Source organism: Aulonocara stuartgranti (assembly GCF_965226115.1).
Source record: "Aulonocara stuartgranti genome assembly, chromosome: 6".
Lineage (NCBI taxonomy): Eukaryota > Metazoa > Chordata > Actinopteri > Cichliformes > Cichlidae > Aulonocara > Aulonocara stuartgranti.
In genome coordinates, this window is record NC_138944.1 from 33,307,701 (window position 1) to 33,376,923 (window position 69,223).

Consider the following 69,223-nt stretch of genomic DNA (forward strand, 5'->3'; position numbering starts at 1 on the left):
GGTCCTCTCTCCCTGCCTGCCTGCACACAGCCATGACATCTGGGGTCTGCAGCCGTCCTTGTATGTGCAAATATGTTACCAGTTTGGCTCAAACTGGTAACAAAAAAGGAGCGTCCAGACATACATAATCAGTTTATTAAAGTGTATCACATCAGTTGTCACATGCAAGCATTGATGATAAAACATGAATGTTACAATGTTTTGTAAAAGCTTAAACTACCAAACTGAGAGTCTGGGCTAACAGAGAAAAAAAGGCCACTTTGGCAGCCTGCCCGGGTTTGTAATAAAGGAAAAGACAAAGACAGAGCAGCTTTCCTGCTCTGTCTTTGTCTTTTGCAATAGAAAATAGAACATTGCAAAAGATTTTGTTGTGTCACATTTTATCCGGGCTTGCAACAGAATCACAGATTACCACGCAAGGCCATATTCTCATTAGTCCGATTGATAACTGTGCACGAACATATGATTGTGCAAAACAAACAAACAAACAAAAACAGGGCCCACAGTATGAGATATCAGCATCTATTTAACGATTGTATATAAGTTCCAGTGTATGTCCGTTTCCCATCTACAACCTGTGGCATGACATATGTAAAACAAGGCCTCAGTTCAGACCAGCTCGGGCATGAAAATCTCGCAAATGGAGACACATGACTGCACAGATTCTGATCTGACTCTGTTAGTCTGGGAAACAGCAAGATGACAGCGATAAAACTGGAACTGGAACAGAGGAATAGGCCAGTGCTCTGCTCAGAGCCAGTACAGCTATCACCTGCTTATAGAAAACAAATGTTTCTATCGTAACCTTTGTTTATCATTTCAGACGTTTTACCTCACAGTATGACGTTGAATCAACATGTCTCTTCTTGTCTTTCCTTTCAGCTCAGCCACCCTTCTTATCTGGACCACATGCAAATATGAAGTTCAGGTCTGGATTCTTAAGGTCATGTTTTGGATAGCGTCCAATTGTCCAACATCAGACAAATAAGCCAAAGCTATTGGACAGAGAAATGTCCAAATGCATTAAAAAACTTATTAAATAAATAAATGTGTTTTTATAACACATCCGCCCAGATAATGGAGTTCAGAGCATGGTCATCCTTTAGTGACAGGTTTCCTAACACCATCTGCTAGGCTTCACCTCCGCTAATTGGAGTCACTGAACTGGAACTCTCTCCTTCTTATCTGCTGTGGGCACCTTCTGAAGCTTTTGTAATGGGATTGTCTTACAAATAATAAGCTTGCTGTTTGCTACAGACCATCCAATAAGTTTGAGTTCAGGATCAGTTTGATTTTTTTGTCACATGAAAGTCAGCACAGGGTCAACATTACAATGAAAAGTTGAACGAGAGGAATACAAATCACAAGCTTTCACAAGATAAAAACTAAAGGAATAAGAGTTTTAAACCAAAGGTGAAAAAATAAAGAGAAATAAGATAAAAGAAGTAAATAAATCAGCATTCTTGAATTTACGCATGTACGTCAGGTGTGCGGTATCCAGCATTACTGCACATGACAGCACCTGACAGCAGCAGTACCAGTGTCGGGTTAGATAACACCCAATATTCATTCCAACCATACGATTTATGAATGCAGCTTGTTAACCAAACTTGCCAGCCAAGCAGATAACTTAGCACTCCACCCTGTCGTCCAAATATGGTAACTTCTGGGGCAGGGATAGCTCAGTAGGTAAAGTGGTCGCCCCATGATCGGAAGGTCGGCGGTTCAAATCCACTTAACGGCTACCCTGAGGTACCCCTGAGCAAGGTACCGTCCCTACACACTGCTCCCCGGGCGCCTGCTTAGTGGGCTGCCCACTGCTTCACTGAGTGAATGGGTCAAATGCAGAGAAAAAAACAAGTAATTTCCCCATGGGGATTGTTGAAATCTCCCAATTCTTTGAATCTTTGGGCTGAAGGAGGGACAATACTCGGTGTATAAATGCTCAATCAACAATCATTTATTTCCATACAATTCAACAGTCAGAGCATTACAACGTCCGGACGGGAGAGATGCTACCAGAGGGTCAGGCACATGTCTCAAAATGGTGACGGGTTGCTCAGCTTTTTATACTCTCTAGTGGCCCCCAGCTAGTCGTAAAAGCCAAAACATCACATTCTTTCTCTGTTACAGCGCCTAAGTTATGACCTCGGCAGTTGTTTCTCTGCTTTCTGTAAGGTGGGGGTGTGGAATGTGGTCTGTCTATCTCCCCTGTCTTAGACACAGAGTCTCCTGCTTACAATCTTCTCTTCATGATTCAACAATTAAGCATGTAACACATTCACAGCAGATCAAGGATACAGAGTGATGCACACTTGTCTAATAAACTAATACGTGAATATGTTCTTTTAACTCAAAAGTATAACGAGAACTAAACTACATACAGCTCACACACTCTATATTAAAGGGTATAATATGATCTACAGCAGTATTCTAATTCAACTACTTTGATTACATATATAAGGTAACATATAATAACAGAATAATATCACAGGATCAATAAAGTATCCATTATTATTATTATTATTTCTGTCTCCAGAACACCAAGACGGGGCTGCGCAAAGCTTTGCTCCTGCTACTGCTCACATAAAAATCCCTCTCAGCTGGACCAGTGATGTCTTTTTTTTTCAGCTGTTGTTAAACAAGCAGGAATAGTGGAAAATACAAAGGAAAATCTTAACTCATTCACTGCCATTGACGTCTATAGACGTCAATTGAAAAACTTACGATGACTGCCATTGACGTCTATAGACGTCAATTACGTTTTTCAATGCGAGGGGCTAGAATACAACCTCGTCACAAAGCAAGAAATATTAGTGTCAAAGGCACTTTTCTGCTTGAAATGTATTTTTCACAAAAAGCTCGTTTTCTCCCTTTTTTTGGTCAAAACAGGCATCTTTGGTGGAACCCACCTCTCTTCTACAGCTGATTACTAAAGAATGGAAAATGGTAGAAACAAGATTTTTTTTTGGATGAAAGAAGAGAGTCTGTTCTTCATTTTGGTAGGTTCAGCGTTTATATGATCATAACACACAGTTTTCTGTGGCTCTTCAAAAGTGAGTGAAAATGCTCAAAAACCCTGGCAGTGGGGAGTTACCTGATTTGAAAATGGCTGGCAGTGAATGAGTTAATAACTCTTAAGCTTTCTTTATGGCATTAAAGTATATCAGTCCCTAACAGATTTTTAGCATGTTCACAGCTAACCAATAGACCATGCCATGCTCGGTATAGCCTTGTCATTTGCACTGACCTGATTTTGCTACCCCTGCTCCCCCCCCCCCCCCCCCCCCCCCAAAAAAAAACCCCATCTCCATAGAGACTGTGTCAGCTCCCGAAAAGACAAAAAACAAACTAAAAACCAGCAACAAACAACTTAAACATAAAGAATCACAAAGAAAGAACAATACAGTATCCACATCTGAACCAAAGAGTAAAACAGTGAAATGTGGATTATTAAATATTAGGTCTCTCTCCTCCAAGTCTCTGTTAGTACATGACTTAATAATTGATCAACAAATTGATTTACTCTGCCTTACAGAAACCTGGTTGCAGCAGGATGACTATGTTAGTTTAAATGAATCATGCTGATGCTTAACATTGTCCACCCCAGCTGTAAAACTCAGAAACCAGTCTTACTTGTTATCATCTATCGTCCACCTGGGCCTTACACAGACTTTCTGTCTGATTTCTCAGACTTTTTATCTGATTTAGTTCTGAGCTCAGATAAAATAATTATTGTGGGTGATTTTAACATCCATGTAGATGCTAAAAATGACAGCCTCAACATGGCATTTAATCTGTTATTAGACTCAATTGGCTTCTCTCAAAATGTAAAAGAACCCACCCACCACTTTAATCACACTCTAGATCTTGTTTTAACATATGGCATCGAAACTGAACATTTAACAGTGTTTCCTGAAAACCCTCTCCTGTCTGATCATTTCCTGATAACATTTACATTTACAATAATTGATTACACAGCAGTGGAGAGTAGACTTTATTTTTTGCCTGTTTAATTTTCTCTTTTTAAATCTTTTTATGACTTGTAATCTTATGTGTAGCACTTTGTGATTCTGTCTTGAAAGGTGCTATATAAATAAAAAATGTATTTATTTATCACAGTAGATGTCTTTCTGAAAGCGCTGTAACTAAGTTTAAGAATATAATCCACCCACTGTTATCATCTTCAATGCCCTGTACCAACATAGAGCAGAGCAGCTATCTGAACGCTACCCCAACAGAGGTCGATTATCTTGTTAATAATTTCACCTCCTCACTACGTACGACTCTGGATACTGTAGCTCCTGTGAAAACTAAGGTCTCTAATCAGAAGTACCTGACTCCGTGGTATAATTCTCAAACACGTACCCTAAAGCAGATGACTCGTAAGCTGGAGAGGAAATGGCGTGTCACAAATTTAGAGGATCATCATTTAGGCTGGAGAAATAGTTTGCTGCTTTATAAGAAAGCCCTCCGCAAAGCCAGAACATCTTACTATTCATCACTGATTGAAGAAAATAAGAACAACCCCAGGTTTCTCTTCAGCACTGTAGCCAGGCTGACAAAAAGTCAGAGCTCTTTTGAGCCAACCATCCCTTTAACGTTAACTAGTAATGACTTCATGAACTTCTTCACAAATAAAATTTTTATCATTAGAGAAAAAATTACCAATAATCATCCCACAGATGTAATATTATCTACAGCTACTCTTAGTACCATTGATGTTAAGTTAGACTCTTTTTCTCCAATTGATCTTTCTGAGTTAACTTCAATAATTACTTCCTCCAAACCATCAACGTGTCTTTTAGACCCCATTCCTACAAAACTGCTCAAAGAAGTCCTGCCATTAATTAATTCTTCGATCTTAAATATGATCAAACTATCTCTAATAATCGGCTATGTACCACAGGCCTTCAAGCTAGCTGTAGTTAAACCTTTACTTAAAAAGCCATCTCTAGACCCAGCAGTCTTAGCTAATTATAGGCCAATCTCCAACCTTCCTTTCATATCAAACATCCTTGAAAGAGTAGTTGTCAAACAGCTAACAGATCATCTGCAGAGGAATGGTTTATTTGAAGAGTTTCAGTCAGGTTTCAGAGCTCATCACAGCACAGAAACAGCTTTAGTGAAGGTTACAAATGATCTTCTTCTTAGTGCAGCGTTTGATACTGTTGACCATAATATCCTATTAGAGCGATTAGAACATGCTGTAGGTATTACAGGTACTGCACTGCAGTGGTTTGTATCATATCTATCTAATAGACTCCAATTTGTGCATGTAAATGGAGAGTCCTCTTCACACACTGAGGTTAATTATGGAGTTCCACAGGGTTCAGTGCTAGGACCAATTCTGTTTACACTATACATGCTTCCCTTAGGCAGCATCATTAGAAGACATAGCATAAATTTTCACTGCTATGCAGATGACACCCAGCTCTATCTGTCCATGAAGCCAGATAACACACACCAATTAGCTAAACTGCAGGAATGTCTTAAAGACATAAAGACCTGGATGGCCGCTAACTTTCTGCTTCTTAATTCAGATAAAACTGAGGTTATTGTACTCGGCCCTGAAAAGCCTAGAAATATGGTATCTAACCAGATTCTTACTCTGGATCCGTTACCTTGGCCTCCAGTAACACTGTGAGGAACCTTGGAGTGATTTTTGACCAGGACATGTCCTTCAACGCACATATTAAACAAATATGTAAGACTGCATTCTTCCATTTGCGCAACATCTCTAAAATTAGAAATATCCTGTCTCAGAGTGACGCTGAAAAACTAGTTCATGCATTTATTACTTCCAGGCTGGACGACTGTAATTCATTATTATCAGGATGTCCAAAAAACTCGCTGAAAAGCCTTCAGCTAATCCAAAATGCTGCAGCAAGAGTCCTGACAGGGACTAGAAAGAGAGAGCATATTTCTCCTGTTTTGGCTTCCTGTTAAATCCAGAATTGAATTCAAAATCCTGCTCCTCACATACAAGGTCTTAAATAATCAGGCCCCATCTTATCTTAATGACCTTGTAGTACCATATCACCCTATTAGAGCACTTCGCTCTCGCTCTGCAGGCCTACTTGTTGTTCCTAGAGTATTTAAAAGTAGAATGGGAGGGAGAGCCTTCAGTTTTCAGGCCCCTCTTCTGTGGAACCAGCTTCCAGTTTGGATTCAGGAGACAGACACTATCTCTACTTTCAAGATTAGGTTTAAAACTTTCTTTTTTGCTAAAGCATATAGTTAGGGCTGGACCAGGTGACCCTGAATCCTCCCTTAGTTATGCTGCAATAGACGTAGGCTGCCGGGGGATTCCCATGATGCATTGAGTTTTTCCTTTCCAGTCACCTTTCTCACTCACTATGTATTAATAGACCTCTCTGCATTGAATCATATCTGTTCTTAATCTCTGTCTTTGTTCCACAGCATGTCTTTCATCCCGTCTTCCTTCTCTCACCCCAGCCGGTCGCAGCAGATGGCCCCGCCCCTCCCTGAGCCTGGTTCTGCTGGAAGTTTCTTCCTGTTAAAAGGGAGTTTTTCCTTCCCACTGTCAAAGTGCTTGCTCATAGGGGGTCATATGATTGTTGGGTTTTTCTCTGTATCTATGAAGCGCCTTGAGGCGACTTTTGTTGTGATTTGGCGCTATATAAATAAAATTGAATTGAATCGAATTTTGCGTGTAAATGCTCACTAGATGGGTCATATTGCATACTAAATCAAAGCTGCTTTTCAGCATGTGCATGGTAGGAATGTGGCGATGCCTCATTCTTCAGTGAGGTGTTGCCGGGCATTGTTCCAGCGCAAAGGAGAAGAAGAGTCAAATTAACCGTCAGTGTGAAGCCCTACCAGAAAGATCAGATAAATAAAATTATTAACTACTTCACTTTACTAACAAGTCTTATTTGAACTCTACATGGCATTTTTTATATTATTATAATTTATTTTCATATAACTGGGTATGTGTGTTAGCAGAGAGGTGAGGTGCATGTGACGTCCACAAGTGATAAAAACAACAACTTGGTTGTGGATTGTGATGCTTAGATTTGAGTTGTCAAATTGATTTGGTTCTAGTTTTTAAGTTTTAAATACACTGCTTTGTTTCTGTACTAGTTAATCCACCTGCATGCAGAAGCTCTTTAAGTGAAATGATATTTTAATGCTAAAATTTAATTATTGTTGTCCACCGTTCATTTCGAAATTTACCATTAAGCTAAGAGACACAACGAACAGGGAAAACACATTATTGTTATGTTTTGATAAGTGACACTTATTTACCAATGCCAGTGTGTGGGCTCAAATTTGGGCATAAAAATGTGAATTCAGTTTATTATTTGTCTCATAAATAAAAATAAAATGTAACTAGAAAACTATTCATACTCTGATGGTACAGGTTTGCCTAACTTCATTAAATATGCAAAGGTTACTGTAGACAGAAAAGCAGCTGATTCTGAGCGACTCAGTGGGAAGCACTGATAGATGTTTTAAGAATGACTCTATAACAGCCTACAACAGCGACATAAAGGCCCTTTGAAAGTTTTCAGGTAAAAGCCTAACTGTAACAATTAAACACATCAGAGAGCAAATCCTTAACAAGGACTGCAGGGTCCACATAATACCAAAGCAGACCTTTTTCCTCATCTCTTTTCTTGTCTTTCCTTCCAGCGTAGCCACTCTTCTTATCGCTATCTTCGCTGGAGGGCAAGGCCTTGCTACTGAGGAATCTGTTAAGGAGGAGTGTGCATGTGTGCGTCTGTGTGTGCGCCTGAGGGGTTTTACTGACAAGACTAAATTTACACAGCTGGTCAACACAAGTCAGCACACTGAGTTGGCTTTAAACCACACACACTTTACACCGACTTAACTGTAAGTTAAAATACTAATTCATGCTTAACACACAAGGTATGAGCAAATTAAACTTTCCAAATGTGGCCTCTAACACACACACTCTTTTGGAACAAACTGTGCAACCCCCCTCACTCTGACACCCTGTGCGAGCCTGGGGAGTGTTGTCTCGTTTCACACTTACAAGGACTTTCCCATACAACCTTGGCCCATCTGTTTCTTTCTCTGTTCTTGTCTCATTTCCAGATAGAAAAGCTGCTTTTGCAGCTCCAGATGGTGACACAAGTTTCAGTTTTTGTGATTAAACTTATTTAGCAGGTTAAGTCAAGGGAAAGTTGCACACACTCACTCTTTGTATAAAGCAATTTTTACCGCTGCTCAAACATTGGGTTTATGTTGAACACCATGCATCGTGGCCTTCAACTGATAAAATGTGTTGCCCTCACTCTTCTTCACATATTTCTACTTAGTAGTAAACCAGCCAGACTTCTTTAACACAATAACATTAAGAGGAACTCCAATTAACACAGAGAATATGTAAATACTACTGTAACGCAGCTCTGTGGAAAGAGATTTGTTTTCATTCCAAAGGTTTGAGGCATTAGCAGATCTGGGCCCTGTTTCAGGAAGCCGGTTTAGTGCAAACTCTGAGTAAGTATACCCTGAGTTAACGAAAACTCTGGGTTTTCGGTTTCACAAAGCGAGTTTAGATTAATTCTGAGTGAGTTACTATGACGACACACTCCGTGAAGCTAACCTGCCCCCTAGCAGGTTTACTTCAACTAACCCTGACCTTCTCCGCCTCTTTGTCAGAAACCTGACTGTAGGAAGTGTCAGACATGGCGTGTCCCTTCCTTGAAGAGCCAGTAGATGTTGAAGCCCAAATTCTCCGCAGAGCTCTCCGCCGGGAGAGAGTGATCAGAGAGCGTTTGGACATTTTATCATTTCCTGATGATTTTCTGTGTGAACGTTACCGTTTTTCAGCACAATCTATAATTCATTTGAATAACATCCTCAGGACTAATATTGCTCATGTGACACATCGCGGACATTCTCTCAGTTCTGTACATATTATTTGTATCGCACTTCGGTTTTTTTGCAAACGGGAGCTTTCTGTATAATATTGGTGACGCTGAGCACGTTTCCAAGGCTACCGTCTGTCGGGCAGTCAGGAATGTTACAGTTGCACTGAAACGTCTCCTGTACTCGTTTGTGGTGTTCCCCGGTCATAGACCCACAAGATTTATCAAAGAGCGATGCCACAAAATTGCAGGTAGCAGGATGAACAAAACTTAATTTATGGTGTGGTGATATTTGAACTACTACTTAAATTTTACATTTATTCCCACGGTGTGTGTGAGAATGGGTGGATGACTGGATATGTAAAGCGCTTTGGGGTCCTTAGGGACTAGTAAGGCGCTATATAAATACAGGCCATTTATGCATGCTCCCTTTCTTTTGCAGCTGAGGCTGTGTTACTTTTTTTCCGCAAAATTTGCATGTTATCGGCATATGCTGCCATCAGAATTTCGGCCTCAAGCACTGTAAAATACATTGACCGCGCCTTCTTTCCCTCCGTCTCCATGGTGACTCGCTTAATCTGTGCTCCACTAATCAGGGCTTTATGTATCCTCGTGCGCACGCTTAATTTGGGGTTACAGCAACTCTGCGTTGATTGAACTAATTGTTAACAGCCTTTCTGAAACCGAATATTCCGAGTTGGACAGTTCGGGGTTACTCAACCCCGTGTATCATTTTTAGAGTTTTCTAAACCGGCTTCCTGAAATAGGGCCCTGGTCTGTGACAAGGCAATACAAACCAGGTAAGGTACAAATGTAACCGGAAAGGAAAATTTCTAAATATATATTTGTGCACAACTTTTCCCAATACAAGGCACCATTTTTATTAATAACAACATTCACTTTCATAACCTTGAGTTATAAGTTCAAGTCCTAGTCTCTGGCTTAGTAATCGATCCTTACACGACTAATTTTTCATCTTCTCATTGCCTTCTGCAAATGACTGATATATTTATGTTTATAAAAATGCTGAAAGGATCTGTGTTAAGATTTTATTTTTGTCACTGAAACTGGTTCATCTTAAAAATCTCGTTTTTATCTACCCAATGTGTGTTTTACAGTCTGTCGTATCAATTTTCCAGAAAAGCCTGACAGACTTAACTATCAAATGTACTCTAAATAAAATAAAAAAAAAGACACAGATCATCACTGGAGTACTGATAGATATTTAATAGAAAAAAAGACCAGCAAAGCATTTTTTACAAGCCAAACACCAGTGCTAGGAGACAGAGCTACCAAAGATGTGATAAGATTTTATCCAGCATTAAATAATAATTAAAAAAAAAAAGAAAAAAAAGGGGAAAAATACCCACAATCTGCAAGCAAATGAGAAAATATATACATAAGAGTCGAGTGTAATATCACGGATTCATAAGTAGGCTGAGGCCCCTTACTGGAAGTCAAGATGTTAAGAAGAAGGTCAAAATAGGGTTGCATGGGGTTAGAAGGTAGTAGGAACGGGGTAGAAGTGGTGTTTAATTTTTCTGACTAAATGTATTTAAGCCCATTCGACGTCTGGTGATGAAGTGGTGCTGGAGCAAGGGGATCTCAGTCAATGAGTTACAGGTCTACAACAATACCAGGAGCTACGGTGACTCGTGCTTTGCATGCCTAGTCTACAAAGACAAACTTACACCCTGTTTTTTGTACCAGGAATAAGACAGGGGACTGAGAGACAAGCATGTACAGATGCTTCACCTCACAAACTCCCAGCCCCCTAATCTACACTACTATAACTTCTATACGAGTTTGACTTTTTATCTGGCTATTCATTCTTTTCCACCAAGTGGCAGGTTTCACGCGCAGCTCTTTTACAATTTTCTTCAATTACTAGTTTGGATTCCCTTTAAGCATGTGATCACTGAAGCAGGAACACCACTCTCTCACTACTTTCTTTTTAAGCCACTGAGTTGGTCTTTACACGGCGGTGCTTTCGAACCTCTTCCATCAGGTCCTTGAGGTACTGGATCTCTCGGCTGATGGACTCTGCTTTTTCCGCCAGCTCGTGGTTCTTCTTCTCCAGCTCTTCGCACTCTTTGTGCAGCTCCTCCTGTTCAACCCTTTTCTTCTGCCGATAACGTGTGGCTGCTGTCTTGTTCTGTTCCATTTTCTTGAGCTTCTTCTCCACCCCTCTGGGAGCACCAGACACTGATTTGACCTTTGAGGTCTTGGGAGAGGTGGAAGCTTCAGATTTGGAGTAGGGTTTGGTCCTAGAGGAACCAGCTGCAGGGGGCGGGGTAGGAAGAGGAGAAGGAAGGCGCACCGGAGAACCAATGGCTGACTCAAAGCCAGAGTCACTGTCGCATTCGCTTGGTGGAGAGGTTTTAACAGCTTGATCGGGGAGAGATACGAGGGAGGGCTCTTCTTTGTTTGAGAGAACCACCACAAAGTGACCAGAGGTGGGGATGGAGAGAACAATGGGGGTCGACTGAACGCTTCCACTGGGGTCTGGGATGATTGTGAGGGATGTGGTCTGCTTGTCAGCATCTAGGACATCTACTTCGCTTCCCAGCTCCAATGTGTAGACTGGAGATGGGGGAGATGGAGGTTCAGATTTAACCTCATGAGCAGGAGCAACATCCATCTTCTTGGCCTCAGCTGCCACAGGGAGAGGGAGCTCCAGAGGGGGACTGGGAATGTCGGGCAGAGGCAAACTCAGCTCAAGGCTGCTGTGTGGGACGGGGATGTTTGTGTTAAAGGGATCTAGATCCAAATCCATGGAGGAGTCCAGGGAAGCCAGGAGATCTTCAGGGGAGCTGGGAGACTCATCAGAGGAGCAGGATCCAATGAAAGACTCCAGGTCAAATTCACTCAGGTCGATTTTCTCTGACATCCAGTCCATGCCGGCAAAAGCATCATCTGCTGACAAATATTATTCATTAATACTCGCAATAAACAGTTCAGAGATTTGGATCATTAATCTTACAGTGAATCATTTCCATGCCATACTCCATAAAGCTACTTATTTGTTAAATACCAGGGTTGTGAATTGTACTGGATCAATTTTTACAACCTATAAAAAAGCCGTATGACAATCTCAACACTGTGTGGGTTATAGTCACGTTACTGCATATGACAGAAAAAAAACAATGGGCGGATGTAAATTACTGATGTGGTTACACGGTGAAAGCTGCTGTTTAAAATATTGACCCAAGATACAATATCCCAAAATATTATGAGAGCTGCTGGCTGCAAGCATCAACAAAACATACAGTGTTTATTTTTTATACATCAAATTTTCTTGAAATGTTGTGATCCAACCGTATTCAATACATGACCTCAGGCGTAAATTTGATCTCTCCCTCGTCTCAAATACTCAAGTGAGACTAAATCCATAAAACAAGGACTTTTACACCTTTAACTGATGTCAGGAAGAACAAAGGGCTAAATGTGTCATTTCACAATGACGTCTAACAAAACCAGATTGAGCCGGTCATTACAGCACAACTGTGAGCCACACCCACCACTCACAAACCAATAAATGTTTGTTGCCCTACAAACATCGAGGTTTCTCATCCACGGTCTTAACGTCAGGTCTCAGCCTGCAAGCAAACCTCAAATACTTAACTGCCAGCGGGCCTCTCTTCTGAAATACTCACAGCACAAGAAATACTCCCAACTTCACAGTCTAATAAGAGTGGAAGATGTAGTTTGGTCCTAAACATACTCCAATTAGTAATCTCCCATCATTTCTTTTATTTGGTTTCTAATCAGCTCAACAAGTAGTCAAATTATTTCCTTTTGAAAAATAATTTTTAAAATTTAGGACTTGCCCCCTGCTCATTAAACATGTATTTTAAAGCACGCTCACCTTTGCCATCATCTGCTCCAACATGGGCGTCGAGCAGGTCGCCGGCACCCAGCCAAGAGAGGGACAGCGAGTCCGCTCCGGCCTTGGTTCCCAGGAACGAGGAACAATGGGTGGGAGAGGGAGATGGGGAGGACAAAGACAGCGGGGAGAAAGACATAGTCTGATAAGGGGACGAGGAGGATGGATAAGTAGACAAAGAAAGGGAGGGCGAAGCTGGCGCCTTCCCCTCTAGGGAGGAGGGAGAAAGAGCTTCTTCTTCATCTTGGTCCAGAAGGGGCCCCATGGGGTCAGCCATCAGAAAGGAGGGCCCTGAGAACAAAAGATCAGCGTGTCAATTTCTAATTTTGGGCATCCAATACATACAATCTGTCATTCATCCAATAACTCACTAAAACATCTAACCCATCTACAGATAATTCCATGCTGACCATATGGAACTGTACTTCATTGGCTTTAGAATTGTTGGGAATGGTATTATTATTACCAAATGTTATGCAAACAAAGCAGCACATTCAGCAGTGTTTGTACTAGTGCTCTGGCAATATGTATCATCACAACACACACCTAAGTACAGGGCCTCCACGTCCTCCAGGGCTAGCTGGGAGAGGGTCATGGCTGCTGCTGGTCAGTGGTAGCCGTGAAAAGGTGTACAAGAACAAAGGTGAGTCGAGAGGTCCAGGTATGCTGTCGGCGGCAGCAAAGCTGAAGGTGGTTGCCGGGAGAGACCTGGTTGGAGGGGAGAAAACAGAAATCATGTTAATGGGAGAAAAATAAGGAATATAAGCAAATGTAAGTCTTGATTCTCATGGAAACTAAAATGAAGTGACACATTTTATTGCAGGAAGTTGTGAAACGATATATTCAAACTTTATGAAAATTCAATGTTCGGCAGGGCCAAGTTTATTTGTAAATGCAAAGTTTCCCCAGAGCAGGTGTACTTCCTGAAACAAGCATATTGTTGACTGACAACATTGTGCAGACAATGTAGGCTTCTTTGGTGGTATGTACTAGGGCATAGGTGTCAAACTCTGGGCCGCGGGCTAAATTTGGCCCGCAGCCTAATTACATTTGGCCCGTGAAGCCATACCAAATTATTATTAGAGCTGGCCTACTGGTATTATACAGCTAATATATATATTGTTTAGTATTAAGCTTTGCTTGTTCCATATTCAGTTTTTCAGCAAAACTTGTTTGAGTCCATAAGAAGAGATTCATTCTTAAATCTGGAGGAAGATTTTTTTTCCAATAAATATTAATGTTAGCCCGCGACCTTGTTCCAGTTTTGAATTTGGCCCACTGTGAATTTGAGTTTGACACCCCTGTACTAGGGTCATTAGAGGAGTTGACATCCCCGTTATGGGGGGGGGGTTGTATCTAATTTTGGCTAATCCGTTCCCCTTAAGCGTCAAAGCTGTATTGGTGGGAAACTCCGCCCTACACCGGGGGATAACTTTGCCTAATTTGGTCATGCATTGGCTGGTAACTCCACCCACGCCTATGAGTCACGGCGGAGATGTGGGAGGGCAAACCGCCATTTTCACAACAGAGCCATCTGCGCGAGGCGGGGAACGAGCACAGCGCGCGCCATTTTGGACGCCACGTTGCCAATATGAAACGTATACAAAACACTAAAAATGTTTATAGTATCACACTGACAACAGTGTCGCAGCCATGGAAAAAAATTACAACTTCAAATGAGACGTCTGAAATGTTTCCCGTGCCCAAACGACGGCTCGTTAGCATGATTCACAACACAACCTAAGGGGCCGGCTCGGTCTACTTCAGCTGGTATACTGTAATTTGATACCTTAGCTCCAAACAAGGAACTAGGAATCAACACACTTAAAAGTTTTATTTTTTTTACAAAAACAAATAGCCTTGATCAACAAGTTTAATAGCCAGTAACACATTCTAGTTGACAGGTTAGTTACTACAGGAAGTGGGTATATTTTTTTTCTCTTTAGAAGACTGCAAACATAAAAAAAATTACTTACGCCATTTTGCCAGAAAAAGCCAGTGCACTTAGCCGTTGCACTGCCGGTTTGTTGCCGCTGCAAGATTAGCTGCCGCACGCCTCTACACTGCCATTTTGGCCCGCTAAAGCTACTATGCGCAAAGTGTGTTTACTTTAGGAGCTGTAGGAACGAAGAGCAGGTAGAGCCGTCGCGTGGGGATTATATAGGAACGAAGTACTACTGCGTATATCACTCCGCACCAAGCGCGAGGGCGTTTGTTCACTGTGAAACCAGCAGCGCGAGTGGGAGGTCTTCACAACAGTATTTATAACGTCAACAAAAGCGTGGCCACTCGACTATGCTGGTTAAGTTAAACAAACGAGCCTTTTTTGTGAGTGCGATCCCTCCGCCTGACTCATGTTTATAACTGGTTGGATGAATCATAGCTTTTACAACGGACAAAGTAGATCCACAGGCTGCTGTGACGTAAAATATAGGTCAAATCCAGGATGTAAACATTGAGTATTGAGTATTTTATGGGCCTTTAGCTGTTTTACTGTTTGTAAAAAAAACCCATCCAAATCGCATTTTTGCAATAATATTCATTGTACTGGAGCGAAGATGTCTATTGTTTTAACTGGCCGACAGTTAATTTAGATCACAACGTGTCCCATTTTATATTTTATTCACATACAGACGGACATGATTCACTGCTTATGTCTAACACATGTAGGGTCACACCCTTGTCATTTTGAGCAGCCTCTGGTCAAACAAGCCTGGTAACTATTATTTGGACTGAACAAGACTGTGCAGACTGCAGAGCGAGGAGTCTCACTTCATACATTTCATCATAATTATTTTTTTCACCCTACATGAAGGTTTCATGTGGTTGGGATGGTTTTGTAAAGGGAAGATATTATTTTAGATGGGGAAGTCATTTAATGACTGTCAAAGTAGTCAGCGAGGTAAATAAAAGGCTGATTGTCACTCAAGTGCACTGTTCCTTTTTTCAAACCGAAGATAAAGATGGTGTTGAAGCCAAATATTAGAGCAGCCCCCTAAAACCCAAAATTGGCATCTGAATGAAATCTTCAGCATTGTTTGTAGATACACTTGTTAGAGCCAGTCATAGTGTAATAAGCAAGTAATGACAATAAAGCAAACATAGATTAAAAAAAACAAAAACAAAACTCCATCCAAAGTTGAAATAGGGGTGGAAACATCAAACTTGTTCTGCAGACAGTACTGAAAGATTCAAGCTGCAGGACAGTGACTCTGAAAGTACACCTGGGTCTGGTTTGTGCTTCTCCAAAACCAGTGTCTCTTGCTATGTTTTTTGTAGTCGTTTTAATCTCACTGAGATATAGTTTGACTACATTTCTGTAATTGTAATACGGTCTGTATGACCCACAGTCCGGTCTGGTACCTGAGTAGGTTTATGGAGAACATTCAAAATGTTTCATTTTAAGCTTTCAGTTAACAACCACTCACATTTGTGTGTAAATTGTTTTTAAATGTTATACGTAAAAATATACCACATATAAAGTCAAGCTAGGAATGTCAAAAGTTTACGTATTTTCAAAATGTGTACTCAGCATCAGCTGAAATGTTTTAAAAGAAGGACTACACCGCCCCCTGGTGGATGGCGTCAGTCTTTATTTATTAGTCTTATTTTAAAAATGTCATTGGATTCAGTTTAACTCGTAGCTTAAGCTGTTAGATTATCTTGAAAGAAAAAACAGCTAAAGTAAGGGAGGTTAACACAATCTCAGTTTTATACAGCATTAATAACCACATGCTATTTAAAAGAAACTGCTTGAAGTTACAATTCCTAAAGTTGCACCAAAAGCTTTGTTCTGTTTTCAAACCTGTTGCCAAAGAAGTAATATATATACACCGATCAATAAACGTTTGTAAAAACTGAAAATTAACATTAAAAGACAACCCCAAAACAAAAGATATTCAAGTGGAGAAAAATACCCTCCTAACAATACTTTTCAAACAGTTCTTTGATTTTGATGAACTCATCCAGTCCTTTCTGGAGATCCATCATCAAGGAGCAGAGTTTCTTTGCCAACTTTGACTCAAAGCCCTTCTTCACCTTGGTTCCATCTTTTCCTTTGGTGAAGTACATATCCATGCCGAGGGCGAAGCCTTCTATCATCCCAGACGCCTTAGAGTTTGCCTCCAAGGCCGTGGCACATGCACCTCCTTGACCACAGAACTCCAGCACCTTGGAGGCCCTCTCTGACTTCACCTTTGTGTTCTCAAGCGTGAACACACCATGCTGCCTCAGCTGCTCTATGCCCTCAATAACATAAAACAATTTCTCCTGAATGCACTTACTGAGGGACTCGTAGTTGGTAAAGATCTTCTCAATTTTCTTCTGGTCCTGGTTGCATTTCACCTGGAAAAACATGCTTCACAATCAGTTCAATACCAGAAATTCAGATTACTAGTGTGGGTAGTTTCCAGTTAGTACCCTTTATTTATTGTGATAACATAAAAACAGGGCTTTTGATCTTGAGAGACTTTATATTGTAAAAGAAGACATTCAGCATTTTAGATTGAAGTCCTGGACCTCCAACGGTCCCCTATGACAGCAAACACTTAGACAGTGGGGAGAAGTGTTCTCGGCCAAGACACTGAAGCCCAAAAACTCAGATGCATCACTGGAGTGTGAAAGTGATAAAGAAAAGCTGTGATTGTTTTTAACAGCAGAATTTAATCAAGCCAGTGCCTTAAAGACCGTCACCTTATTTGCGATGGCTGCTGATGCACCAGTAACACCGCCGGCTGCAGCCACGCCGACCCCGACAGCAGTTAGTGCCAGCGAGGCTCCCAGTGTGAACGGGGACAGGATCACCCCAGCAGCTGCTGCCACACCTCCTGCTACAGTTGTAGCGCCTCCTGTGATGCCAGCGATTTTTGTCCCCTTTGAAACCTGAAAAAGAAAATGATTAAAAAGGGAACCTATGGACACAGATGTACATATATCCATAAATATATCCACACCACCTTATCCAAGTTGTCAGCGATGGAGCCAAGCTCGTCTATTTTTTCTTTCAGCCCGCCTTGACACCCAGATGTCGTCGAGATGTAAGAATTGAAAGCTTTATGAAGATGTTTGGCTTTAACTTCTATGACCCTAGAATGTGTTATAAAAACTTTATTAATTCACCTTTAATATCAACAAAACCAATTGCATTTTAAACACACTTATTCATGATAACAGACTGTAATAACTTTGGTGATTCTCTGACTTTTCCTAAAGCAGGAAAAGCACTGCATTTATCACGGATAACTGGAAAACTGCACTTTAATTTACAGTGTAAGTCTTCATTTGCTTCACGAGCTGCTTCTTTTGTTCATGGCAGATTATTTGGTGAAGCACGTGTGTCATGACTGCCTGCTGTAAGTATATCTTTTCTTAAGCACTTAGTTTTACGTGTTTCATACTATTAAGAGTTGTTTTGTATTAAAAGTCTGCTTTTGTTTTGGTTCTTTTCTCTACAGAAGTATTTGGACCAGATGGAAAGCAGCAGTCAGGACACTATTTGACAATGTCTAAAAAAAATCAGTGTGAATCTGCGTGTCGTTAATCATTTGAAGCAGGAGGCATGTAATGAAAGTACAGGAAAGACTCCTCCAAACAGCTCAAATCGACAACTAACCTCAGATGTGTTTAGCCGCACTATTCTGATGAATCTCATTTAGTAAAAATAAATACTTAAAAAAAAAACAACTCTGAACATCTAATGTTTGGTTGCTAAGGAAAATAAAATGTTCTTTGTCCATGTTTATGGAACTTATTCCTGTTTAGCTTGTTTAACTTACTTTTAGAAAGTGAAACTAGTGCTTAACAATAATGTATTCATATGTAACTAGATTAGAGGTATGAGAGTTGCGAGCACAGCCTTTTTTCTTAAAGACATTCTTTATGAAAAAAGGCTATGTGAATGGCTGGGAACTAAAGTTAGGCCTGAACTTAAACACATGCAATCAGCCAATCAGCTGTATGGTATAAAAGAAGTGCTGTAGCCAAAGGAGTGCACGAGTAGGTTCATGACAGTACTGTCAGTCTGTCCACCCTTTGTTAAAGACTGAAGTACAACGATGTCTGAAGAGAGGAAGATGCTCACATTTGTGTGGTGTGTCTGCTTATCATGGAATTGAATTAAGCTGCATTGAAGTGAAGATGAAATTAATCCAAAGACAAACTTAGTGCCAACAAACAATCATTTTAACTATAACTACTGTTCCCACATGTAAAAGCATGGAGGAAAAACTTACACTTTTTCTGGCACTCCTCTAAGTTGGAGCTCACTGGACAGAGTTTTCCAGGCTAGAAGCAAATGACACTACAGTTCAGCAACAACAGGATACCACAAAAAACAACATCCAATTGAAATCTTTTCAAGCTGGATATTTTTACTCACGTGTTGACTCTTTGTAGGAGTTTGACAGACTCTCAGCATCCTAATTAAAGAAAGATGATTTAAAGTGACTACAACATGACAAAACAATCACTTGATATCAATTTAATGCTGTGTTTATTTTAAGTAATTACCAGGGCTTCATTTTCATCATCAAGCTGCAGTCGATGGGGTTTAGGAGGCAGCGGAGGGGGTTCATCTTTATCCTTAAAACACTGATCCAGCATCTTAAAAAAAGAGAAACAATCCATGTTCATTAGATCAACCTTGAACATGGTAATCCTGTTTGAACTGTGCACATACTTCATATGTTATCTCACATGACAGAGAGTTTGATCAGACACACCAGTTTCAGATTCTTTGGATGCACATGTCTGACCTTTGTACTGCTGCAATTCAACTGCTTTCAGATAAACTACATTTCTGTGACACATTAAAAGCATTCATTGTGTGAGTAGATGTGGACAGAAAAAAAACATTAGATATAGACCAGCGGTACCTTTATTTTTTCCACAAAAACTTCATTTCCTGTTGAACTCTTTCTAACAGTCCACTTCTTTGGTGCCACTGGTGGTGGACTCGAGCAGATGTCCTGAGTTTATAATAGAGAAAAAAATCACCAAATAATTAAAAATGAATAGAATGCAACCATATATGTTTATATATAGCCACTGCTTAAACTTCTGAGAGTGTAGGCGACTGAACCCAAACCTCTCCAGATTTCGTGGGAGACAGGGGAGCACTTTTTTCTGGCTCATCAGTCTTAGAACTCATTTGAAGGAAGATTTGTTTTCTTGGCAGGGGAGTCGGACGTGGCGAGGGAGTCGGAAGCTTTGGCTGGAGAAAAGAGGGAGCATAATTGAAGGTGCTGCCACAATGTGACAAAGATAGTTATGTAACACAGAATAAGTTTATCAAAGTAGAACTGTGGTCTACAATTTCAATGGCCCCCTCCCTGAACCTACTTTTAGAGACCATGAGGCATGTTCATGATACAACATTGAGTCAAATCTAGTGATCTATACATTTTTACAGTGAAATTTGCCTCAAGATTTCTAAGGAACTACAAATCTGAACACATTATATTTCAATTCAGAGTCAGCTTACAGAGCTGAAATTCCAGACAACCAAACTGTTAATCTACCTGGTCAAGCCCGCCAAACAAGGCTGCTTACATCTCTGCAGCTAACACGCCCATTGTGGACTGATTTCACTTTTGCTTTGTGTGCAAATCTAATCTAATTCAAATTTTTTAATGATTCTGGCAACAAAACCTTTGCAGTTCTTTTGAAATATGTTGGAACAAATTCCAGATAGGTAGGATATTTTGACCAAAACAATATGCATGGCAGTTTGAGTAAAGGTTGTTGTCGTCTGAACTTAAATAAAATTCTATTTAAATTTCTTACCTGTGGCATTGTGTAACAGTGCCTGCTGTCTCTGTGTAACTACAGGATGCTGCACTTTGGCTGGTTGATCCACTAAATGAATGCTCATCACACAAACCAAACAGATTGCATGACTGTGACTGAAACGTCACGGCATGGTATCCATTCACCTTTTTTCATTCATTCTGTTGTTGGACTGGAAAATGTTGTTTTTAGGATAACAACACCTGCCACTTGTCGCAAGAAATATTAAAGGAAATCATTTAAAGGAACACTTTAGGAATACTGTGATGAATAAATAACAATTTTCTTTCACCACCTTTTAAAGACTTAGACATGAAATTGTTTTTTACTTTTATCAAAACCTTACTGACTTTGCAAAGGTTTCTGCAAAAAATGCAGGAATAATGCAGAGTAAAAAGGATCCAGACAGAAAAATTACATGTGATGGATTTATGTGAAAAATTGCTGAAATGGAGAAAAGCAAAATAATACTCGTGAAAACATACAGATCAGAAAACAGACAAAGAAAATATATACAACCTGAGAGCATAGCACCAACTACTGTAAGTCACACTACATACATTCAGCAGCCACTTTATTAGGTATACCTGTTCAGCTGCTCAATAATGCAAATACCAAATTAACCAATCATGAGTCAGTAATTCAAATCATTCAGGCATATAGACATGTCCAAGACAGCCTCATGAAGTTCAAACAGAGCATCAAGAAGTAAGGTATAATAGGCATGGTTTTTGGTCTGAGTGTGTCAAAAACTACTGGTCCAAAAAAAGAGAAATATCCAGAGAGCAGCAGTTCTCAGGGTGAAAATGCCTTGTTGATGTCAGAGACCAGAGAAGAATCACCAGAGCTGATAGGAAAGCAACAGTAACACAAATAACCAGCGATTATAAACAAACCATGCAGAAGAGCACAACAAATCTTACCTTGAAGCAGTTCGGCTACAGCAGCAGAAGACCACACTTGAAGCCACACATTAATTTAGACCCAAACCCTAATTTTTTTTTTTTAGGTCATTCAAATTTTTTTTCACAACCCAAGGTGTCCACACCTTATGATAGTGTGAAAATGTAAAAAGGTTTATAGCATAAATAGGTTGAATGATAGGCAGAACTATTTGAATAAACACTGAGAAAAAGTTTGACTGCATTTCTGTAATTGTCATATGGTTTGTATGACACACAGTCAGGTCTGGGGCCTGAGTAGGTTTATGGAGAAGTAACATTTAAAATGTTTCATTTTAAGCTTACGGTTAACAACCACTCATGACATATAAAGTCAAGCTAGGAATGACAAAAGTCTATGTATTTTAAAACTGTACTCAGTATCAGGTGAAATAAAAAACAGAAAAAAGAATTACACTGCCCCCTGGTGGATAGTGTCGGTCTTTAAGTAGTTTATTTAGAAGTCATTTTTAAAAATGTCATGGCATTCTGTTTAACACCTAGCTTAAGGTGTGAATCGACAAAATCTGATTAGATTAGTTGTAGAAATAATCTTAACAGGAAAAATTGGCTAAAGTAAGGGAGGTTAACACAATCTCAGTTTTATACAGCATTAATAACCACATGCCATTTAAAAGAAACTGCTTGAAGTTACAATTCCTAAAGTTGCACTAAAAGTTTTGTTCTGTTTTCAAACCTGTTGCCAAAGAGGTAATATCTATATTGATCAATAAACTTTAATAACAGCTGAAAATTAACATTAAAAGACAACCCCAAAACAAAAGATATTCAAGTGGAGAAAAATACCCTCCTAACAATACTTTTCAAACAGTTCTTTGATTTTGATGGACTCATCCAGTCGTTCCTGGAGATCCATCGCCAAGGAGCGGAGTTTCTTTGCCAACTTTGACTCAAAGCCCTTCTTCACCTTGGTTCCATCTTTTCCTTTGGTGAAGTACATATCCATGCCGAGGGCGAAGCCTTCTATCATCCCAGATGGCTTGGAGTTTGCCTCCAAGACCTTGGCACATGGCCCTCCTAGACCAAAGAACTCCAACAACTTGGAGGCCCTCTCTGACTTCACCTTGGTCCTCTCGAGCATGATGACACCATGCTGCCTCAGCTGCTCTATGCCCTCAATGACATAAGCAAGTTTCTCCTGAATGCACTTACTGAGGGACTCGTAGTCGGTAAAGACCTTTTCAATTTTCTTCTGGTCCTGGTTGCAGTTCACCTGGAAAAACATGCTTCACAATCAGTTCAATACCAGAAATTCAGATAACTAGTGTGGGTAGTTTCCAGTTAGTACCCTTTTTAAAAATTGTGATAACATGAAAACAGAGCTTTTGATCTTGAGAGACTTTATATTGTAAAAGAAGACATTCAGCATTTTAGATTGAAGTCCTGGAACTCCAAATTAACAAAAAAACAAAAACAAAAGTGAGTCAGAATAGATTTGAAAAATGTATTTTCTCTTAAAAATTTAGGAAAACCTATCAACCTACAAAAACCATGAACAAAGATGTTTTAACCCAGTGCCTTAAAGACCATCACCTTATTTGCGATGGCTGCTGATGCACCAGTAACACCGCCGGCTGCAGCCACGCCGACCCCGACAGCAGTTAGTGCCAGCGAGGCTCCCAGCGTGAACGGGGACAGGATCACCCCAGCAGCTGCTGCCACACCTCCTGCTACAGTTGTAGCGCCTCCTGTGATGCCAGCGATTTTTGTCCCCTTTGAAACCTGAAAAAGAAAATGATTAAAAAGGGAACCTATGGACACAGATGTACATATATCCATAAATATATCCACACCACCTTATCCAAGTTGTCAGCGATGGAGCCAAGCTCGTCTATTTTTTCTTTCAGCCCGCCTTGACACCCAGATGTCGTCGAGATGTAAGAATTGAAAGCTTTATGAAGATGTTCGGCTTTAACTTCTATGACCCTAGAATGTGTTATAAAAACTTTATTAATTCACCTTTAATATCAACAAAACCAATTGCATTTTAAACACACTTATTCATGATAACAGACTGTAATAACTTTGGTGATTCTCTGACTTTTCCTAAATTAGGAAAAGCACTGCATTTATCACGGATAACTGGAAAACTGCACTTTAATTTACAGTGTAAGTCTTCATTTGCTTCACGAGCTGCTTCTTTAATTTAGTTTGTGGTAGATTATTTGGTGAAACACGTGTGTCATGACTGCCTGCTGTGAGTATATCTTTTCTTAAGCACTTAGTTTTATGTGTTTCAAACTATTAAGAGTTGTTTTGTATTAAAAGTCTGCTTTTGTTTCGGTTCTTTTCTCTACAGAAGTATTTGGACCAGATGGAAAGCAGCACTCAGGACACTATTTATTTATTTATTTTTACTCAGGACACTATTTGAAATCAGTGTGAATCTGCGTGTCGTTAATCATTTGAAGCAGGAGACATGTAATGAAAGTACAGGAAAGACTCCTCCAAACAGCTCAAATCAACAACTAACCTCAGATGTCTTTAGCCACATCATTCTAATGAATCTCATTTAGTAAAAATAAAAACACACACACAAAAAACTGTTTCATTTGCCTTAGTCACCAATGTCAAATAAAATAAAATGTTCTTTTGTGCCCTTCCATGTTTATGGAACTTATTCCTGTTTAACTTGTTTAATTAATTTAAGAAAGTGAAACTAATGCATAACAAAAAGGCATTCATATTTAATTATTATCATGAGAGATATGGGAGTTGCCAGCCCTGCCCTAGTTGTGTATGTTCATGAACAAAAAGGTCAGAGAGAACGAGCCCCTTCCGGCATCTCTGCATGCCTTCACTTTCACTTGTATTGTTCTTTTTCTTTCTTTCTTCCAAATGTTTTGTGAAATTTTGTGGTCTTGAAAACTGCTTTCCTCCTCAGCTTTGGGCAGCGAGAGCCAGTGTAGCATACAAAGATGTTCTTTAAGCAAAAAGGCTATGTGAATGGCTGGGAACTAAAGTTAGGCCTGAACTTAAACACATGCAATCAGCCAATCAGCTGTATGGTATAAAAGAAGTGCTGTAGCCAAAGGAGTGCACGAGTAGGTTCATGACAGTACTGTCAGTCTGTCCACCCTTTGTTAAAGACTGAAGTACAACGATGTCTGAAGAGAGGAAGATGCTCACATTTGTGTGGTGTGTCTGCTTATCATGGAATTGAATTAAGCTGCATTGAATTGAAGATGAAATTAATCCAAAGACAAACTTAGTGCCAACAAACAATCATTTTAACTATAACTACTGTTCCCACATGTAAAAGCATGGAGGAAAAACTTACACTTTTTCTGGTACTCTACCAAGTTGGAGCTCACTGGACAGAGTTTTCCAGGCTAGAAGCAAATGACACTACAGTTCAGCAACAACAGGATACCACAAAAAACAACATCCTATTGAAATCTTTTCAAGCTGGATTTTTTTACTCACGTGTTGACTCTTCAAAGAAGTTTGACAGACTCTCAGCATCCTAATTAAAGAAAGATGATTTAAAGTGACTACAACATGACAAAACAATCACTTGATATCAATTTAATGCTGTGTTTATTTTAAGTAATTACCAGGGCTTCATTTTCATCATCAAGCTGCAGTCGATGGGGTTTAGGAGGCAGTAGAGGGAGTTCACCTTTATCCTTAAAACACTGATCCAGCATCTTAGAAAAAGAGAAACAATCCATGTTCATTAGATCAACCTTGAACATGGTAATCCTGTTTGAACTGTGCACATACTTCATATGTTATCTCACATGACAGAGAGTTTGATCAGACACACCAGTTTCAGATTCTTTGGATGCACATGTCTGACCTTTGTACTGCTGCAATTCAACTGCTTTCAGATAAACTACATTTCTGTGACACATTAAAAGCATTCATTGTGTGAGTAGATGTGGACAGAAAAAAAACATTAGATATAGACCAGCGGTACCTTTATTTTTTCCACAAAAACTCCATTTCCTTCTGGACTCTTTTTAACAGTCCACTTCTTTGGTGACACTGGTGGTGGACTCGAGCAGATGTCCTGAGTTTAAAACAGAGAAAAAAATCACGAAATAATTAAAAACTATTAGAATTAAACCATATATGTTTATATATAGCCACTGCTTAAACTTCTGAGAGTGTAGGCGACTGAACCCAAACCTCTTCAGATTTCGTGGGAGACAGGGGAGCACTTTTTTCTGGCTCATCAAGACTGATTGGAAGTGAGATTTGTTTCCTTGGCAGGGGAAGGGGATGCTTTGGCTGTAGAAAAGAAGGAACATAATTGAAGGTGGTGCCACTATGTTACAAAAAGAGTTATGTAAGTTTATCAAAAAATGCATCTGCAGTTTCACTGCCCCCCCCCCCCCCCCCCCCCTCTATTCTTAGAGACCATAAGTGCATGTTCACATTACAATGTTGAGTCAAATCTTGTGATCTATAAATTTTTACAGTGGAATTTGTCTCAAGATCTCAGGTCCGCTAAACAAGGCTGATGACATCTCTGCAGCTGACACACCGATTGTTGACTGGTTTCACTTTTGCTCCGAGTAAAATTTGATAATGGCTGTTTATCAGTTTATCTATCAGTGGCATTGTTCCAAAGTCAGCCTTTGACTAAGAAAGTAACAAAACTGAAGACATACTAAAGATGCATTCAAACATACAAGCATTTCTAAGGGAATATAATGTTGGCAATGATGGTACCCATACAGTAAATATGGGAAGCAGTTGTATGCAATAGGAATTCCAATGATTTGTTCTGACTACATTATTACTTAATAACTCCTTTATTATTGACTCCAATCATCTTCAGCGTAATCAAGTGCACGATGCTTGTATATATGAATATATGTATGTCAATGTAACGTAAATGTAACATCTAAATAAAGTTTCAGAAGAAATCACCAAAAAAAGACATGAAAAACAAGCACAAACAAGCAACATATTTAAGACATTTACATGCTCACACTGTAATGACCCCTCCCTACGTATGCTTGGTATTAAGCAGTGAAGACGATGTTTTTCTTGACTATGTGACTCAAGGTGAGTTGCATAAAGTTTGCAGTTTACAAAGCAAGCACAAAAACTGACATTTGAAAAGCCTTGCAGCAACATGGTGATATAGAAAATACTAGAAAGCCGTTCTAAAGATAACAGTTTACTGTGAGGTTTGCGGAGACTGAGAGCTGGACAGAGCCTCATTCTTCAGCACAAAATGACCAAATTAACTGCCAAAACTTGATTTTTAAAAAAATATTTTATAATTCTGCCAAATAATATTTTGGAACAAATTCCAGATAGGTAGGCTATTTTGACTAAAACAATATGAATGGCATTTTGAGTAAAAGTTGTTCTGAGTCATCTGAACTTCATTAAAATTCCATTTGAATTTCTTACCTGTGGCATTGTGTAACGTTGTCTCTTGTCTCTGTGTCACTACAGGATGCTGCACTTTGGCTGGCTGCTCCACTAAATGAATGCTCATCCCACAATCCAAACAGGTTAGGCATGACGGTGACTGAAACGTCACGTCATGGTATTCATTCTCCGTTTTTCATTCATTTCTGTTGTTGGACTGGAAAATGTTTTTAGCATAACAACACCTGCCACTCGTCACAAGAAATATTAAAAGAATACTTAGATTCTTTTTTTCTTTTTCTAATGAAATTGAACGCATAAATGTTATTCTGTGAACAGAAAGACAACTTCCGCTTTTGCTTAAGTTTTTCTAAACTGGGATATACACTAGGGGGAATCTCATTAGTAACTGCTTATACAGAGGTCTCTATGTGTGCCTTTTCAAGTATGTTAAGCAGGATAACTGTCTTTTATGTTACTGTAATACAGTTGCACCAGTAAGACAAAATTTCATATTTGCAACACAGTTTGTTTTGTTGTTTTTTAGTGACTTTGGTGGAAATCTCAGAGCTGGAACATTCTTCTCATCACTCTTTCCCACTAATGATCATTGTTTTGAGAAAGCGGCTACAGATGTGAGAATTGCACCAAAGCAACTGAGAAAAACTGCAAACCTTTTCTCAGGTATGAGAATGAAGAGTGCTAATGTCATGCCAGGATCCGCTGTAATTCACGCCCTGGCTTTACAGGTTGTCTCAATCAATTAGGCACGATGTTCACAGCAGGATTGTTATTCTCACTGCACTTCATGTAGTTCTCAAAATAGTTTTATGACACAGACTCACCTGTACTAAAGACAGGACAATAATCAAAACGTTTTTCACATTTGTCAAATGTGCCAGTCAGTCAGTCAGTCAATCACTTCAACTCTGTGATTGATGAGTAACAATCTTTCACCACCTTTTTAAGACTTGGACATTAAATTGTTTTTTACTTTACCTTTACAAAATCTTACTGATTTTGCAAAGATTTCTGCAAAACTCTGTAAAAAGGATCCAGACAGAAAAATTACATGTGACGGATTTATGTGGAAAATTGCTGAAATGGAGAAAAGCAAAATAATACTCATGAAAACATACAGATCAGAAACAAGACAAAGAAAATATATACAACCTGACAGCATAGCACCAACTACTGTATGGTCCAGCAAAGTCATATTACATACATTCAGCAGCCACTTTATTAGGTATACCTGTTCAACTGCTCAATAATGCAAATATCAAATTAACCAATTGTGAGTCCGCAATACAAAGCATTTAGGCATGTAGACATGTTCAAGACAGCCTCATGAAATCAAACAAAGCTTCAAGAAGACCAAGAATACCAGTCAGACAAAAAACCATGCCCATTATGATTCCCTTAGGCCCCCTCCTCGATTCAGAGATGGTCTTTCCCTTTTCACGTAAATGGCCTCTTTGACTCTGCACTCAAACCAGCGCTCCTCCCTGTCCAGCATGTCTTCATCATGCCTGTAGGCATAAATAAACTGCCTGATGAGTTAGCTCTTCTGTGTTGTCCCATCCACTTAGCCAGATAGCCTAACGGTGCATCTTTTACCATCTTACAACGCTGTGATTGCAGCCATTTCCCAACTCTCTGCGAATGGCCATTGATCAATGGTCATGACAATTTGCATATTAAAGGTCATGAAACTGACCTCACAGCACATTGTTTGTGTCAGTCATTGTGCAAATGTACTGTTTATGAGATTGTGGAAACCTGCAGCCAGCTGAGACTGAAGAAGTCACTCACATGAGAAAGTGACATGACTGAGGTGGAAAGAGCAGAATGCTGACTGATGTAGATCTGTGGCTGCATTAAATACTGGCCTGTACTGTGCAGGCATTCAGTATTTTCTTTGAGGACCATTTAGCTGTTGTGGCAGGAAATTGCTTCGTGCAGCGGTCCCCGACCTTTTTTGCGCCACAATATTTTCCCGGACCGGCCTTTAAGGTGTCGCGGATAAATACAACAAAATAAAACTAGTACTGGTACCGAAAAAAAGAAGATTTATTCATAACACATGTGAAAAGACCCAGGAAAACCGAGTTAACAATAAAAACAATAACAAAATAACGCTAAAAACCCCGAAAACCATACATTTCACACCCGAGCCTCAACTCTCGCGGCCCGGTACCAAACGACTCACGGACCGGTACCGGTCCGAGGCCCGGGGGTTGGGGACCGCTGGCTTAGTGCATTAATAATTTGATTTTCTACAGTGTGGTATTTGTTTAATAATTCATTGATTCAGTGCATAAAATAAGTTGATAAATAATATGTTAAATATATCAATCATATCAAAAACTGATAGTTTTGGGGGGAGTTTCTTTGACACATGCTGACTAAACAGAACAGGAAGTGAGAGCAGGGAGAACAAGAGTGAGCAGTTTAGTGAAAGGAACAGGAAAGGTGAAGAAGGTAGCATCCTAAAGACGAGCAAGAGGACAGTTTAAAAGGAGACATTATGGCACAATAAAGGCACACGCTCTATCACCAGAGCTTCATCAAACAAACTCAAATTGCATTGATTGTTTATTTCAGTATCATTCTGTGACGTCAACCTTTAGGTAGCATATAATGTTTGACATTTTACATAAATTTTACTATTAAATACAATAATAGTATACTGTATTGACTGAAAATCCCATAGATTTCAGGTGTGGATTTAGCCCCAGTATTTCAAGAGCAACGCTACTGTTTATGGACAAATTCTTAAAAGATACGAGGTTTTTTTGGTGCTGACTCAGTTTTAGTTTTTTTTTTTTTTAATTATTATTATTTTTAATATGTGCAGCAATTTATTGAAACATAAGGCAAAAACAGAGGTACAGGCACAATTCTAAAGTGTGTGAAAGTCACTTTTCAGTATGTCGACCTTTTGTTAAATATACATTTTTTAAAATAGGGAACATAAAACACAACATGTACAACAAGAATAAACAAACAAACAAACACAAAAAGCAAGGGATGTACCTACTAGTTAACATATGTACATAACAATTCAAAAATATAAGATACTGGAATATGGAGGGTCATACAAGTTCGGGACGCCTTGACTAAATATAATGTTTCCATATGTCCCAAATTTCAACAAATGTGTCATATTGAAATCTGTTAGAGAATGTAATTTTTTCCATTTTAAACAACCGATACACAACTTCATGTCATTTAGTGATGGAATTTTTACACCGAGCCATTTAGTCTTTCGGACAGCCAGACTCAAAATGCCGTATAACGGAGCACATTGCTGATACCAAGTGTCATTTGAAATTACCATATTTGTTTCCCTTTCCCATTTCTGTTTGATGTAAATTGTATTCATATTCTTAATTTCCTGTAAACACTTGTACAGTCTAGAAATCACTTTGAGACCAGGATCCGCATAGTATGCCTTAACAAATATATTCAGAACAGGAAGAGAGAAAAGATCTATTCTCTTGGGTATAAAGTTATGTAGATGATGCTGGATTTGGAGAAACCTAAAAAAATCACTATTGCTTAACTGGCATTGATCTTTTATTGACTGGAAGTCCCTAAGAGTTCCCTTATCATAAAATGTACAGTATACCTTTAAGCCTTGTCCTGCCCACTTTTTATATGTCGCATCTAACTTTTTGGGTAAAAAATCAGCTGGATTATAGTTGATCAAAACTTTAATGTGATTTCAGTTTAAGACATTAAACTGGCCACGTTTTAGATAAATTTTATAATAACAGAGTGATGCTGGACATAAGCAACTGTGATTCCCTGCATATTTTAAGGATTAAGATAAACTTCAGTTTTCACTGAGTCTTTATTAACATTATCTTGAGCTGTCTACATCATTTTAAAATGTATTAATTTTGTTGTTTGTTTGTGTTGTTAAAAGAGTTTTGTGTTGCTGTGCAGAGTGAAAATCTCACCTGATGTAGTGTTAAGGTGATGTTCACCAGTAGATGGCAACAGAGACAAATGGCACAGGTATTTTCTATACAAACAAAATTTCACACTGAAAAGCCTCAGTGGGGATTTTTGTTTGCATAGAAAGAAAAGGAAAAAGTGTCTTCAGGGGCCTGTTCTTCGTACCGCGCTAAGTGAGTTAGCTGGATGAGATTGTTGACCATTTCGCGTGATCCTGGATCGTTCGGTTCCCCGAAGCCCATCCGGGACTTGCTGTCATAGCAACAGAGCCGTAAGCGTAAACCTGCTGGGGAGCAGGTTTACTTTATGTAAACAGGATTAGATCGCGGCCACGCAGGTATGTCCGCGTCATTCATACGAAAGCAACAGCGATATTCCACCACTGTTTCACCATAAATAAATAACATCAATGTAACTAAAGATAATGCAGCACTTGATCCTTTTATTGATTTCACACAGATACATACAGGTCATTCCCTAAAAAAGGGAAATGTACTATTAACATTCTATTACATGTATGTGATTATTACAGATGTAATTCATATTTCAGAGTAGTAATTGTAAATTACTTCGTGTAATCAAGATGAGAGACCACGGCTATAAAAGCGAAGGTGGATTTGGGAAGTCTGTCGCAGTCATATCCTGTCCGTTTACGCGAGCAACCCATTGCGGAAGGTGCAAGATTGATAAGGAGAGTCCTCAGAATTCAGCGTATATTGCGGGACAGACAGGATCCTTTAGCTCAGCGCGACAGTGTGCTCATAGAGAGATATCGATTTTCCCGTGAGGGTATTATTCACTTAACCAACTTGTTGACGAGGGGGTGCAGGACCACCACCTGTCTTTTTTTTTTTGCTCTGCCCTTTTCTTGGTTGCTGTTATAAACAAACAGATTATTCCAGGGTCTCTTTCCAAGAGACGACAAGCAATATAAGTGATAAATATTACCATTCTGTAGAATATTCTTATATTTCACTTTTACTTGTTCCCATGTTCTAGTGGGTCCTGTTGTGGCTCTAATGTGAAAGGGGATATAATGTAACATATTATAATATAATATAATGTAATATAATATTGGATAATATGGTGTGATATGATAAATCTACCCTACCGCCTACTGGTGTTGGCCAGAGGGGCCGATGGCGCAATATGGCAGCCTGGCTTCTGTCAGTCTGCCCCAGGGCAGCTGTGGCTACAACCGTAGCTGCCTCCACCAGTGTGTGAATGTGAGAGTGAATGAATAGTGGCATTGTAAAGCGCTTTGGGTGCCTTGAAAAGCGCTATATAAATCCACTCCATTATTATTGTTATTATTAAATTACTTACGAGTTTAATTTGTCAGCAACTTTCTGCCAGCCCTCTCTCCTTGCTTTTGCAGCCTTTGCAGTGTTCCCTTGCGTTTTAATTAAACTCTGAAACTCCTGAAATCCCTCACTCAAGAGTTCTTGCTCTGCTGCCGAAAAATACCGAGCGCGCTCCTTCGACATTTTCGCCGACCAATCAAAGGGTTGCCGATCAATGTTTCTACTATCGATGCGTAGCCCCTGTTGGGCCACCCAGTGATCTCACATTACTTCATCCAGCTATACTAATCGTCAACAACAGGTGTGTTCGGGGAACCGGATTAGCGAGCTCAGAGTTAGCGCGATGATTTGGTCTTGGATGTTTCATTTGATCTTGGATGTAGTAAGCGACGTACGAAGCACAGGGCCCAGGTCTTTCCAGTGTTTTCAAAATTGTGTTTTTCAGATTCACATCAAAACTTCACACAGACACACACACGTTCGTTTTCACATCTTTTTTTTTTTTTTTTTTTTTTCTAAATGACATCAGAAACAGCAGTATGCGACATTACGTGATGGCAGAGCTTCAGTTCATCCTTTGTCATTTTTTTTTTTTTTAATAAATAGGACAGGGGGAATGAATGAGAGAAAGAGGGGGAGAGAAAGAAAGAAAACCAAAGGGGAGAAGAGACGGTGAGAAGGGGGGGGAAGAGAGAGAAAAAAAAAAAAGAACTCCTGGGTCACCTGTATGGAGAAAAAAAAAAAAAACCAAACAAAAAAAACAAACAGAGGAGACAGCAAACAACAAAGAGTAACATAATAATAGAGAAAACAAAGCACCATCACAATAAACTAGCTAGTCATAGATATCAATATTTACTAAATAATAAACGATATTGTGCAGCACGCAAGATAGACAGCGCACAGTGTGCTTTGAGGCAGCAGCCAAGAAAGCTTTAGTCCGCGTCTGTGAATACCCATGTGTGCATACCTGTGTGGATCAGCATGCTTGCATTCCAAAGGTTTCTCCATGTAATGATCTGCTAGGGAGTGTGGGGGGGCCACAGCCCCGTCCTCCAGGGTGTGAAGCGGGTATGGAGGAGGTCAAAACTCCAGACATTTAAAAAAAAAAAAAAAAAAAAAGACAAAGGATGAACTGAAGCTCTGCCATCACGTAATGTCGCATACTGCTGTTTCTGATGTCATTTAAAAAAAAAAAAAAAAAAAAAAGTAATCAGTAACTAATTACTGATTACTTCCACCCAAAAGTAATCCCGTTACTTTACTGATTACTTATTTTCAAAAGTAATTAATTACTTAGTTACTTAGTTACTTTTTAAAAACACGATTTACAACCTGAATAGGTGATAAAGCGATAGATCTTTCAGCCCAATTCTACTTTTTCTACATAATCCATCATACAAAATGTAATCAAATGGAAAGGTCCCTTTTTAAAACTTGTTTTATTAGTTTTAATCTTTTAACTTTATGCATCAAGCAAAAATTTAATTATATGCAACATTCTCTGACTGGAAGAAATTTGTTTAATATTTAAACCTATTTTCTGCACATTCCCGCACATAAAATATATATTTTTTGTGTTTACACTCAGTCTTTCAAATAGATGCAAGTGAAACACAGCAGAAAATAAATAAAATCAAAGACTCAGCGGCCCTTTTGCTCTATTTTCACCTGTAAAGCAAGAGTGGCGTAGGCGGAGGTTTGCCCTGGGGCAGGTTTTTGTCACTTTTTATGGAATCAAACTTAAAGTAAGGTCAGTACTTCCACGCTTTAAACGCTGCATGCTCATACTCTCTTCTGCACTCGATATATTATCCATTGTTGATCTGCACACAGCTGCTGTCACGAACGTCGCACTTGCTTACCTTACTGTCATGAGACATTCACGGTTTTAGTAACGCAGTAACGCAGCGTTCCTACGGGAAAGTAACGGTAATCAAATTACCGTTTTTGCAACAGTAATCCCTTACTTTACGCATTACTTGAAAAAAGTAATCGGATTACGCGTTACTGCCCATCTCTGCTCTGTACAGCTCCAAACCTCCTCTGCCACTGACATCAGGATAAAAAATGTGCACTGGAAGCTTCATGGTATGGATTTAAATCGCTCAATATGTATGTGGCCAAAAACTTTAGTCCATGTAGGGAAGTTTACCACAGTTTACCACAGTTTACACAGATTTACGCAGTTTAGAGTCAGTCAGGTCAGCTAGTGTGATGGCAGAGAGGGCAGCCTTTACATTGTAGAAAGAGTCAAATTATTTTATTCTGGGGTGACAGTATGAGCTTCTGAGCAGGCATAAATATTGATATAAATATATAAAAAACAAAAGTAAAATACATTCATGAAACTGTCAAAGTTGCTGAAAACTGAGCAGAAGAGAAAGAATTATGTGATGTCACATTTTCCTGAGAACTGACTGACTGTGATGACTCCTCCAAGTGCTACATGCTATGTTGTCCTGCTAGTTGAGCCTGCTGTCTGTTCTCAGCCGTCCTCCTGTTTCACTGGCATATATCCATCACCAGAGGGCTCCACCGACCTGCCTGTTGACATCAGAGCAAACCCCTGTGTCATGTGACCTGGCTGGAGCTGCAACGCTGGACTCAGTCGTGGCCCAGGCAAGTTCAGAGGCAGTTGTGGAAAAGAGAGCAGGGAGCATGGTAAAGCACTGGAAGGATGAGGCGGAAACAGGAAGCGTGTAGATTCAGTGGACTTATCAACATCCTCCATGCCCTCATCCTGACTCAGCTGCTCCTCTCCCCCACTGCTAACACCTGAATCCAAGCTGGGAAGCTCCGGGCTGTCAGCCTGCTGTTTCTCCACTCGCTCATAATCAGAACAAACCTGGATAGACTTGCCAAACACACCTCCGCTGCTTCCAAACAGCCTCTGAAAATCTGCCTTTTGTTTATTCCCTCCCTCCTCCTCAGCCTCAGGTTCTTCATCATGGCTATCAGTCATATTGATGCTATCTGCCTCCATGCTCTCTTCACTGACCTCTTCACAACTGCACATGCCTGAATCTAGACTCTGGAGCCTAAATCGATCATTGTCGAGCCTCTCAGTTTTCTCGTAGTCTGAAATCACCTGCACTGGCTCACTGTTACTGCTGCCTTTGAGCAGCAACATTAACGTCTCCTTTTCTTTCTCTCTCGCTTCATCACTTTCCTGTTCTGCGCTTTTTCCTTCACCCTGAGTACCAACAGGACCATAAGGCGTGTCAACCGCACAGGGCTTCAGATTCCCAGCAGTGAGTGAGGAAATAGGAGGAGGGCTACAAAGCTCAGAGTAACTTGGGTTAGTGAAGCTGGAGCTGGTGGAGTCATAGCTGCCTTTGTTCAACACCATCTTCTCATCTGGCTTGTAGGCCACAGCAGCATCCACAGGTGAGATTAATTCTACAGTGATAATTTCCACTGGTTTCAAGAAGGAGTGAAAGTATTCACTGGAGAACCCACTCTGGAGGAGAGAAAGTCACAGAACAGAAGAGATTAGAAAGATTTGAAATATACTAGATATTCAGTCTGCACTTCAAGACCAGGATTAAAAAGACGAATGGATCGGTGATCAATTTTGTTTGTCTGGTTAGACTGTCTGCAGCACAACTTTCAGTAATTCTCTTTTTATGTTGCATGCTGTGTCTGTTTATGAGCTGCAGTTATCTCATTTTTATTTGTAGATGGTTATGACAAAGTATTGAACTGAAAACTAAAGAAGATTCAGTATTCGACTGTAAACGACCACGGCTGACCCAGTGGCATTTTAATCATTCTTTATTAATACTTGATGGTTGCTGTGCACACGCAGGACCCACTACAGTATTTAAGTAGGCGGGGCATGATTGCAGATGCCATGCAGGTGCGTCTGCCGTCCCTGCACGGCACCGCAAGCCACGGCCTGCCACATCGACTTACAGTCATATGTGGCTGACACACAGCTCAAAATAAATGCTAACGATAGCTGCTAGTCATGTACATTTACTGCAAACATGTTCACCATGATAGTACACAAATGTTATTTTTTACTACCCTGAAATGGCAGCTTCAATTGTTTTTCATTTTAAACTGTAAACTGTAACCTGATTACATGATTTAACAGTAGAGAGTAAAGAGGACGCATCTACAGCCTGTATGCTTACCTTAAAATGTACATTCTGCAGGGAGGATTTTCCTGGGTCTGGTACGGGCTGACCTTTCATTGTCTTTACTACATAAACCCTGAGGCAACAAAATTACAATCAAAACCGAAGCTGTCAAAAAGAATCTTTTTGTTTTTAATACATCATACCAGAATAACTAATCATAATATACTGCACATTGAGATATTTTTGGAAAAGTTTGCTTACCAGTGTTTTTTAGTTGTGCAGAGAATGACTGCCATTAACACTACAACACCTGCTGTAATTATGCACACAACAAGTGTAGGAACATCTGAAAAATACAAAAAAACCAAAAAACAGAATAGAATAACTTTATCGTCCACACTAATGGAAAATTGTCTTTGGTTCACCAAGTCAAAAATCAACCAGGCAATAAAATCATAATAAAAATATTGGTAGGAATCAGACCACATTCAAACCTAAGCATAAATAACACTCCAATATACCTATAGAAATACTTCACAGTATATGATGGATTTTTTTTAAATATTAAATGCTTTTGACACAAAGGATCTCTTATAGACTTTTTTGCTAGCTAGAGGCATCTTGTAACGTCATCCTGACAGCATTAATTCAAAATCAGAGTGAAGAGGGTGTTTGGGGTCAGTAACAATAGACCAGGCTTTCCTTAAGACAGCTTGAAGATACTAGATTCCAATCAAGGCTGCTATCGACCAGTAATTGTTCTGGTAGTTCTAACAATCATGTTACAAAATAACAAAATATTCTCCAATTAGCTTTCCTGTAAATGGAATGAGCATAAAAAAAATAAATCTTGTCCTTAAAATGTGTTTCCAGATACTTAAAGATATTAATGACTCTCACAGACTGATCAGAAAGTGAAGCCGGTCATGGGGATTGGGTAATTCAAGACAAGCTTTTTCATTTTTAATAAGGAAATAATGAAATTTACACCCTTCTTTCAACCTGCATCCCTGAGCAAAACCATTAGGGCTCGAGTTCCTATAGAAGACCAACAATAGCCATATCATCAGCATATTTTCACATTTTCACTTTCCTATCTTGGAGCTGCACGTCATTTACATAAACAGAGAATAACAATGGTACTGACTGTACTGACTTCATCAGGTAAAACAAATACAGAATTTCTGTGGGCTTTAGTTGCTCTTATAAAATGTGTGTCCTTGTTGTACTGAAACAGAAGACAGAGCCGATCACGTTAGCTTAGAAAAATGAGAGAAGGCAGGACTGAATGTAAAAGAGAACTCTGCAGAGTTTCTTAAACTAAACTATTTGTCTTTGGAGCCATTTGGCAAAAAAAGTACCTGATGGTGGTTTTCTTTTTCCTACTGGTGACTCCCATGATGCAGTGGGGCTCCAGTCACTCCAGGCTCCCTTGGGTCGAGGTTTAACAGACCGCACACGAACTCGTACCTCGTACTTCTCGCCTTGTATCAGTTTGTCTGGGTCCAGCTCTGCCCTGCACTCATTCTCGCACTGAATGTCACCTTTTTTCTGAAAGGGGGGATCCTGACAGACAGAAAGATTTTTATATCACTTTATTTACTCTTGCTATGAATTCACACAAACACAGGGCAAGGATCATGTGTACACACTATTTAAACGTGCACTTTCAGGATCTCGACTTCATACCCAAACTCATTCACATTGTGATACAAAATCTAAACTTACACTCCATGACTGATCCTGCTGCTTCCACTGCACTTCACTTTCGTATGAGTTGATCATTTCATGTTCGGGGTCTTCGGACAACCAGGAAACAGAGGTGACGTTGACTTCTGGCTTCGAAGGAGGATTCACCTTTACTGTAAGAGTGTGCACATGAACACACACACACACACACGAATCAGACAAATATGTTCTATGGGCTCCGTAAATAGGTCATATTGTAAGTAACAATGAGGTAGTATAGATTACACTCACTGTGACAGGACGGCACGTAGGAAGTGATTAGACTCTGCTTCATATGAGCACAGCTCAGATTCATGGACAACACATGGAAAGACTGAAACTGAAATAAATTGTTTTGAAAAATTAATAAAATGATCCAAAACTAGTGAAGATCTAAATCGATTGGTAAATTTAAAATGTTTTGATTCAAATCTACAGATAATAGTTTCGATGTAAATCTAGAAGTGATGTATATATGCTTGAGGCTTGAGGTTTTCCTTGGTGTCACAGAGTGAAATTCACAAGGGTGGGACCAGTTATGCTTCTTCTTCATTTCTGACATATTATTATTTCATATGTGCAGGTATACCCGCACATATTAGAAAAAAAGGGGTCCAGAATGCTCTCTCAGTTTAGCTTCTACGTTTTGAGAAATTAGCATTTTCACACAGTAGTCTGTGTCTGCACAGAGGCCATAATTAGCTTTAATTTCACTTCATGTGCAAAAAAGTAAAAATAAAAAAGAAGCCTGATCCTGGAGTTGTACTTCCTGAAATTCATACATAGATACTCTAATATTAAATGGAAAGCAGTGTGCTTTAAATGTCCCGCTGGCCATATGCTCATCACAGGATTCTTCACAGCTGTCTATACCTTAAAAGGCAGATGATTCTTTTTTTCTCTCTTCTACAGATTTTAAACATATTTTTAATAAACAGGGTATCCACCAACAATGCTAGTTGTTTACACACTCACAGTGTATTCCATTTCAAAGATGAGGGAGCACTCCTTTAGGTCTGGTCTGGACATGTCAACAGACTTTAGGTGACAGGAAGTGCTGTAAGAGCTGAGAAGAATAATATTCATTTGATTTTGCTGTAGATGATGTTACTGATGACATTTGTGACTCGTGTATTGTAAGTATTATGCATCTAGGTTTTCTTTTTGTGATTGAGGTCCTTACATGTAGCGAGCTTTATACTGAGCATGTATGGTGCATGCAGTGTCATCAGACACGTATTTGCTGTTCCACAAACATGTGATGTTTCTATTGTAGTCAGTGTAGCAAGTGAGATCTGTGAGAATTAAAACAGGAGAGATTAAATGAAAATGAGTAAATATGTCAAACAACAGATCTTAAAATCAGTTAAACATGAATAAAGAGGAATAAAGACTAACTCTCTGGAAGCCTGGGACACTCATCACTTGTGCAGAGCAGCAGCAGAGGCAGCAGAATAAACAGGGAAAGTCTTTTCTTATTTCTCTCCATTTGTTAAGTCCTTTGAGGCCACTGGGATGGTTTGTTTCCAAAGCTCAGTGACTGGAAGATTTGAAGCATTGTAGTCGCTCCAGACTTTGGCTCACTGCTTCCCAATTTTTCTCATCCTGCCCAGATAAAAAATAAATAAATTTAAAGTGTTTATTAAATCATCTGGTTGACAAGATGCAACAATGTGACAGAGATACACATAGAAAAAAAACTGCTGCCTACAAACACATCAAGAATAAGTTGTAACATAAGCAGTCGATGGAAAAACAGAAATAGAAGTGTTTCAGATCCTGCCCCACTCCTCTGCGGTTCCACATCTGTACAAATGTGACATTTGTTCTCTTGCAGTAACAGGATAAATGAACAATGATGATTTGAGACAACAAAGTTCCAGTGTAAATCAGGCTTACGCATCAAAATCAACACCAAATACAATGTCATTGATATTTCCTTTTTCAGGGTAAAACAAGACCAGCTGTTTTTTCTGAAAGGCCACACTCATACAGCCATTAAAACAGGTAATGAAAAGAAATACTCTGGTCAAATTCTCATTTTACACTCAGCCACGCACACTCAAGACATGCAAAACCTTTCATCAGCTTCCTTTTTGGAACATACAACAGTCTGCCTTTTTCATCCCACCCACATTTGTGCAAAAATGTCAGCAGTTTCCATTCAATCTCCACTGGAATTCAGCACAACTATTTAATAAAATACAGTTTAAATATCAAACAGTTCTCTTAATAAAACAATAATAATAATAATTGTGTCAGCTACACAAACCCAAACAGATAAAAGGAAAAAAAAAAGGTTGAATTCGTTGCTTTTCAATTCAAGCAATTAACACTGTAGAGGATCTTACTTTGAATCGGCACTGCTCTCCAGACTAAAATGTGAACTTCTGATTAATTATTCTTCACTTCTGAGCATCTGAAGCATGTCAACACGTGTTTCTTACTTCCTATCATTTCTTTCAACTGACAGATAAGGTTAAATTTAGTACCTGATGACACATTTAAACATGCAGTCAAGTAAAAACTGGCAGCTTCTGCGTTAATGTTTCAGTTTTAAACTTCATCATCATTTATTAGTTTGTTGACTACAGCCTGCCATTTCCCCCAGCCTGTTGGATTTTTAACCGTGCACAGCAATGCACACAAAGGGCATGCTACAGCTAATACTTATAAATGTATTAGCTGCAGCTGCCTTTGCATGTGGACCGCAATGACATTTAAACTCTGTGAAAAACAGGATGAAAAAAAAATGTGTTTGTGTGGATTCGTGGTTCTTGTGGTTTTGCAGCCAAGTGCAAGCTGACCCACAAACACCCAGAGCCTGACCTAAAACTTTCACCTTGTGCGTTTACTGCAGTATTATCTGTAAAGACTTTTTTTAAAAGCATTTTATCTCATTGATATTCAAGCGAACATTTCTTTTCATTGTGATTAACGCAAACATATTAAGTTTATACTGCACAGCGCTGACGTAGATTCTTTACATGTTTAGATTCACATTCATAACATAACATGTATTCTGCTTTGTAGCATGATAGAAAACCTAAACCTGAACCTGCAGCTAAAACCCTAAATATTATCTTCAGCCACAATCCATAGAATAACTGTCTAACAAACTACGTTCCAAGTGTCATGCAGAAGTCAACACTTGTGGCAGTTCGTGGCAAGTATACCATGAGTTGCTGCAGTTTAAAATGCAGTGGAACATTTTAAAAATCATTTACTGATAAATATTTGTGGTGCCAGTATCATTTCTTTAAAAAAAAGAAAAAAAAAAAGAAGAAAAAGTGTTGTTCTCCTTTTTTTTTAGCCCAAACCGCTGCACACTACTGTTTTTCTTCCATTTCCGTGCACAGGGGAAAGCACATTATGTTGGTGCTTCTACGGTCACCTGTTTGCAAGGTTTAATAAAGGTCAAAATGTTTTTCTGAGAACTCAAATGTTCCATTATTCTGACAGGTTCACTTCCTGCTAACGGCACTTCTTAAAAAAAACTTAATCTGATTGCATGCAATGAGCTCAGACTTACATGATTTTAATAAATGGAGTATACAATTTCCAGTCATGCACATTACAAGAAAGTGCTTTAGTAGTCAGGAAGTTGATAAGCTTAACAGGAGGCACTTTGTGTAAAAATTAACAAGATGTCAGTTGATACAAAAGGTGAGGGGGGGAAGTTACACTAACTACATCCTCTTAAAATGTACTATTAGATTGAGTCATGTGCTGCAGCATAAAGCAAGATCAGTTCCATCCTGACATTGAGACTCTCTGATGAGAGCTCTTCTAGGGTGACAATGTTGCATGTAGTGATCCAAGAAGATAACAGCCTTGCAATCTTCCAGAATAAAAAAGAGAAACACCAGTATGGGATAGGAAATGAAGTAGATTACTTATTGTGTCAAATTATGATATGAGACTGCTTATATTTTATTCGTTATCTGATCTTCCGCATGCAAATGGTCTGACAACATACACCTACCTGACACCGCTAATGCACTGCTGCTCCTCAGTGTGAGGAATCTGTAGAAACTGACCTTTCACTCTACCAGATCTATAAAGGTCGCACTGCAGTCACATCAATCTGTAGCAGACGGCTCAAACAAGGCGCATGTTTGATGTGGGTGTTTTGGTTTAATCACAGCTAACTCTTTCTTCTTGCATGGGTAGAAGTCCTCTGCAGTTAAAGCATTCAGACAGACTTTCAAAGAATGGTGAGTCTTTTAAATGCAAAAGATTCATCATGAAGTTCCATGAGCTTCTGTGCCAACACTTACCTTTATTCAACTTCAACAATATCACTAGTAAACACTGCACACATTTTCATAGCTATGATGACAGAGCCAAGCTATATTTATCTTTGAAGCCAGGTGAAACTGTCCATTTAGTCACATTTAAGCATTTCTTAAAGACATAAAGGTCTGGATTATGTAAAATTGTCTACTTGTAACCTCTGGTGTTGTGTATGGAATACAGAGCATGAAATGATTCACTGTAATTACTTTGGATAGGAATGCCTCAGCCTCAATTATTTCCACTCTGACAAACCATCTTTTTTACCCTTATAGTGTCATCAAAGCCAAGTCTTATGGACAGCCTTGTTTCAGCTGAGTAATATTGTCCAATTATGTCCAACGTTTCTGAGTTCAAGTATCTCGGGGTCTTGTTTGCGAGTGATGGGAGAAGGGATCGACAGACGGATTGGTGCTGCGGCTGCAGTGATGCGGACGCTGCACCGGTCCGTCGTGGTGAAGGGAGAGCTGAGTGTAAAAGCGAAGGTCTCAATTTACCGATCGATCTACGTCCCTACCCTCACCTATGGCCACGAGCTGTGGGTAGTGACCGAAAGAACGAGACTGCGGATACAAGAGGCAGAAATGAGCTTCCTCCCTAGGGTGGCTGGCCTCTCCCTTAGAGATAGGGTGAGAAGTTCAGCCATCCGGGAGGGGCTCAGAGTAGAACCGCTGCTCCTCCACATTGAAAGGAGCCAGCTGAGGTGGTTCGGGCATCTGACAAGGATGCCTCCTGGGCGCCTCCTGGGTGAGGTGTTCCGGGCATGTCCCACCGGGAGGAGGCCCCGGGGCAGACCCAGGAAACGCTGGAGAGATTATATCTCTCGGCTGGCCTGGGAACGCCTTGGTGTTCCCCGGATAAGCTGGAGGAGGTGGCTGGGGAGAGGGAGGTCTGGGCTTCTCTGCTTAGGCTGCTGCCCCCGCGACCCGGCCCCGGATAAAGCGGAAGAAGATGGATGGATTGTTTGTTTTTGGTTAGACTTCAACAAGACTTTTTCTGTTCTGGTGGATTTTTTTTTTTTTTTAATTCATAAGACTGAAATCACAAGTCTGTTTTTAATCAAACCTGAAGTCATGTGATTAATGATACGAGTCAAAGTCATACTGGACAATCCACAGACTTCCCCAGCTAACAGGAGATTTGAATGATTTGCGTCAGTTGACCACTTATCCAATTGTGGAAAACCCGCTTTGTTAATAACTTCAAAAAATCAAGATTCCTCTTCTTGCCTCTTCTTATCAGACACTATCTTAATACTTTACCTTCTAAGAACCATTTTTCATGTGTTAAGCACTAGTTCTCTTCATATCATTTGTCTACTGACTTTTGGACTTCCCCTACACTGGTCCGACAGCAAAGTGAAAAAGTTGACACTCTTTGATCTCTTTTTTTTCTCTTTCGTCTCTTTCTCTCTTTCCTTACTCACTTCACTGACACACGAGAAAAACAACCACAAACTGAATACAAATACACACTAAAAACTTAAACCACATCCTAACCCCTTTGTCTTCCCAGAAAGGTATGTTTGTTTCCAATAACAAAAAAAGCAACCATTCATAATCCAGAAAGTCTGCTCTTCATTTCTTGAACTACTTTTTTCTTGAAATTACTGGTGCAGCGGTTTCTGAAACCACAAGTAGTGGTGAGCTGGAGTAACATGTTTTATTCATTTCTGTGGGCATACAGATCAAAACTGCTTCATAATAGTCATCATGTTAAGCTTCAGTCACATGGGCTTAAAGTCCGGTCCACCCTGTCAACCTACATGACTGACAAAAATGTCACTCATTAGATAGTTGGTGTCAGGAAATGCAGATTTTCCCTAAGCAACTGGTGGTTACCAGAAAGTTGCTGACCTGTCTGGGTATTTTTTCTTTCCTTCTTTTGTTTTTATGGCTGATGTTCAACCAAAAAGAGGCAGTAAAGATGTTTGTTACTCTCTGACTATAAGTAGCTAAAATGAGCATGGTTGTCAGTTGGTGGAACCTTGTCTTGTTTACTGTAAGTGATTAATTGAAGTATCGTTATTATTATGATGTCAGAGACAAGAATCTGCCAAGTAGTTTTTATGTGATCAGATACTTGGAAATGAGATGGTTGGATTGATTATGCCGCTATGGCTTGAATTCTTAACTGAAAGGGTTGAAGGTGGGATAAATTAGCATATCATAGTCGCAGTCTAGGAGTAGGCGTATCCCGAAACAACAGCGGCAGCAGCAGTATGACTGTTGAGCATGCAGGGACACATAATTTTGTACAGACATACAATAAATCCCCTGAGCTGTTTCCTCTAATGCTGCTGGCAGGCAGAAATTTGGGTGTTTACAGCTTACCACGAGCTTTGTGAAATGTCTGAATTTCAATTTGTTTAATACTGTTTATGTGTAAAATCAACATGATAAACTTGCTTGTTAGCATGCTGACACATTTCAAACTGCAACCCCCAAAAAAGCTGTTGTGTGCATGGACAACTTTTGTTTATTTGACAAAACTATCCACATGTCCTTTTAGAAACCCTTTAACTCTGGCGTCCTTTCCTTCTCTCGCTCCTCCACACTATTTTGTGTCTTTGCTATTCTGCCACCTCCCCCTGCCTCAGCCCCCCACCTATTTTCCTGTGCCATTTAAAGTGCACCTTTCCGAGTTAGCGTTTTTATTAAAAAGACAGCATTAGGTATCTTACTGGGACTAGTTTTTATATCTAAATATATTTCTGTCTACTTGGACCTTTTAGGTGATCTTTAGTGCAGAATATATTACAATTACAATATAACTGTGAAAAGTCTTGTTCACAATGATATTGTGGAAAATACAGTGAGAACTCTTGCATAAACACAATAGGTGAGCTTTAACTTGTTATGATTTTATGAATTAAATACAGAAAAAAGAAAGCCTTTTCCATTCATCACATGCACGTAACCAGCCACTTCTAATCTCGCTTCAGAGTAGACTTTATCACTTTCTCCATCACACTGCAACACCATCTTTCTTCACCGCAGGTTCATTCATTCATAGCAACTAAAAAATGTGTTTGATCTCTCTTAGAAAAGACCAAGTAAACCAAGTAAAAATTGAACTTACCGTTCCAGAGTTGTTCAGCGTGCTGTCATTTCCATGTCTGTAGGGTTATTCAGGCCGTGTACCCTAAACATTTCTTTGACTAAAGTTTTGCCGTCTTGCCTCTAGTGACGTATTGGAAAATTTTCTGAGAAAAGAAGAGGCTGCGGTGCTGTGGTTTCCCTTGGGGTTGTAACTCGGTGACATTCAATCAGCGTGTCAAGAAATGTGAAACATGGTGAAAACCCCTTTTTCTATGTTCGCATAAACACTTTCTGTTCCCTTTGCACTGAGTTTCTATTATTTGTTAAAAATACTATGACTTGGTAAGAAGTAAAAGTAATATGCTAGTGCAGAAACTATAATTTCATGCCTCTGTTTTGTTTGCTTTGCTAACTGAAATTCAGAGTCAACTCTTTTTAGGGCCAGGTTAAATGATTAGTTGGGAAATGTGCTTTCTTACTGAGAGTTTGATGGAAAGTTCGATATCTCATATGTTTACATAAGAAATATGAAGGTTAGCTTAGCAAGTGAGAAAGGCTGAGAATGGGGGAAACAGCTGGCTTACTAAATAAGCTTATTGGTTAATTGTGAAAACCTCTATTTGTCATCCTACCTGGTTTTTCTGTGGGTAAAAAGCAGTGTTGTTGTTACTGTAATGCATTTACCCGTTACTGAGTAATACAACACATCACTGTCCTAAATTTAGTTTTGTTCTCGTGTGCATGCACTCACACGGCAATCATCCCTCTGCAGTTTCCTGGAGGCACGATATAAGTGGCAGAACAGTCTATACTACAAAAAAGTGACTGTGCCCAGTTAATACACAACTATCCACTGCTGGTGAAATGCTATCAGTTTGGGAAAGGACTTGAAATTAGAGGTGCTGAAGTGTGCACGTGTGCTAGAGTGTCTTACTTTTTTTTAAATATGCCACCGTTGCAAGTACCACATCCAGCTGCACACAGCAGATGAAAATAGACAGCCTAAATCTGACCGAACTGGGCCTCACAGGTGAGAAAGTGTTAAAGACAATATTTTAACACAGACACCAAAACAAATATTAATCCCGTGCTGTGACACGTCAGGCACACACAAGCAGATCACCAAAAAGTAGGCCAGTCTCACGATTAGGGGGGCTTTTAAGCCACAGCACACAGGATATACAAGAAGCCAACTTGTGCATAACTTACTAGAACCTGGCCAGACATGTATAAAAGGTTTAGGCAATACATTTTGTTCATGAGGGGTTGAATAAAACCTTTAACCCCTCCAAAAATGATTTTCAACATGAGCTATACCTCTCATGTACTCATTTTCAATTCTGTCCATCCTCTTAGTAAAACATCTTGGTATTTTCAACTCTGCCACCTCCACGTCAGCCTCCTGCCTTTTTGTCAGTGCCACCGTCTCCAAACCATACATCATAGCAGGTTTCACCACCACACGGGAAATCTTTCCATTCACTCTTGTCACACATCAACCTTGACCCTCATCTCCACCCGCTGCACTCTCTTCTTCACCTCTGTTGTCTACTATATGAGGCTTTGGATGGTTGACCCCACCTTCACCACCTGTGCTAGTTGCATGTTTACCGTTCCACCTGTATCCCTCTCATTCTCACTCATGTATTCTATCTTCTACTGACTTTCATTCCTCTATTCTCCAGTGCAAACCTCCACATGTCCAGGCTCTCTGCTACCTTCTCGCCACTGCAAAATATCATCAGTAAGCATTGTTAGTCCACGTAGACCCTTGCCTGACTTCACCTGTCAGGCTGTCCATCACCATCAAAAACAGGAAAGGACTCAAAGTCAAACCCTGATGTAATCCCATACCCACCTTGAACTCATCTGGCACTTCTACCACACACCTAACCCACTGTCTCGCTGGCGTCCTGCATGTCTTGCGCCACACTCACATACACTTCTGATTTCCTAACACACTACCTCAGGCGCCCTATCATATGTTTTCTCTGGATCCATGAAGACACTGCAACCCCTTTTTGATGTTCCAGCAACACTTTTTAAAAAAAATATTTTTTGGCCTTTTTCTGGCTTTATTAGATGGAGACAGTGAAGACTGACAGGAACGCAAAAAGAGACAGAGGGGGAGACGTGCAGCACATGGTCGCCTGCTCATCCAACTATGCTAAACCAGTGCCCACCCAGCAACACTCTTAAAGCAAACATTACACCTGAAGTGCTCTTTCACAGCATGAAGCCATACCGCTACAGCTTTTCACATCATCTTTGTTCTTGGAAAGTAATGAAGAAGATGTGTACTTCTTCTCCATTACTCATGGGTCCTCTCAATCTCCAGGATTGTGTTAAACAATCTAGTTAAAAAGTCCACTGCCCTCTCTCCTAGAAACATCCAAACCTCCACTGTATGTCATCTGGATTAACTGCCTTTCCACTCTTCTAGAGCTGCCTCACTTCCTTGCTACTAATCCTCTGCACTTCCTCATTGGCTAACTATCCACTTTCCGTCCCCCTCTGGCTCTCGTTTTTTACATTCATTAGCTTCTTAAAGTATTCCTTTAATCTTCTCAGCACACTCTTCACTTCTTAGCACATTGCATATATTATAACTAATATTATAGTCGTATATATTATAATATTATACTAATATTTTGTACTGTTGTGACATCTTGTGGCGGGTATTAGCTGATTGCTCATTGCACCTTTTGTAACTACTGTTGACTGCTATGTAATGTCATTTGTCCATGATGCTTGACATTTTAAGGAAAAAAATACGATTATGTTGTATTTTTACTTTCTAAATCATGCATTTCTGAGACGGATGAAAAAAGGAACAGTTTGTAAAGTGTTTTTACAACTTTATCTTTTATATTATTTTTCTGTCTGTGATGTCTGCCTTTGCACTGCTGCGAACAGAACATTAGATCTCTCTAAGCATCAATAGCATGCTAAAAACAGCTAACAGCAAGAGACCAACCAGAGATGGAAATATCTCAAGACTCTAGTTTCAAAAAAGCCTTGAACTCTAAAGAAAAAAAGACCTGAGGAAACACTTTCCTGATGGGTCTTAATGACAAGTTCCAACATTTATTTAAAACGTGATTTATATAAGTTATGGTGCCCATTAGACTCATAAAGGACATTAAAGCCAAGTTAAGATCACCAACTGTACATTAATAGTTATGTATAGACAAATAAATGATCGTAATATGAATTTAATTATGTAACTAACCAAAAGATACTTAATAAATGTCAAAATGTTGGAGATGTTCTTGAAGAAAAACCTTCATTTACTGTTTGACGAGTAAATGCTTCACTGTTCCACAAGTTTTTTAACAATGTCAGTTTCAATTCTGTTCAATGTTATTTACATAGTACCAAATCAAAATAACAGTTCCCTCACAGCACTTTTTATTGTGATGTAAGGCCACTATAATGATAGAGCGAAGCCCCCAACAATAACATGACCCCCAAATAGCAAGCACTTGTCGACAGTGAGAAGGAAAAGCTCCCTTTTAACAGGAGGAAACCTCCAGCAGAACCAGATTCAGGGCGAGGCAGCCATCTGCTGCGACCGTTTGGGTGAGATTTACGACAACACTTTAACAAGAATTATTTAAGAATTAAAGCCATTTTTTATACAAAGTAACACATTTTTCAAGTGGATACAATCCTGAGACAACTCTGTGTGTAGATGCAGGTGCTCAGCAAAGCTGCTCAGAGAAACTAATTAAAAATACTCATGATTAAATGTTCAGACTATTTCACCTGAGCTCCTATTATACAACAGTGCTGAATGCCAAGGTTTAAAACTCTAGTGTAGTGCTGCCCTCGAGTGGAAGCTTTAGAAACACAAACTCAAATGGCATTTAATGTTGGTTATTATAAAGTGGAAAGGGATAAATATTAACTTCACAAAGATAACTTCACATCAAAGCCCTGAAAATATAATCAGTGTTAAAACAAGCGAGCTTTTTCTTATTGTTAGTATTTTTATTTGTTTTTAGTCTAACTAGAATTTATGTTGTGTTCTGAAATAAAATAAAATTAAACTTAAAATGTAAAAACCCCCAATTATTTATGACATAAAAAACAAACCAAGAGATTATCTTGGGACTTCACTGCTGTTCTAAGTTATCACCAACAACTTTCCCAAAGGAGCTCATGTTCACAGCAAGATAACAGAAATCTTTTATCAGAGCACCACACTCACCAGTTAAGAGCCAGGACAGGGTGACTACTCCCACACTGCAACAGCACAAATAATGAACATGTCCTCTCGGTGACACATGTACAACTATACTGCTCAGAAAAAGCAAAAGGCTTTTTTAATGCGAAAGAGGAAGAGAGGACATTTGAGTCTCACTTCCTTGTCACAGGTCAGCTTTAACATTTCAACTTATGTACAGCAACCCCTTTGCTATGCAGTGGAAAAATGCCTTACGTGTAATACGTGTGACTATCACTACGTCACAGCAAAGTGGGTTTTGATGCCACCTTTTTGTTTCCTTTAGTGCAAGTCTATTTTATATCTGTTCATGCTGAACTTTACTCAAGAAATGATTATTGTATATGGCAAAAGTGATTTACTTGTTATATTAAAAGCAATATTTTTAGCATCAACATTGCATCACTGAAATCATTTTAAGCCACCACAGAAAAAGAGTCTTCTAAAATGCTGTACAGTAATTGGCAATGTGTAACATGACATGAGACAGTAGCAATCATGATGATATATTAATTTATTTTTTCTTTAGACACAAACTTCTCAGGATATCTGACTTTGGAAGCAGAAAACCCCCCAAAAACAAACAGAAAAACATCACTATCCTTAGGCTCTAATCAGTCAACAAGTCAAAAGTCCATCGTTTAAACTGCATTATTGTAAGAACCTAACAAAGGAGACTCTGCTCTTTGTCTATTTTCAGTCCTTTTTAATCAGCTACTGCGTCGATAAACATGTTCATATTTATTTTACCAAAGATTACACAAGATTACAAAGTGTAGGTGTCTTTGAGTCCGTGAGCTGCCAACAGGTGGAGACTTGAGGTGGTGGGACGGGGTTAAGAAGTTCAGTTTAGTGTCCACATATTGTTGACTTTAATCACAAATCATCTATCAGTATATAAAAGATGAACAAAAAAAAAAAAATCCCCAGTGGTGTATTATTAATACAGGAGCTTTTTGGACATTCTGGGAAATTTTGCTATCGTGCTGCTGGCTGTGGCTTCACAGGAGGAAGTCATACAAATCCCAAATGACCAAACTTCAATAGCAACAACAGCACAAGTGATCCAGCCTAAAACCATCGGTCACAGGTCCTTCCTGTTATCACAAATGTTTCCCTCTCCCATCTGATATGACGTGCTCGGGCACGGCGCGGGTGTACCACTCCGACCATCCACCGTCATACACCGACACCCCCGGGTGCCCGCACTCGTGGGCCGCCAGTGCCACGTGGCACGCGGTCACTGCAGAGCCGCATAAGACACAAAGCGGGCAGTCGAGATCCACACCAGCACGGGCAAACAGAGCCTGGAGTTGTTCCTTTGGCAGGAAGTGGCCAGAAGGTGACAGGAAGGCGTGGAAAGGAATGCTGATGGAGCCAGGGATGTGGCCCGGCTCTGTGTCTGTCAATCAGAAAGAGCAGATACATTCAGAATATGATTAAATAATCTGAAATAGCAAATGTGTACTCTTAATTAATTAAGAAATGGGCAGTTACACAGAAACATGCAATTAAAAAGACCTTTAGAGATCTTGATTAGCCTTGGTGAGGCTTTTAAGTCATGCTAACCCTGTGTTGATCCCTTCTGTTTTTCTCAGTCTGGATTATGTTCTACACTTTGAATGTGGACTACAGTAAAATTCTTGAGCTGTTGCTCTGTATTCTAAATATTTTGCAGGGAAAATGGAAAATATGTGCAGCAATTTATTGAAACACATACAAAGATACATGGAAATACAGTATATGAGGCAAAAACAGAGTTTGTCATTATTTGGTTAGACAACCTTTATTCTTCAACACAGCCCAAACTCTCTTAGACAAGCTTTCTTGTCATTTCTTTAAGTAACAAGTAGTAACTATGACATCACCCATTGACTAGTAAGTGAAGTATTGCTGTGACGCATTTTCATCATTGTGACTGTGGTGTTTTAAAACCACATGTGGCAAGCAACTGTGAAACCAATGACACTGCACAATCACTGGGTAAAGGCTTACTATTGAAGTTGTGCCAGCCATTAAAAAGAATGCATGTTTAAGGCACTTCTGTTTTGGCTTTACTTTTTAGACCTTTCTAGCTACACACCTCCTTGATGTAGTCTCTAATCCTGGAGTGACCTTTTACATCACAAATAATTTTACCACACATGTTTAGTGCCATTAGTAAAACTGTTATGATCCCCATTTCTGAATAACTTGTTATACAGTACACATGATTAGCAAATCATTATAATCTGCCTTTGTATTGACCGCCTCTTATTACGGCATTTCCATCTCCACTCTGCTAGCATCAGAAAGAGTAAGAGGCGTAAGTTATATTGGTCCAGCTCAGCTGCACTCGACTCTGAATAAATCAGTAGAGAGGCATGAGTCAGAGGACTGTTAAAGTCCATGACCGAAGATGACAGTCTTAAATATAAGATAAAAAAAACAGAACATAATGTGATCATTGATGACTCAACCCTGTGATCTTTTGGCTACAGAAGGACCATGTGGACGAAACCCCAGAAAGGGTTTTCTTCAGATCACATTTTAAATGTGAAAAAAAATAGCCAGGTGTTAATAAACCACAACCACACTGGGACAGGCGGTATTTTAGTCTTGACTATATCAGTTATAGTGGGAAATTGGTTCAGTGTTTCAAAAGCAAAACTCTGAATTGAGGAAAAGAAAGCGAAACCCGCATTTGCTACGTTTTTACTACCACAGACAAATATGTGTGTTTGTATCGATGTTTGATATGAAAACAGACATTACAAAAACTGATGCTTATACTCCCAAGGGAGTCAATCAGAAGAGCAGATTTAGCATGTGAAAGTTTTATTTGTTTCCCCCAAAATTAAATCCAGGTTGGATTTACACATGCAATGAAAAGGGAAGTTTTTTTTGTTTTTTTTTAAGAGAGCAGTCAGAAAGGTCACTGCTCAAACTGCTTTCAGAAGTGTTCTGCCTGCAGAGGAGCCCTGTAACAGCACATCAGAGCTTTACCCTCTAACAGTGTGTGTACTGTGAGACGTATATGGATAAGACATCTATACCTTATCACTGTTTTGTCCATTCACTGAGTGCCGTCTTTAAAAACATCAGCAGATCAAAGGTTGGACTATTGCTGCATCTAAACGTTTAACCATTCACTTTGTCTGCTACTGTGGTACAGCAGTGTGTGTGTGTGTGTGTGTGTGTGTGTGTGTGTGTGTGTGTGTGTGTATGGTTCATTGACTATAGCTAAAATGTGGGCTATCCAAGTACGGCCTGTCTGCCTGACCTCTTTTCATGTTTGTGTTGTTCAGTCATCCAAGCCCAGAGCAAACTCCATAAAACTCTATGTACAAGGAACTAGCAAACCATTATCTTGTCCCCCCCCCATACCTGTGTCACCCTGACGTCACTGTCAGAGTCAAACTGTAATTGTGTTTTATAAGATACTAATTATTGTCCATGTTTGTTCATTAATTATCCCATCACTAGTAAAGAGAAGAGTGTCAGGGGTCAATAACATAAAATATCATGGGCCATGATATCCTCCCCTAATAACAATAATAACTTATTGTGACACGTTTGTGTGTCTATCCACCTCCACTGCCATGAGTTTGAAGTCTTTGCAGTGTACAACTGCCAGAAAAACAAATCTGCGCAGACAACAGGAAGACATTTGGAGAATTTCAAACTGGTAATTGATACCCGCCTCCAGGTGCAATCCTCGAACCAGTTTTTGATCAGTCATTCTTAAACACTCTTAAACAAGTTGACTGGTTCAATCATTCTGTTTATCTTAAAAACAGGCACAATAAGATCATCAATGTTGTCTATAAACCCTTTAATGAAAAAGTTACTATCAACAATGCACGTAATAAAAGCTACTGTGGGACGTTACTGTGAGTCACTCAGTCATCACTTTGACAAAGATAAAAATTCTATAAAAAAATGCATGTCACCATCTTTTCCAAGGGAAAAGAGTGTAACGTTGGGTTCTTTAGAAGTATTTCAGTTACACACGGACATGAGTCAGGCCGGAAATCCTGGCACAAGTGTGTCCCAACAATAGCTGAGTTGTGAAGTTATCTTAATCATAATCAACGCATTTGTCATCAAGAGGCAATAAGAATAAAGATACAGTACACGCCCCCTCATGTCAGTGTGCCTGTAGTCTGAGGATGCTATTTGAAATAAGGGTGTCAGTAATCTGAAAATGTAATGAAGTTCTGAGAAGAATGGATCTCTTCAAAAGCCTGAGTGGGGCACGCAGGACTGTAACCATGTAACCATCATAAAGGCTCTAATGCAGACTACTCACTGTCTCTGGGTTCAGGGTCCAGTCCTTTGAACCTGCCTGTGGGCCTGGCATCCACCACCTGGAACTTTTTAGTCTCCAGGTTATCCAGGATATCCTCATAGGTTTTTATCCACGAGCGGTTCAGAGAGGCTTTGAACTCGGTCGCTGTGGGTCTGACGTACCGGTCACTCACAGGTCGACCCTCCAGCTCCCAGTTCCTGAGCCCCCCATTGAGCATAGAGACCGCACTGTGCCCGAACACTCGGAACATCCACCACACGCGGGGCGCCGAGAACGCCCCGAACTCGCTGCCATCGTAGACCACGACGTGCGTGTCGTTTTCTATTCCCAATTTCCCGACGTATTCCGCAAAATAGTCCTCTGACGGCAACATATGGTCCAGAGGAGAGGTTTTATCACAGCACTGGTCAATGTCAAAGAAAGCTGCTCCCGGCACATGCTTCTTCTTGAACTCGGTCTTTGCGTTTCTCCGCAGTTTGGGCAAATACCACGAAGTGTCCAAGACCCGCATTTTCCCCTGGACCTTTACAGCCTGAGCCAGCCACTTAGAGGTGACCAGAGCGGTGGCTTGGAGAGCCATGGTGAACTGGAGATGCAGACAGGCTACAAAGTTTACCTAAGTTTCACAATATTTAACAAAACCGAGCCAAAAGTCGGGAGCGGTCGAGTGAGCAAAGGTACTAATGGTGGCGAGAGAGCGCAAGCCAAACCGTCACGCCCCTCGTTTCACCTGACACTGATAAAAGTGAAAGGGGGACACAGTAAAAATGGCATTAGCCTACATTTTAGACAAAGTCTGAACCGACACTCATTCATAAGTCTGCAGCGAGACATGCACATTTTTCCAACTCCAACAGAAAACGTAATCTATTAACCTATCTCCGTGTGAAGTGAAAATAACAGAGGATTGGAGCCACTTGTTCCATATTTGAACAAGATCAAATATTGTAGCATATTTGATTTGAGAGTTGGCAGTTCTGTTTTGATACTACTACTACTACTACTAAAATGGCCTGTATTTGTATAGCGCTTTACTTAGTCCCTAAGGACCCCAAAGCGCTTTACACTACATTCAGTCATCCACACATTCACACACACATTCACACATTGGTGATGGCAAGCTACGTTGTAGCCACAGCTGCCCTGGGGCGCACTGACTACTACTACTGATAATAATAATAATAATAAGAAGAAGAATAAGAAGAATAAAAATTTAAAACTAAAGTAATTGAAATAGCACAACAGGTCATCCAGGTAGGAACTTTGTTCATTTTACATCGTCAAGCCGACTGCTTTTAACCGACGCACGCGAGCTTGCCGGATGTTTATGGAACCACATGTTGTTACCCGGTTATAAAAGCACATTTCTGTGGATGTAGTTTGTGGAAAGTAGAAGAAAACGTTTGTAGCTTGAATCAGGATGTCGGCTTCGTTGATCAGGAGAGGACTGGAGCTGCTGAGCAATGACATTAAAGGTCAGTTTAGCCTCTTGAGCTTGCTGTGCCAGTTGGCTAACAGTATTGGATATTAGCGCTCTCGCTATTATAATTCTGACCATAACTTGTGACTGATCTGGGTTTTTTTTTTACATTGTTATAGTTAGGCCGTAATAGAGGGGGTTTACAATGTTGCTTTAAGGTCTAAAATTGATTACTTGAATATTATTTCGGAGGTTTTCACGTTGTCGTCATTAAACCATAGCAACGTAGAGCCCGAAGAAGACGTATTTGAATAACGGTACTATGCTTAACCTCAACCTACATAACATTCCTGTGAGGAAAGCAATTCCTCATCCGGGTGAGCGGGTACTTGGTCTCAGCACAGCTGATGTCAGGAGGACCCTGAGAAGAACTGACGTACCCAAGCAGCGCCTCGGGACTGGTGCTCAAGGAATGTGCTGACCAGCTGGGTCATGTCCTCACAGACCTCTTCAATACCTCACTGAACCATGCAGTTGTACCATCATTCTTCAAGAATTTTACCATTATACTAGTTCCTAAAAACAGTCCACAGTTCCATGTCTTAATGATTATCACCTTTTAGGACTCACAATGTGCATTTCAGTTCCGCATTCAACACAAATCATCTCCCAGCATGAAAGCATGCGGCAAGTGGAGACAATTGATGGGGACTGGTGTACCACACACAGCTTCTCATCAATAACATTGTGGAGGAGGTGGACAGCAGCACTAAGTTTCTAGCTTTGTTCTCTTGTAATGGGAGCACAGCAATGTCTGCACTTCCTGTCTCAGATGAAGAGTGTGTATTTGGAGCAGAAGAGCCAGATTCTCCAAGTTTCTTTCTCATAGCCATCAGGCTTCTAAATTCTATTTTTTTTTTAATACCCCTCCCATCTACACACACACACACAGAGTGGACCACACTTGGACTGATCTCCCTGCTGCTGTGATACTCCATTGCTATCTATAAGTGTAATACACTGGTAATTTAACAATACTGCTGTTTTTTTTATGCATTTCACATTCATTTTTTTATAGCTCTGTTTGTTACTACAATTTTTATTAATGTTGTGAGCCAGTGCAACACGATTCCATTCAGATATGCTATAATTAGTGTATAGCTTTTGAATGACAAAAAGATCGATTCACACTCTTAAAAGAACATGTTTCCTTGTCTGCAGCTTACTTTGGGTTTTGTGCGTGTCTTTTTGCCATGTGTTTCCTGCCAGATGTCACTAAAGTGAAGAAGAAGCAGCAGCAGACCCCCAGCTCAGCCACAGTGATGGAGCTGGTGAGCACCAAGCGGCAGGGAGTTACCAAGCAGGTCAAAAGACTGCAAGGCCGTCTCGGGCCTGGCAAGAGCAAAGCCACTGTTAAAGACAAGAGGATCAAGTCTGCAGTGGGTCAGTCTGCTTGCTGTATTTCAGTCTTCTTCATGCTTAGAATAAAAGACATCTGTGAAAAAGTAAAAACAATTGGTAAAGAGGCTTTTGCGTTTTTATGTAAGGACCAGTAGGTGGCAGCATTGGTCTTAAACTCAGTTGTAAAATGTACAGCCTTCCACTGAAAAAGAACTTAAACCTGAATAATTGTTCTGTTACTCTTTTACAGTCTAGTTGATGTTGCTCTAAATTTCTTGTTCTTTGGTTTGAATTGTAGAGGAGTTCAGGAAGAAGCAGGGGAAGAGCCATTTGAGTGAGAACCTCAAATACTTTATGGCAACTGGCTGTAAAGCAACAGATTCTGACACACTGAAGGTAACCAGGTCATCAGTCCCTCACATTTTACAAGTGCTGTCATTGTCTGTGACTTTTATCTCTTCTTGAAACACTGGAGTCCAAAATGTTAAGCAGGATTTAAAAAGAAGAGTCATATTTGCATAAAAAAGCAGCTTGCTCACAGCCACAAAAACACTGGTGGCATCCGGTGGTATCTCTCAGCCTGCTCGTAGATTCAGCAGTGGTATCAATTTTAATGTCGGCAAAAAATAAACTGTACAGTAAAGATCCAAATCCCAGGATTTTATTTATTTATTTTTTGCATTATTGATAACCCAAATAGATTCATAGCCATCACTGGCTACTGATGAACTGCTTTTGTTGTCTACAGGTGGCCCTAACGTGCTGATTTGATTTCTGTCTGACATAGATCGTGAACCACAATAAAGGGAGGCAGTCAAGAAATCACCCGGACAGGCCTGTGAAGAAGGCCAAAGAGGCAAAGTCTTTGTTCACAGAGGAGGAGTTCCAGCAGTTTCAGAAGGAATACTTTGGCAGGACTGTGGAGGAAAAGAAATAAAACAGACACAAAGACACTGCGCCCACAGCAGAAGCTCCAGGGCTGCGTTTGGAGGATCGAAGTGGATTTCTGGACCAGATTTTGTTCTCATTAATGTTCATGTAGTGTCTGTATGGTTCAGGGTTTTTTTTTTTTTCTTTTTCTTTTTTTTTCTTTCAAGGGTGTCTGTGTGAGTAATGTGCACATTTTGAACCAACCACAGGTTGAAGTTCATAGACAAAGTATGAAAAATCATTGACAAAGAGACAGGAAATGACTGAGATATGACTTGTGTCAGTCATAGCTCGCGAGTCCTTTGTTTCATTGTTTGTGAACTACAAACGTAATGAAGCTCACCTTTAATTCACAGCCAAGAAAAACACCATATTCATGGCTTAATAACCAGATAAGCTTAGCAAGAGCCATTACAGGGCGGTGTGAGAGAGCAAATTCCTGAAATTATGGGCTTATGGATGACTTATACAATACATTTCTGTTTCTCATCCCTTCTTCTTTGATAACTTCTTAGAATTTTTTATTTTTTTTTAAGATTATTGAATTATTTTTTCAATAAAAGCTGTAATTCTGGGAATAAAGCTGCATGACACACTCGATAGATATAAAGATATTAGTTTCTAATTAATCAATTATTAAATAATATCACAGTCAACACAAAGGTTTGTTATTTCTATTGCAACGACCTTGAATTAATAGCTTCCATCATTTTCATCATTCCTCCTATAAACACGTGTTTTGATATGGTCGTCCTCAAACTTGTTGCTTTATTAAAGTAATGAAATAATGACTCCTGTCATGGGTTTATTCTTGTTCAGTTCAGATTACAGTCTTTCTCTACTGGTTTGGCTCATTTCTTGAAACAGAAATTACATTCTCAAAACTCTAAGATCATTTGGCAAAACACTCTTACAGTTTAGCACAACACTATAGCTCACCTGCAAAAGCTCATATCTCTTCCAAAACTGTTCACTCGGGCTTCAATCTAAATCCCTTTCTCATTTAAACAGTCAGTGTCTCCAAAATGGCAAAGATCCTTCTCAATAGCTTTGGCTCATTTCTCGACACAGATTGGACATTCTCATCATTCTTGGTGCTTTTGTCAAACTAAACCTGGATGGTTGATCACAACAACATGGTCCACCTGCAAAAGCTCATATCTCCCCTAAAACAGTTCACTCATGTGTCAAAACTATATTTCTTTCTAATCTGAATAGTCAGTGCCCCCAAAATGCATCGTCCCTTTGGCATTGTGTGAGTACTGCCATACAAAATGTTTAGATGTTTTGTCACTATAGCAGAGGACCAACAATATACAACAGAAAAGAGTAGCCTCCAAGGTTTGACATCACAGATTGCACTCACACTACCAAGGAAATTATAACCATTTATTATTCACATGCAAAGAAAGTTTTATACATATGTAAAAAGAAAATGTACATTACAGTAGTAAATTGTATGAACACAAAATCAAAAAACAAGGAGTTATTCAGTGGTCGCTGTACTCATTCTCCCGCTCTTGTCCACTGTCTTCACCCTCCTGATTATTTACACACTGTTGTCCGTCTGGTGCCCTGCATTGATCTCCTGTAATGTCGTCACACGCTGCGTCCATAGCACGGAGCAGGGGCGGCTGATGCTCATACACTCTCCACCTCCAAGCAGAGAAAAACTCCTCTATCGGATTGAGGAAAGGAAAGTAAGGTGGTAGGAACCCCATGACCATCCTTGGATGCGTTGCAAACCAGCCCCTAATGAGTGGGCTATGGTGGAAATTGACATTGTCCCACACAATTACATAAATGGGTAGGTGAGGCCCTATGAGACCTCTCTCATTTTCAGGGATAAAATCGGTATAAAGGCGATCCAAGAAGATGAGGAGCTTGTGTGTGTTGTATGGGCCAAGACTGGGGATGTGAGTGGCCACGCCATTCTCAGAAATGGCAGCACACATAGTTATATTGCCCCCTCGCTGACCTGGGAGATGCACTGTGGCCAATAATATTACGGCCACGTTTTCGGCCCTTGGCCAGGTTGAAGCCAGCTTTATCCACGAACACCAGGATGTGAGGGGTCTCATGTCCTTCCAATGCCATTATTCTCTAAAATAGAGTAAAGAACGTAAAATCAGTCATACAGAAGAATCATATACTACAGTTAGACAATTACATGTTCTCCCCCACAGGTTCAATATACTACAGGCCACTACTCCAGTGGTTCTAAACTAGTGATAGGCCTATGAGGAAGTACTGCAGGGGTATTTGATAGAAAGGGGAGTGGGAAATACTGATGACTTACTGAGATGTTACAGTAAAACCTACAATATTAGATAGATTTGATTGGGAGACAACAAAATAAGGATTATAATGAGAATTGTATCATACAGTAAACTGCAGTTTTCTGTTGAAATTGTTGAAGTCAGATGAAGCAAATACTGATTCTGAAATCAGGTAAAGGAGGTATTGAAACCAAATAAGTGTTTCAAGAAATGAGCCAAACCAATGGAGAAAAACTGTAATATTTTGCTTTTATTAGGTTAAAAGGTGAACTAATAAGGTTTGGAGGGGAAGAGCACAGACATTTTCACTCTTTACATTTTTTTTAAAGATTAACCAAAAAAAGCTGTTTCATTTAGTGAGCTCTTAACTGTTTCCCCTTCGAGATGGGCTTTTTTGTTTAAGGGAAAGAGTGCCACCATAGACCTAAAGGGTTTCCACCATTTTTCATGTTTTTTTAATTACTCATGTCGTCAAGGCAAATCAGAACACCACATCCTCTTTTCTCAGAAAAAAGGAGTCAAACTTGAGTCGAAGAAATGTTTAGGGTACAACGTGAACAACCCAGACATGGACATGATGGCACACTAAAGCACTGGTACGTTCTTAATGTGATTTTTCGCAGTGGCTGTTTGGCTAGTGTGCATAAGTGACTTTAGAACCCTAAATTTCATCATAGTTATATCATTAACATTTTTCTAACATTGTGTTTTAACGTTATATTAATATGGGACATAATGCTATGAATGCTACACATTTGTTGACAAAAACAATATTTTGGAGTAAATTAATCTGCAGGATTACATAATATTTCATAAGGAAGTCATGTCTTTATCATCTGTATCATCTTTAGCCTTTTAGACCCTCTAACCCCAAATAACATCAGCCTGTTTAATGCTCTGATGTAGTTTCCATCTTAAGAAAATTTTATTTTATAGTTCAATGTATATAAAGTATAATATCAATAGAATGCAGGACCTATCATTTGTACGGCCAAAGTGAGATTGACACTAGTCTTATCAGCTATGTTAGCAAACTAGTATACTAGCTAAAGTTAACAATACTGATGGCTAAAGGAACTCAGCCCACGGCCGTCGTATTCTCCCAGACACATTGCATGCCGACGAAACATCTTAACTTTCTACAACAAAAGTCAAACAAATGACATAAAATAACATTTTCTCTATTTCTGTCAAACATTTAGCTGCATGAGCCTTGCACCTGAACCCTGGGTGCACTGATAGCATAGTCTTTCTTCTTTTAAAACATCTCTAAAAAGTGCATCTGTGCTTCTGTGCTGGTCCCAGACATACAGTCCTCCACAGAATCTGTATTTTTTGCAAACAAACTTTAAATATTTTACTCCATATCACAGACCAAATTTATTTATGGTTTAACTGGCGATTGTAAGACGTCACAGTATCTTTTCAAATACAGTTTAGTATCTTGGTCCATTATTCTACCATTATTTTGAATTTGAGTCCAAAACTTAACTTCAACCATTGTTACATCAGTTTGCAGAGATGTCTCTATGGTCCATATCTTCCATTTTGGATGGTCAGATTTCCAGAAATCAGAATCTGCAAACTTTATTAATCCCTAAGAAAGTTATGTGGGTTACAGTTGCTCCAGTATAAATAACAGTAACAGAACCAGACTAGACTATATAACAATACTATATGTTACAGATTTAAGACATTTAAGAAATAGCACAATATATACAAATCACTCAAGAATAAATATCAAGGATTGACGGAGGTGATTATAAATAAATATCAAGAATGTTGACATGGTGCTCAGCATGCAACAACATAGAGGATAGCACTGACCACAAAAGACTCCGGAGCATTGTCTGACAGATGTTGAAGGACCTCAGAAAATAGAGACGACCTGCTGCTGCGGAGCCTGGGACGGTCTGCTTGCCTCCACCCCGGGGGGAAGGGTAACATCTCTTGGGTCTGGGTTCTGTTTCCCCCTCTGGGGGCGAGGGTACCTGGACCCGGGGTATAGAGTATGTTTGGGGAGTGTGATTGTGTGTACATGTCCATTTATGTCAATCCTTACGTTGGGTGAGTGCTGAGTGTTTGTATATGTGTGCATGAGGGTGGGAATGCATGTTTGTGTCTGTGTGTGCCTGTTTGTCTGTGTCTATATGTCAGGTCGGGTCTTAGACTCCACCTCTCTGGGAACTCCCAGGCCCTCCAAGGCCTATCTCCCCTTACCACACTCCCTGCCGGTGACTGATGCCCTCAGGGGTCGGTGCATTGGTGGTTCTTGGTGTCCGGGGCTGGGCACTCAGGTATGTACCGGCTCACTCCCGGTGGCTACCTGGGGTTTTTTTTTGCTTGTTTTCTATTCTTCTTCTCTCAACAGGTGATCCAGGAGATTTTTTTTCTCCCCCCCCCCCCTTTCTCACTGTCCCTCTCCCCTTCTGTTTTTCCTTTCCTTCCTCTTTCTTTCTCCCTTTCCTATCCCTCACTCATGTCTGTCCCGTCTGTAACATCTGAAAATAAAATATAATAAATAATAAAAACAAAGGTCGATCAAATGGACCAATACGGCAATGCCACGATGATCCATTTGGCAAAGTAAATCCATTGGGTATCCTTGTTGGTCTTCAGACAACAATTCTGATGGCTAAAGAACCAAATGGGACAGGCAAAAAAAAAAAAAAAAAAAAAAAAAAAGACAGTTACGCAATGAAAACCTGGCTTTCAGCAATTTTTGTGATTTGGTGGTATATAAATAAAGTTGAATTGAACTGAAAAAAAAAATAGAGACGACTCTGGCCTTTCCTATAAAGTGCAGTGGTGTTTGTAACCCAGTCCAGTTTATTGTTCATGTGTACTCCAAGGTATTTATAGTCCTCCACAATGTCCACATCGACCCCTGGATTGAAACACGGGTCAAGGGTTTCCTGGTCTTCCTAAAGTCCACAATCAATTCCTTAGTTTTGCCACGTTGAGCTGCAGAGGATTCTGCTTGCACCACGTGACGAAGGAGTCAACCACAGCCCGGTACTCTATCTCATCACCCCTGCTGATGCATCCAGCTGATGCTGATATGGTCTGACTACGGGTCAGAGCTGGTCCAGGATGATTTTTCCAGGGTCTTCATGATGTGAGAGGTCAGTGCCACCGGCTTGGAATCCTGGGGGCCACTGGGACGTGGCGTCTTTGGTACAGGGACGAGGCGTGATGTCTTCCTCAGAACTAGGACCCTCTGCAGACTCAGACTCAACATGAACAGTTTCTGAAAGACTCCACAAAGCTGGGGGGCACCTTGAAGACGTGGGGACTCACCCTGTCTGGTCCAGCAGACTTGCATGATTGGAGTCTCCTCATTTGCCTCTGAACCTGTTCGTGAGTGAAAGTGATAGGTAGGAGAAGGGTGTCAGGACATTCACCAGAGGCAACGGTGCAATGTGAAGAGAGAGCTGGAACAATGGAGTCGGTGCAGCAGGTTATGTAGTCAGTGATACACTCAGTGAGCCCATTGATGTCCTTGGTGTGAGGCTCACAGAGTGTCTCCCGGTCAGTCAAAAAAGCCCTGTAGACCTGCTAAGGCCTACTCTGACCACCTCCTAATGTTTCTCGTGGTCACAGGTCACAGAAAGCACCAAAGAGGAGCTTCCTGACAGAACCATAATTCAAAGTCTCTTTTGTTTGGCAGGGCAGCTGTCATGGATCTGGATCATTTGACCCAGCATTTTGACTTTCTTGTGTTTTGGTGATTGTTATGTATTATAATGATGATGATTTAAGGTTCATTAGGTAGTTCTGAATTTATTCTATGCTCTGAGTTCCTTGTATTCCCTGTTTAGTTTCTTGTCTGTTAGGTTCCCCTTGTGTTTTGGCCTCTCCTCTGTGTAGTTTAGTGGATTATTGATACAATGATCACTGTTATTATCAGTCACACAGCAGCTTGTGTTATTCTACTGCTGTTACACATCCATCGTGTGATCACTTCTGTAAAACCTATTTTTGTCACCGTTTTCACATGATACTAGTTTCTCACATTGCCGTATCAAATGTGACATAATCACCTAAGGGAATGAAAGATCAGCATTTTTAGTTATTACTTAGATCAAAATTAAATGTGAATTGAAAAGCCCAAGTATGTTGCATAGTTACTAAAAAAAGCTTAATAAGTAACACTGTTCAGCTTGTTATAAATATCATCTCGGTGAAGTGATTCAGGCAGATGGCTACATGAGGCCATATAAAGTTTTCATCACTAAATAAGTATTACCAGGCTGCACTGCGTTATCATTATAAAGTCCATCAGAACAGCTCCCTTAAGTCAAGAGAACAACTGAGACAATCCATCCACAATACGAGGTTAGTCATTTATATACTGCAACAACATGGGAATAGAGCAGCTCTGAGAGAATTCAACATTAATAAATCAATGGTACGGAAGTGGAGGAAGCAAGAAGAATTAGTTGAGTAAAATTTGACTTATCTGACTGTTTTGTTTTGCTTAATGTGCCTTATAATCCAGAGCGCCTTATGCATGAAAACAGACCCATTTATTGACAGTGCACCCGGTGCGCTTTATGGTCTGAAAAATATGGTCGTAAAAGTCAGTTTGTTTACCAAGATATAGAAATGTCCATCAACAGCATGTTTTAATTAGTTAGTATTAGTTCATTTGATGAGGTGAGCTTCCCTCCCTCCAAGACATCTACAGGAAGCGCTGCCTGAGGAAAGCGGGGAGGATCATCAAGGACTCCAGTCACCCCAGCCATAAACTGTTCAGACTGCTTCCATCAGGAAGGAGGTTCTGCAGCATCCGGTCCCGTACCAGCAGACTGAGAGACAGCTTTTTCCATCAGGCCATCAGACTGCTGAACACGTCATAGACACCTCACCTCCACTACTGGAACTTCAACATTATGCACTCCATACTGTACAGTAATGCCACTGTTTTGCACATATTCAACTCTGTATATTTTATATATTTTATTTATTGTTGACTCTATTTAATTTGTAAAATATGTGTGTATACACACACACACACACACACACACACACACACACACACACACACACACGTAGAAAAACATTTAGTATACACATCCAGAAATTATTATTTTTTGCATATACTATTATATATTGTACATATATTTATTAGTTTCAGATGTAGCCATTCGTATATTTTGCCTGTTTACATTATTGTATTTGCACAACTCTGTTGCTTGTGAAGCTCGCACACAAGAATTTCACTCGCATGTGCTGTACCAATGTACCTGCACATGTGATGTGACAATAAAAGTGATTTGATTTGTTAGAATGATGATTTAGATCGTTCCTGTCTGCATCGCCTCCAACTGGTGCAGAACGCTGCTGCTCACATGCTGACCGGTTCCAAAAAGAGAGACCACATCGCTCCGGTCCTCTGCTCTCTCCACTGGCTCCCAGTTGCTTTTAGGATTGATTTTAAAATTTTACTGCTGGTTTTTAAGGTTCTTAACGGTACTGCACCTCCTTACCTGGCAGAGCTTCTTAGCATTTACCGCCCCAGGAGATCTTTGAGGTCAGCAGACCTGATGCTTTTAGATGTTCCCAGGTACAGATTAAAGACTAGGGGAGAGAGGGCTTTTGCTGTGGCTGCACCCAGACTGTGGAACAGTTTACCTCCTCACATCAGATTCTCCACAAGCCTAGGAACTTTTAAAACTGCTCTTAAAACTCACCTCTTCTCATTTGCTTTTAGCAAGGTTTAACTTATTGTTTTAATTTATTGTTTTATCAGTGAGATGTTTTATGTACTTGCGTTTTATTGTATTTTATATTTGTATTTTATTGTACAGCACTTTGGTCAGCCTTGGTTGTTTTTAAATGTGCTTTATAAATAAACTTGACTTGACTTGACTTGACTTGATGATGAGGTTGCTGATGCTCCAGAGCCTCCATGCTCAAGGAGAATATGAACTCGTTACCTTCAAAGAAACAGGTAACGTATTTCAGTTGATGTAGTTTGACACTGTAAATATTCTTAAAGAAATTAATTTGTAACCTAAATGAAACCACTTTCTCTTCCCAAGAAGTACTTCAAAAAAGGTCTACAAAAGGCGTGTAATGTTTGTGTGTGATGGATCATTGGTACTCCTCCAAACAATTTCAATTACGTTCTGCAAAACAAGTCTGGAGGATCTGCTGCAGAAGTACTTTTCAATAATCATTGGTCAGCATCCATCATAGACGTTCAACCTTCCTGGTCTTCATTGATGTTTGAGCCACATCATGAAAAATGCTAAGGATCTTTGTGTATATATTAAGAAATGTGTGTACATTTATATCAATAACTGTATGACAATTTAATATTTCTGGTTTAAAAGTACTACTAACAGTAGTTCCATGTACTTTTCCCTGCATTTCAGAAAACTGCAGGCTTGGAATGCATGTGTTTGGGCTCCTTAAATGTTGTTCTTCAATGAAAGACATGACATGGATGGGGTTGTCCATAGTGTAGCCGTAATGTTTTTGCAGGCCTTGTAGTGGCAGGAACGTAACAAAGCACTACAACTTGAAACTCCTCATGCAAAAAAGGGGACTCTGGATGTTGATGAAAAGTGATTGCCAAAGACGGGAAAGTAAGTTAGTAATATTACTTTGTCATTCCAAATGAATGTGTCTCATTGTCTCACAGAAACTGGGTGCAGGTTACATAAAAAAGATAAATTAACTGAATAAAATGCAATCTGTTCGTTTTTAAAAATAGAATTTTGAAATCATACTGTCATGTGTATCTAAACTACCAAAACCTTAATGAGAAATTTAAATAACACCACACATAACTGTGCATGAAAGTAAGAAATATTGTTAAAAATTGTTTCATACATCACTGAATATTCATTTACAGAAAGATGTTGGGGAAACCCCGCCAAAGACCCATTTCCTGGAAAGTGTTCATGCAGCATTACTGGACTGTGAGGGTCCAGGATGTCATGGTACTTGTCCTGCCTACTTAGCTCAGTAAACACAATCACAAACACAATCCAAGAACCAGGTATTTTGAAGATGATAAGTGCAGCAGGAGTTGTAGAGCAAATTGAGAATAACATATAATAAATTAACCAATGTACTATTAAATTTCAGAATTACACACAAGTAGAACCCAGGTGATTTTGGGGAAAAAAGCCATTGGGATCCAAACAGAACTTGTATCCAATGAAGAATGACAAAGCTCGTGCATGGGTGGCAAAGGTGTGAGAATTGGAGGGATGTATAGGAAGTTGAGATGAAAGCCTACATTGGAATTTTGATTCTAGCTGGCATCTACCACTCAAGGCATGAAGCAACACGTGATTTGTGGGATGACAAGACCAGATGGGCAATATTTCGTGCGACGATGTCCCACTACCGCTATTCTCAGATCAGTGCTAACATCCACTTTGATGACAGGCTCACCTGCCCGGGACGCTTCAGGGATGATAAGCTTGCTGCATTTCATATCCTGTGGGAAAAATGGGTTGCTTGTTTTCCCCTGTTGTTCAGTCCAGGGGTTGATGTGCGTGTTGATGAACAGCTTGTTGCATTCAAAGGCTGCTGTTGATTTCGACGGTATATGCTCAACAAGCCCGCAAAATATGGCATTAAAATCTGGGTCACCCATGCAGCGGTAACCTCCTATGCCTGGAAGGTGCAAATTTACACGGGGGGAAAAAAAAATCACACTCCCCACCCGGTAGTTCCCAGGCAGTTGTGCTCCAACTGACAGAAGGGCTCCAAGGACACACTGTCACATGGGACAACTTTGCGTAATTCATCTTGGCAGAGTAACTCCTCAGAAGGAAGAGGGAGAAAAAAAAATTGGCTCTGGTTGGCACAATCACAAGAAACAAACCAGAGTTACGATAGATTTGTTTCGCTCCAACAGAGGAAGACTCTGTCATCCGTCTTTGCCTTCACCAAAATGACCATGGCGGAGTCCTACGTCCCCAGTTGAGGGGAGAATGCTTTTAAGCACAAAGCACAGGCAGTGATGGGGAAAATATGAAGCCTGCAGCAATCCTGTTCTACAATAGGTGCAAAGGCAGCGTAGATGACCTGGACAAGGTTGTTGGCATACGATTGACATACGATTTTTGATAAAGTCTCTTTTTAACATGAATTGCAATGTATAATAGTTGATGCAATACTCATTAAAAGGATACAAGCATTAACCCCATGGTGTGCTCTAGTCAACAAGAAATAGAGACTTGTCTCCTAAACTTCGAAGAAGAACTCCACATACTGCACAAAAAGTAATGATGCATAAAAATCATTTGAATAAATATAGTATAGTATATAGTTAATATAGCTTTGTTTTGCAGGAGTTTTCACAATATGAAAATACAGTGGGGCAAAAAAGTATTTAGTCAGCCACCGATTGTGCAAGTTCCCCCACTTAAAATGATGACAGAGGTCAGTAATTTGCACCAGAGGTACACTTCAACTGTGAGAGACAGAATGTGAAAAAAAAATCCATGAATCCACATGGTAGGATTTGTAAAGAATTTATTCGTAAATCAGGGTGGAAAATAAGTATTTGGTCACCTCAAACAAGGAAAATCTCTGGCTCTCACAGACCTGTAACGTCTTCTGTAAGAAGCTTTTCTGTCCCCACTCGTTACCTGTATGAATGGCACCTGTTTGAACTCATCATCTGTATAAAAGACACCTGTCCACAGCCTCAAACAGTCAGACTCCAAACTCCGCCATGGCCAAGACCAAAGAGCTTTCGAAGGACACCAGGAAAAGTATTGTAGACCTGCACCAGACTGGGAAGAGTGAATCTACAATAGGCAAGCAGCTTGGTGTGAAAAAATCAACTGTGGGAGCAATCATCAGAAAATGGAAGACATACAAGACCACTGATAATCTCCCTCGATCTGGGGCTCCACGCAAGATCTCATCCCGTGGGGTCAAAATGATCATGAGAACGGTGAGCAAAGATCCCAGAACCACACGGGGGGACCTGGTGAATGACCTGCAGAGAGCTGGGACCAAAGTAACAAAGGTCACCATCAGTAACACACTACAACGGCAGGGAATCAAATCCCGCAGTGCCAGACGTGTTCCGCTGCTGAAGCCAGTGCATGTCCAGGCCCGTCTGAAGTTTGCCAGAGAGCACATGGATGATACAGCAGAGGATTGGGAGAATGTCATGTGGTCAGATGAAACCAAAGTAGAACTTTTTGGTATAAACTCAACTCGTCGTGTTTGGAGGAAGAAGAATACTGAGTTGCATCCCAAGAACACCATACCTACTGTGAAGCATGGGGGTGGAAACATCATGCTATGGGGCTGTTTTTCTGCCAAGGGGACAGGACGACTGATCCGTGTTAAGGACAGAATGAATGGGGCCATGTATCGTGAGATTTTGAGCCAAAACCTCCTTCCATCAGTGAGAACTTTGAAGATGAAACGAGGCTGGGTCTT

At 40.0% G+C, this 69,223-nt stretch overlaps 6 protein-coding genes across 7 annotated transcripts; 1 reads left to right on the forward strand and 5 right to left on the reverse strand.

Moving 5' to 3' along the window:
- Positions 1-10,068: 10,068 nt before the first annotated feature.
- Positions 10,069-14,895, reverse strand: atf4a (activating transcription factor 4a). Its single transcript, XM_082536338.1, has 4 exons — positions 14,724-14,895; positions 13,294-13,455; positions 12,730-13,038; positions 10,069-11,777 (listed from the first exon to the last, which is right to left on the reverse strand). The coding sequence occupies exons 2-4, from the start codon at positions 13,340-13,342 to the stop codon at positions 10,816-10,818; spliced, it is 1,320 nt and encodes a 439-aa protein (XP_082392464.1). The 5' UTR covers positions 13,343-13,455; positions 14,724-14,895; the 3' UTR covers positions 10,069-10,815.
- Positions 14,896-16,325: 1,430 nt separating this feature from the next.
- Positions 16,326-20,596, reverse strand: LOC309707731 (apolipoprotein L6-like). The gene is made up of 9 exons (XM_082535219.1): positions 20,530-20,596; positions 19,832-19,957; positions 19,620-19,712; positions 19,255-19,347; positions 19,124-19,163; positions 18,978-19,029; positions 17,703-17,832; positions 17,440-17,628; positions 16,326-17,091 (listed from the first exon to the last, which is right to left on the reverse strand). Exons 1-9 carry the CDS (start codon positions 20,536-20,538, stop codon positions 16,669-16,671), a joined length of 1,155 nt encoding a protein of 384 aa, XP_082391345.1. The 5' UTR covers positions 20,539-20,596; the 3' UTR covers positions 16,326-16,668.
- A 1,655-nt stretch (positions 20,597-22,251) lies between these two features.
- Positions 22,252-26,951, reverse strand: LOC309707732 (apolipoprotein L6-like). The gene is made up of 9 exons (XM_082535220.1): positions 26,868-26,951; positions 25,629-25,730; positions 25,417-25,509; positions 25,052-25,144; positions 24,921-24,960; positions 24,775-24,826; positions 23,291-23,420; positions 23,028-23,216; positions 22,252-22,707 (listed from the first exon to the last, which is right to left on the reverse strand). The coding sequence occupies exons 1-9, from the start codon at positions 26,874-26,876 to the stop codon at positions 22,285-22,287; spliced, it is 1,131 nt and encodes a 376-aa protein (XP_082391346.1). The 5' UTR covers positions 26,877-26,951; the 3' UTR covers positions 22,252-22,284.
- A 6,390-nt stretch (positions 26,952-33,341) lies between these two features.
- On the reverse strand, positions 33,342-49,878 carry LOC309709081 (uncharacterized protein). 2 transcript variants are annotated; one of them, XM_082537537.1, is made up of 10 exons: positions 49,462-49,878; positions 39,310-39,516; positions 39,095-39,206; positions 38,887-38,977; positions 38,164-38,251; positions 37,912-38,045; positions 37,545-37,749; positions 36,445-36,529; positions 36,238-36,316; positions 33,342-35,558 (listed from the first exon to the last, which is right to left on the reverse strand). In XM_082537537.1, the coding sequence occupies exons 2-10, from the start codon at positions 39,398-39,400 to the stop codon at positions 34,584-34,586; spliced, it is 1,860 nt and encodes a 619-aa protein (XP_082393663.1). In that variant the 5' UTR covers positions 39,401-39,516; positions 49,462-49,878; the 3' UTR covers positions 33,342-34,583. The 2 variants fall into 2 exon arrangements, with proteins under 2 accessions (XP_082393663.1, XP_082393662.1); XM_082537536.1 differs by lacking the exon at positions 49,462-49,878 and adding an exon at positions 45,289-45,411.
- A 94-nt stretch (positions 49,879-49,972) lies between these two features.
- LOC309709082 (3-mercaptopyruvate sulfurtransferase-like) lies at positions 49,973-54,506 on the reverse strand. The gene is made up of 2 exons (XM_082537538.1): positions 53,768-54,506; positions 49,973-50,878 (listed from the first exon to the last, which is right to left on the reverse strand). The coding sequence occupies exons 1-2, from the start codon at positions 54,345-54,347 to the stop codon at positions 50,580-50,582; spliced, it is 879 nt and encodes a 292-aa protein (XP_082393664.1). The 5' UTR covers positions 54,348-54,506; the 3' UTR covers positions 49,973-50,579.
- Positions 54,507-54,985: 479 nt separating this feature from the next.
- On the forward strand, positions 54,986-58,309 carry rps19bp1 (ribosomal protein S19 binding protein 1). Its single transcript, XM_082537790.1, has 4 exons — positions 54,986-55,242; positions 56,457-56,630; positions 56,887-56,984; positions 57,376-58,309. The coding sequence occupies exons 1-4, from the start codon at positions 55,188-55,190 to the stop codon at positions 57,523-57,525; spliced, it is 477 nt and encodes a 158-aa protein (XP_082393916.1). The 5' UTR covers positions 54,986-55,187; the 3' UTR covers positions 57,526-58,309.
- The last annotated feature ends 10,914 nt before the right edge of the window (positions 58,310-69,223 follow it).

Coding starts and splice junctions, on each gene's coding strand:
- atf4a (XM_082536338.1), bottom strand. CDS start 13,342: ATGACCCTCTCCCAGCTAGCCCTGGAGGACGTGGAGGCCCTGTACTTA. Junction 13,039..13,293: donor CGTGGAGGCCCTGTACTTAG/GTGTGTGTTGTG, acceptor TTTTGTTCTCAG/GGCCCTCCTTTCTGATGGCT. Junction 11,778..12,729: donor TGGAGCAGATGATGGCAAAG/GTGAGCGTGCTT, acceptor ATTTGTCAGCAG/ATGATGCTTTTGCCGGCATG.
- LOC309707731 (XM_082535219.1), bottom strand. Junction 19,030..19,123: donor CTCCTACAAAGAGTCAACAC/GTGAGTAAAAAT, acceptor ATTTGCTTCTAG/CCTGGAAAACTCTGTCCAGT. Junction 17,092..17,439: donor CAGCAGCCATCGCAAATAAG/GTGACGGTCTTT, acceptor ATGTTTTTCCAG/GTGAAATGCAACCAGGACCA.
- LOC309707732 (XM_082535220.1), bottom strand. Junction 25,145..25,416: donor TTTTTGTGGAAAAAATAAAG/GTACCGCTGGTC, acceptor TCTTTTTCTAAG/ATGCTGGATCAGTGTTTTAA. Junction 23,217..23,290: donor TCGCTGACAACTTGGATAAG/GTGGTGTGGATA, acceptor TTTCTTTTTCAG/GTTTCAAAGGGGACAAAAAT.
- LOC309709081 (XM_082537537.1), bottom strand. CDS start 39,400: ATGGAGAGAAATAAGAAAAGACTTTCCCTGTTTATTCTGCTGCCTCTG. Junction 38,252..38,886: donor TCTTTGAAATGGAATACACT/GTGAGTGTGTAA, acceptor AATTTATTTCAG/TTTCAGTCTTTCCATGTGTT. Junction 35,559..36,237: donor TGCAGAATGTACATTTTAAG/GTAAGCATACAG, acceptor TCTCTCCTCCAG/AGTGGGTTCTCCAGTGAATA.
- LOC309709082 (XM_082537538.1), bottom strand. CDS start 54,347: ATGGCTCTCCAAGCCACCGCTCTGGTCACCTCTAAGTGGCTGGCTCAG. Junction 50,879..53,767: donor GGACCCTGAACCCAGAGACA/GTGAGTAGTCTG, acceptor TCTGATTGACAG/ACACAGAGCCGGGCCACATC.
- rps19bp1 (XM_082537790.1), top strand. CDS start 55,188: ATGTCGGCTTCGTTGATCAGGAGAGGACTGGAGCTGCTGAGCAATGAC. Junction 56,631..56,886: donor GAGGATCAAGTCTGCAGTGG/GTCAGTCTGCTT, acceptor TTTGAATTGTAG/AGGAGTTCAGGAAGAAGCAG. Junction 56,985..57,375: donor CAGATTCTGACACACTGAAG/GTAACCAGGTCA, acceptor TGTCTGACATAG/ATCGTGAACCACAATAAAGG.